Genomic DNA, 72089 nt, shown 5'->3' on the forward strand with positions numbered 1-72089 from the left:
TATGAGAGAGAGAAAACGGAAGTGAAAATCCTGTGTGATCAGCTGCCATTGGAGGAGGACTTAGAAAAAATATATGGAAGGACTCTGTAGCAGCACCAGACCAGCATAATTATTTAGAAAATAAGAAGTGGGAGCAGCTTGTAAATGGAATAACTGCAGGGGAAGAGTTGTTGACAAACTTGAGTAATGTGAGAACTTAGATCGAGTATAGAGGCAGCAACTGATAAACTGTTAGGCCAGATAAACAAGTTTTTTTTTTTTTTTTTTTTTAAAAAGGCCTGGAATTATCAGGGAGCATGAATGCAAACTGAAAATGAGAGAGAATATAATACTTTACAAACCTTTTTAATATTAGAGAGCAAGTAAAAGCAGAAATAAATAAGATGGGGTATTACTGAGAAGTCTCACGCAATCCCTTTACCAATCCTATTATTGCACTAATGAAAGTAGACACTGAGACTCAGTTCATGCTCGATGAGAGAATGCTAAACCAAGATACTGAAATAGAGAGAGAAATAATTAAGTACTGAGGAGTTTTAGCAACATTTTCTGGAGTGATGTACTTCAGTACTATGGGCTGAACTGAAAGTTACTGGAAAAGTTATCAATTTAGGGTCTTGCCATTTGTCTTGAACATGCCAGTCTTAGAGTCCATGCCAGCTCCGGACCAAGTACTTGGGGAGCAGATTCTAGATAGAATAATTTGGTATGTGGATGACTCATTAATAGCAATTAAGACATGGGAAGAACACATCAGTATTTTGGAGTTAGTTCTTAAGTTAATAGTGGAGAAGAACTTAACTGATAAGTATGGAAACGCAAATTTGCCTGTGGAAGATTAAATTTCTTAAGACATGTGATAAGAAGTAATGGGACATTAACCAAACATGCAAAAGATCGAGGCAATTAAGTAATGCATGCTGTGGTGGTCCCTCTGTAAAGTACTAACAGCCAACTGTCCGTAGCTGCAGCTTTTAAACTTCTGTGACTCTGCACTACCAGCAGCCGACATTCAGACTGTAACAAGAAGGCAGCCAGCAGGCCATCAGAGGGTCATACTAAAGGTCACACCAAGCTAGCGATCGACACGCACACTAGCCACCAGCAGGCACCAATTGGATATGTTAAGCATCCGCCACAAGGTAGCCAGCCAATAAGAAATTAGCAGTTGTTCGAGCAGCCAGAATTCAAGACAGCACTCTGACCTTCAAGAAGAAGGTAAACTTTTGTTGAACATTAAGAAGAATTTTGTTTCCTTTTTCAATTCAAGCATCAGATCAATTTTGCTCAAAGTCCTTTCAAACTGTGTGTAAATAAACATGTTGGGTGACAGTGCTTCCTGTTCTCAGTTCTGGGGAGACTTTTCAGTGTCTATCCCCCCAAAATGGAAACACAAATGAAACTGCACATGAAGAAACTTTTAAAGAAAGGAGTACTTTGGATATGGGGACAAGTATGTAACAGAGAGTTTGAAAAATTAAAACAAGCTTTGCAGAACTCAGAAATGTTTAGTTATCTATATTTGTCAAAAGACTTTCATGTAAATTCTCATGCTTCAGGTAATTGGATATCAGAAAAGAGCTATGGCATTGATGACAGGGAAAATGAAATAATATGAATAACAATAGCTTGCACTAGTAGACTTCTCACTCCTTGTGGGCTGGCATTGCATTCATGTCCCCATGTCAAACCAGATTCTGTTAGATTTCATTGTATGAAATAGATTGGTTTGTGCTGCTGTAAGCCCACAAGCAGTTAAGAGTGGTAGCACATTCCATTCCCCTAAGCAACAGATGGTCATGAGGCATGAGACTGGAGGTTTGAGTAGCAGACATGTTGTACTGAAGTGTACAGAGAATGCGGTGATCCACACTGCCAGGCTAGGTGGCAAGTACATAACTTTGTTTCTTAACATTAACTGTTTAAATGTCTAGATACATCAGCAACTAGGCTCTTGGCATTATCCACACTGATAGCTACTTAACCACGATTTCAGAAACTCCAAAATCAAGACTGCATTGTAATTAGAATTTTCTGTAATGTCAATCATTGGCCAACTAAACCAACCAATGAGATATGCGCCCAGGCAAGCCAGCAAAAAATCACTGAAACTAGGTAGACAGTCAGTTGTTAACTAGTATTCAGGACACCGTGTACTTACTACTTCAGCTTAAGTGAAAGCATAATTTGGTCTCAGAAAACGTTTATGTGGGAACTTTCATGAGTGTGATCGTTTAAGTCATATGGAGATTTCTGAGAGTTTGCAATGGTGCTTGATAAGTAAAGATTAGACTATGCAAACTTTAATTCAAGTTATGCCATTAAACAGTGGAGAAAATATTTTAAATGTTGAATTACAGGAATCACTCCATTTGGCATATGATTCAAGTATTGACATTTAAATGGCTCTAAAGACTGTTTTTCCCTCATTATTAATAAAAAATATAAGATGGAATTCTTTCCTTTTGAAACTTTCATTTAAGTATTGTAGCCATTCCATTACTCATGGTTGATTGTATGCATGGCAGAGACGGCAGAGAAGAAAACCAATTGGTACATAGAGACACGAGGTAAGCAACCCTCCTCCTGGATCAGCAATTGGTAGGTGAGGGGTGTAAGTGTCAAAGGTTAGCACCATCACTGAATGGTATTGCTGAAGCAAAGATGTGGACTGGGTTATGTGATTGGGGTGAACTTGTGTGTGGCACAAACCAAAAGGCATTTACTTCCGGGAAGTCGGATGGCACAGTCAACACGTTTGACTGTGAATGATGACAAGGCACATCAGACCGTGCAGCTACCGCCTGCGGCTCCAAGTGAGGAGAAGGTAGCATAAGTGTGATCACCATTATTGTTAACAAAAATTAAAATGCAGACCAATGTATTACAAATGCACAATAAATGAAGAAGGAGATGTAGCATGTTTCGAAGGAGGACATCACATAAAAACTGTGACAAAACTGGAAAACCAACAAGTTTTTCATTTGTACGAAAGGCCTTTTTTAGTCACAGAGTTGAAGCTTGAAAGTGCATTTGTGCTAAAAATACTCTATCTGGGAAAATTATAGATGTGGGCAACATACAAGGTTTGCAAAAAATTAATTTTTAACATGAAAATAAGTCTATTAATGAATGAAGAGAGATTTTGGTAACATAGAGTGTTCTTGAGAGAGGAAGAGTTAAACTGTAAGGGAAAATTATGGGCAAATGGGAGAAATTATTGGGATGAAAGAAGTCTTAATCTTGATTCAGGAAGTACTGTTAGTCATATGAGAACGAACTGAGGAGTCATTATTCCCAGTAGCTGGAGTCCATATTAAGGGTATTACTGGAAGGAACAAAGTTAAGATCAAGCAGAAAGCACTAGTGGCATTTTCTATTAAAATATTTTGTTTGTGCTGTCATTGTTAAATTTTTTCACTAACATGAATGTGGAAATTATGTTGGGAAAGGATTGGCTGGAAAAAACTGGAGTAAATTTATGCACTGCTAAAGACAAGTTGAAAAATGAATACCAGGCACAGATGACAGAGATGTCTTTCCAGAAAATAGGAAGAGAGGTGAACAAAGATGTTAAGTGTAAAATATGCATAACAGGCAGTCAAATGAAAGTGAGAAAGATATAAAAAAGTAAGTAAACTGTTTATTATTTCAAAATAGTTGCCATAACAGTTAATGTATTTATCCCAACTGTAAGGCAAGATAGCTATTCCCTTATGGAAAAACATTTGTGACTGCCTACAGAACCATGATTGTACCCAATCATCCAATGCAAATCAACAGCTACAAACGTCTCTCACCATGGGATTTCCATATTTTGGGGGCCCTGAAGGAAGATTTTTGTGGCCATCAATATGCCTCAGATGAAGAGCAGCACACCTGGGCATAATCATGGTTCTGTAGGCAAGCGCAAACATTTTTCCATCTTATCTCACAGTGGGATAAATGTATTAACAGTAATGGCAATAACTTTTGGAATAATAAACAGTTTGCTTACTTTTTTCCCATCAGTCTTGTTTTCATTTGACTGCCCCTTATGTACAGCATGTGTGAAAACATTATCATCCTACAATAAGTTGTTTAGTTTTAGTATTGGATTGATTATTATTTTTTATCTAGTGTACAGTGATGAAGAGATATATTTTGAACATTTGCATAGATTGAACTCTACACATCATGCACACCGCAAATAAAGTCATGTGATTAAGTGGGTAGATAAATTTTGAAGGGTTTTCCTTAAATGAATAAACAAGAAAACATGAAAGAGAAGGATTTTAAGTGAAGTTTAGATTACTGAAACCTATGAAATGACATGCAAGGAAAAGCATAGGAACAAGATTTTTATTGGCAGGTGACTACATTAGAGAGTTTATTTTGTTTGAAGGTAAAATGTCAATATTGTGTGTCCTATAGTGCATGTTTGATAGTAAGAAGTGAGTACTGCTTGTAAGTGTTGTTAAAAGAGGAACAGGTAACTCTCATTTATGGAAAGAACAGCATATTTATTTGTTGTGTAAGTGATGTATAATGAACTGTTTGCTATGGAAAAAAGAATAAAGAAATGATTTGTTACTGACAATTTTCTTGTGGCTGCTATTTTTAATAATTATTTGAGGTGTCCTAAGGAGGTAAATTGAGGGGCAATACCGAACAATGTGCTATTAGGAAAAAGGAGGTGTAGAGGCTGTAGCAAATATGAAAGGAGTATATGAATGTGATGCCTCTCAGCTCTCCACTAATGTGACTTTTACATACCAATTGTTGTCTGTGACAGCAACTGCATTGACTGGAGAAGTGTTGTGTGACAATTCACACTTTTTCTTGAACATGTAGACTGACATGAATGCAGTGACATAATGGAATATGCACAAACATAGGGATAAAACGCTACTGTAAGACTGCATACACTGTCTGAAAAAAAAGAAAAGAAAAAAGAAAGCATCTGAAAGGGGAGGAGGGGAAACAAAATGAAACTTCAAATTTTGAGCAGGTATATGATATTGTTTCACCGATTACAAAATCAAGTCAATTATGAAAGAACTTGGAAGCACAGGCTCACTTATCAGTTTGATGTTGCACCCACCTCCCCCCTTCCAGCTGGGATGCATGCACTGATTTGGTTTGGAAGGGTGCCATACGGCCATTGTATCCTCTCCTGAGGCAAGATGGCCCACAACTGTTGTAACTGATGCTTGATAGCCTGTAAACTGGCACCAGGGTGGAATTGACATTTGAGATGGTTCCACCCATGTGCTGTCAGGGGACAGATTGGGGGAGGGTGCTAGTTGCAAAAGTATCTCAACATTAAAAAGACAGTGCAATGACACACACATGCATTGTCTTGTTGACAAACAGCACCACAATATTGCTGCATGAGATGTAACACATGAGGATGCAGTATGTCTGTGAAACACCATTGTGACATTGTGGTGTCGCAACTAGTGCGCGATCACCCATTTGTCTATTAAAAGCTTTACTTCAGAATGTATGTGGGCTGCAATGTAAGCTGGTAGAGTATTATATGGCCAGTAACAGACGAGTTGTGTCCTGCACACTGGCGTCACGCCCATCTGTTGCAGCTGCGTGTGTGAAAGCAGTGGAGTAGTGCTGACAGGCCACTTACCTTATACAAAACTAAAAATATTAATAACTAATAAAGGAATAACCTGAGGAACGTCATATTTGATGTACAACTTTCTGTTGGGAAAACAAACAATAAGTCAAAGTCCGAGATTAAAAATAGTTGTATTTTGGAAGTCAGTAAAATTAAAAAAACGTAATTTTCCGACAGTCAAGAATTTAAATAAAGACAGTGATGTAATAGTTCACCTTCAGTGACTATGTACGATGATCTGATAACACTTTCAGTGTTCATATATAAATTTGGAATGTTTTTAGTTTAAGAAAACCTCTGTGACTTTTCTATAATAATAATTTCAAGAATTCTAAGTAAATATGTGTATTGTGTGTTATGGTGCGTGTGAATGAGAATGTGTGCATGAGAGTATGTGGAACATTCGGCATTCCCTACAGGAACTGGCAAGTGTTCCAACTCTGTAACGTGGGAACGAATCCACTAGTGGTTCCCCTATTAGTGAATGTCGGATGTCCAAGTATGTATGGTTATGTATAAGACAGCCAGAACATTTCCAACTACATAATAAATTTTCAGATGTAGAGTAAGGCTTATAGTTCATAGTTACTTAATTTGATGACGTCAATGAGCCTAGAGAAGTGGTTGGTGGTTGCTAGATTTTGGCGCGAGCCGCACCCTAGAAGCGAGTTCTCATTGGTCGTAAGTGGTGACAGCCAATGAGAAGCAAGACAGTTGGCCGCCTAGCGAGGAGATATAGTTTTGAGTAGTGGGAGAGTGAGAGGGGAGTCGTGAACTAGCTTTGATTGGAGGCGGATATGCTGGATGTGACTTTTCGCATTATGTGTAAGATGAAGTCTTGGGATGACTTCCGCGTTATGGTCCAGTGTTAATGGTACCTGGTAGTGACCAAAAACTGTTTATGAAAACTTTAGAGTGTTGTTATAATTTGTTCCGACAAAAATTGCAAGTGAACTTTGAATTATATAGCGTGGCGGTACTGAGTATATTCTTACTGAGTATTTTATGGCGAGCATAAACTTTAACTAAAGACAACCACTGAATATTGTGTGCAGAAGTAATTGGCCGATCATTGACTGTGTAACAAGTAATTGGTTTCGGAATTTGGGAAGGTAAAAGTTCTGGCTGCTTTCGGTATGGTGATAACTGTGAGCAGAAACTTTAGTGATTTTCGTAAATGTGGGCTGATGATCTATTGAAGGTTTAAATTTGAGTTTCATGTTTAACGTATGAGTGACATCCCCTTTCCGAATCATTTCTTTAAAGTACATAGACAATTTTCAGCAAATTTTACTTATAGCGGCCTCCGGCATGTAGCTATGAGCTTACAGTTTCCTCAACACTGCTTTTCTGTGATCTCGTAAGTAGCTGCAGTCAGGAGTTTACGTGCGAAGATCTACCACTGTAAAGAGGTAGGTGAACAAAAATTATAAAAGAAATTGCATTGCAGCAGCAACGTATAATCCGTCGCAAATTGGTGCGTGGCACACACCCATGTAAAAATCTGTCGCAACGTCACCACCAGCCGCTATCTGAAGGCATACCCATTGACTCCCTACAGAATGACACCAGGTGTAACACTTTTCTGCCTCTCCAAAACAATGGAAGAATGTGATCTCTTACCTGGCTGCTGCTATACTCAATGACAATGGTAGAGCAGAAGAATGGAACATTCCTGCAGTGTGACATCACTCACCAGCAGTCCCTGCTTCCAGCCACGCCCCCACTCCAAACACAGTAGTTTGTGTTGTGGTCCTAAATGGCAAATTACCCATGGGGCAGCAATTCCCTAGTCCATCTGTTGCTCATCTTGCACCAACAGTGCAGTATGACACAGGATGTTGCAGGGAGGCCATTATTTGTTCTCAAATGACAGATGTGGATGTGAAGAAATTACGATGTGTTTTGTGCACAATAAGGTGGCCAGACGCAGTCAAAAATGTTCAAATGTGTTTGAAATCTTATGGGACTTAATTGCTAAGGTCATCAGTCCCTAAGCTCACACACTACTTAACCTAAATTATCCTAAGGACAAACACACACACCCGTGCCTCAGGGAGGACTCTAACCCCTGCCGGGATCAGCCGCACAGTCCATGACTGCAGTGTCTTAGACTGCTCGGCTAATCCCGCGCAGCAGACGCAGTCAACACAACCTTAACATGGGTCCTACCATCACAATCTCATGCCCTCCAACATCACATTCGAATGCACTAAAAATATGCATAATGCATGATTTGGTCAGCAATTAGAGATCCGCATTGAGGTCCCTTTCAAACTGTCATATGCTAACAGCACTGACACACGCAAGTATGCAGCATCCACATCCTCAACATTGATCACTCAACACCTGTCGCTGTTCGTGCCCTTACCAGGGTTGTTAACACTAAACACAAGCAACACTAATGCTACCTTGTGGCCGTTCTACCTCTCACAGGGAATTGCAACTCTAATAATATACTTAACTGCCAGTGGAGTGTATGTGTATAAAGTTATATTGACATTCGACAGGATGCTTCACTTTCTTCTGTATGTATTTTCTAGCTTACTGAGAGGAATAATACATTTTATGCAAAGATGGTACTTATATCTAGCAAATAGATTAACGCAGATAGTAGATATTCAACAATGATGTTAAATATAATAAATGACCCATCTACTGAATAACTAATATTTAACTTTGAAAGGCAGAAAAAAGGTACTTAACATGGAAGAAAGAGGAATTCTGTTTTTCCGGAATGGATTTACTGTCTCAAAAAATAATATACTGTAACTGATAATATGAATTATTTTAACTCCACATATGCCGAAGAAAATTCTTCACTAGGGAGGCAAGTGCAAGGTAACACTTTATGTGTAGTTCTTCCCTGGGAAGTATTAGTGAGTTTCATGCACAGTCTTTGTGTAGTTTCATCAGTAAGAAATGCAAATATTTCTTAGCACCTAAAAAAAAATCATAAATTTAAGTTAATTTTTTTATAAGTTGTGTTGAAATAAAGGGAATGAAAATTCATGGTTTCCCCCCTCAGGTTGCTATAAAGTCTATTACCTGCTCTTGGCAAAGAGATGCTACTGCAATCTTCCTGTGAAAGATAAGAAACTGAAAGGGAACCCATGAAAGAAGAGACAATAATTGGATATTTTTGGTTAGACATTTGCATGCTTTTCTGTATAAATGTGGTCAATATTGCCAGACCTGTGACTTGGGAGCTGCTATAAAATCTTTATAAATTTGGATACAAGAGTGGTCTCTGCTAAGTGTTGTCAGGCACACTTTCTATGGTATTTCAACAGATATTTCCAATTTTGTTTATGCAATGTGTAGCTGGAATTACCCTAAAAAATACCACTCACCATAAGTCTCATGCAAAGCCCAGTGTCAAAGGAAAGCATCAGTTTATTTCCACCTGAAAAACACCAGCGTTTTTCAGGCAGAATATCATGTGCCCACCAGACAATGTGGTCCCATATTGGTCTACTGCATTATTCATTTTACTGATACGTGTTGATAAGGATAGGGTGAATAAGCGGAACTCCAGCAGTGACTCGTGTACTGGCCATAAATGTCTGCTACTGTCATGCAGCATCATAACTACTTAGTCGTTGCATTAAGTATTCTTCCTTGACAATAAATACAGATAAAACAGGGCAGACTCCAGCTACACATTGCAAAAATGACATTGCAAATATCTGCCTAAACACTAGAGAGACAAGCTGTGGAAATATATATACATATTATATATTTTCTCATGAAACATAGATTGTAAAATACTTCACTGATGATTAACTTTCCAACAGCAAACTCTTCTTTTATTTTTGGATACAGGTCTGCGGACCATTAGTAAACTGGTAACCAAATTTTTCACAGTTTCCTTAAAACTGTGCTACATTTGTTTCACTATTTAAACAGATACCATTGTACTGTTATTGCTGCTGATGTAGTATTAGCCCTTTACATTTTCATATTACATTTGTTGTGGTCTTTAACCTTGTCAAATGTTTTATATCTGTATTATGGCTGCTGCACCAGAAACAAATTAATAGGTGCAACGAGAAAGTAATTCCAATAACTGATAAAGAATAAAACCACCACTAAGTAAGAAATATTTAATGGAATATTTATATCCATTCACTGACTACTTCCCAGCAGAGTCACCTCATTGTTGAGGCATTTATCATAACGGTGCACCTTCAGTTGTATGCCCACGTCACTGGAGTGTTTGTTGCCAACGTCCAGAGCCACAAAGTCACTTCAATCTGCATCTCAGTGTTGCTGTGGAAATGTTTTCCTGCCATAAAACACGTCACAAGTTGTAAGAAATGAAAGTCACTTTGGGTGAGGTTGAGACTGGGCTGTAGGATGAATGATCGATGATCCCACACGTGGGACAACTGGTGATGGATCTCTGCTGGTGATTGTGTCTGAGCATGCAAAAACCTTGCAATTGGTGAGAAACAATATCAGAGCAGGCATTTTATCCTAGCACTGTGCAGTAACCACTGCCAAGACAGGACTAAAACTGCACTGAATTATTCCCATACACCTCCCCTCTACTCCTGTGCGTGCACATCCCTATCTGACTACACATGCTGTCTCTGCACATGACCGGAGCTTACTTTCTGGATGTACATTGTAATTTAACATCATTCTAAATGAGTGTATTTACACACATCTGTAATTATTTCTGTCACTCTGGGTCCAACATTAGCTACCTGTAATGCACCTTATAAAGGCAGGTGCATAATAAATTTGAGTCTATAAATTGCGAGTAATGTATTTTAATAATACGATATTCTAAATGTTGCTGAATTATATACTGTTGGTAAATTAATCATGAAACATGTTACACTCACTAAAATCTCATAACAAAGCAGCATTTGTAAAACACATGGTTTGCAATCATACATATAAAATAAAGAAGTATTTAGTGACCAAAGCTTTACCTATAGTACACTGCAAGAGGATCAGGTAACTCAGCAACAGTCCTTAGTTTTGTTCCTTTTTCAAAAAATATATGAGAATACATTATCAAATAAAATTTCCTATTTTTTCCTCTTTTACTTTAATATACAATTGCAAAACCTTTCATCAGCATTCTGCTAGTATACCCCACATCATAGAAATTCAGTAGCTTAATAAGCTGTCTAAAACTAATGAATATCTTTTATTTCTGCTATTTACAGAAAATTATCACAGATATATAAATAGATATTCATCAAGAGACATTCAGCATACACACACTGAGTTCCAAATCATAAATAGATAAAATATACACATGAGCAGGTCAGTCTTTGAAACAGCAGCACACAATGTGGTCATCACTTCTTTCTCGCTTCTCGTAATGAATAGCCCTCTCCAGTAAATGGTTTAAATTCTTCATTAAGTTCCTTGCTCTGAAAAGAAAGGAGAAGAAAGTAAAATGTATTTTTATTTCTAATAATCATACTACAGATGAACTTCAATATTATTACTGAGTGCTCATGCAAAAAGTCTCCTAAAAATAATTTCCGGGCCCATCAAGGAAAAACAGTGTCAGAAATTCTGAAACTTGAAAATCACTACCTCCTTAGTTAGCAAAACATCTGCAACTCCTCCACACTTTTAGCAGTGTTTCTTTACTGTACTACTGTTTTGTGACGCAAGAGTAATAATTATTTATGGACAAAAATGATTAATATATCAAAGTGCTCTAAGTCTACAGAAAACAAAACAAAGTAATAAGGAAAAAGTGTGCAATTTAAATAACATTACATCTTTCAATGTGAAAGAATCCATGCCCTTGAAGGGTCTCCTTGATAAGATCCACAGATCATGATGAATGAATGGCTGAATCAATGATTGATAGGAATTGTTACATGAAGAAGATCTGATAAAAGTGGGAGGAAGGATGAAGCAATTTTAATACATTAATTAGCCATTTAGTTAACACTGTATGTTCTGCACACTTTTACTTTTAGTTTCAAGTCTCTTGCGCATTAGACCAACCAACTTTTTTTTTTTTTTTTTTTTTTTTAAAAAAAATAGTGCCTCTGGGCACACAAACAACACACACAAAAACTGGGTTTACTGGTACACCATTATACATAGTAGAATGGGATGAGGTTTGCAGAGTACGGATTCATCGATGTCACAGTTGTTTCGCTTTCTTATATGGGCTTCCCAAAATGTCTAGTGCCTGTTGCCAAGAATAACATTTTAACATCAGTTTACAAAGATGGAAAATACTTTCAATATACACACTATTTAATCTGAGATGAACATATCACATTCTATTTCTTTTAGTGATTTTAAAAGAGATGAATGAAGAGGAATTTTTATTTTATTGACATCATTTATATGGAATCAATACAGTTCATAACTAAATAACAGAATACAATTCTTTGTAACATAAGAATTCCCATATTCTGTATCCTCCAACTTGTGCATGTGAGTGTGAACGCACCGAGTGTAGTGCCACCACACATGTGTACTTAAATCAACTGACTCGCTCACATTATGTTCTTTTAGTTTGTACCACTCACATCAAATGCTCAATGTGTCGCTTATGTTGCACCTTCTGTATGTCTTGTTACGTGTGGAGTCACCAGACGCTAATCTTTGTAACTGTTCAGTGGTTTATGATATATTACTAGGTAAATACAAGATTGGTGAAGAGTTTGGAACAGTTTCTGCGTGTACAATCTTTAAGTGTGGTTTCATCAGGTTTTGCCATTATGGCGCCATGCTGCTGGCCCTTACTGAATTGCTTACTTCGGCAGTAACCACTTTGTCGGCTTCCATTAATGGACATGGTACTGTTCAAATGGTCTATCCACCCACTTTTCCTCCATATGATGATTCAGATGACGACTAGGAACCTTACAAAAAAACACACAGACAGTATTTCATGTGTTTCAGTGGGACAGACTCGAATTTGTGCAAAGCCTTTTGTAGATTTCACCTAAGGTGTATCCGTCACGCTTTCCAGTTTGGACCTTCTCCTGAACCACCAGAAGATACCTGCAAATCTGTGGCTTTTCTGCCTTTTGCTGGGAGCATTTCCTCGAAGATAAGAAGAATTCTAAAAAGATATCATATCAAAAGTATTTTTCATCTGCCAGCCAAAATTAGAGTGCTACTTGGCTCTGTTAAGGATGACTTGAGTTTGAGGAAGCCTGGTGCGTACAAGATCCCTTGCCACTGTATGAAGGCTTATATTGGGCAGACAATCCGGACCACTCAGGACCGATGTATTGAGCACCGGCAGCACACACAGTTACTTCAACCCAAGAAACCTGCAGTGGCGGAGCACTGTCTCACCGAGGGACATAGAATTCTGTATGACGAGACACAAATGATTGTCCTTGCATCTCACTATTGGGACTGTGTTTTAAAAGAATCCATAGATATTTGTTTAAATAGAGAGAGGACTTGGAACCCAGTGTTATCAGACATTAAGAAACAACGATCTGAGTTTCGATCGCCAGAATAAATTTTTAATTTTTGATAGCAATATCTCGATTTTGCCTGTTTCCACCGTTTGTGGCACAGTATGTTAACTTGTGCTAGAGGGTAGTTAAGACACCTGCTGCGGCCTATATAGGCACCACCGCTTGTGCTGAGAAGTCAGTTCTGGTGAGATCGTGTACCAGCACTCTAATCTGAAGATGGCCACCAGTTGGACCACGGAAATATTGTGTCAAGATGAGTTATGATCTGGATGCACACCCGAGAAGAATATTACCAAGAAAAATTTTGTATGTCAGCTTGTGGTTGCCTGGAAGAAGGCGAAGGACTTTACCAAATCTGAAGAGAAACCAACAGAATGGCCATAGAGAAGATTCTATAAATCAGAATTTTTACCAGAAAAGAATTGTGATATCAATATAAAATGATTAATGTGAATATATTTATTGTGTAATAAAATGGTTTTCAAAGTCAGTTGGCAGCAAGAAGTAGATTATAAATACACCGTACACCAGAATTTCTTTCGTGAGAACTTTAATTTTGTGTTAACAGATGTTATTCTATAATAGTAACAAAACTAAATGATTAGTTATGTATTCACTACATTAATCACTTTCTATTTTACAAACTATTGGATAAAAGCATATTATATTAAGTCCTGCACATTTTTCCTAAATTTGAAGCACACAGGTGCAAATGTTTCTAGAAGTATGTCTCAAATGCAACTACTTCAGATTTTAAAATTTGTGAAAAGTTACCTGGGTTAGAAATAATCAGTTTTTTGCTTCTCCCATAGAATCTGTTTTTTTCAGACATAGTATGATTTGAAATATCACTACTCAAATGTGCTACCTACAAGGAAGTTTGAATATAGCCACAACTCTGGTACAATATTCTGTAAGCCTATCTTTCATTCACTAAATGACAGTGCAGAACTGTAGTGAATACCTTCTGTGGATCCTGGATCAACATGGATCCTGGATCCATGGCCCTCATGGACAAATAAAGTAAACTGAAGTTCACACGATTGCCATTTGCAGAATCAAAGTTGATTCTTACTTAGGAGAGACCACTCCCCAAAAAAGGTAATAATAGGTCAGCATAAAATGTGTTTCATAATTCTACTGCTTGATAACCTACTTTCTTCTAGCAACTTATAAAGGATAGCTGCTACAAGAGGAGTAAGTTCATTTGCACGATCTGTATAGAATCATAAAAATATCTCATATGCTTCAGAACACACTTTTCCGTTGAGCGATTTTAATTGTCTGAGTTTCATCACTAGAAGACTTTGCATTTTTAACTACAGACATGTTTCTTTAGATGTCAGTACACTATGTAACTAAGTGATGCACAATGCTCATTGTGCTTTATTTGCAACATTTAAGAGCTATTTAAATAAAAATATTACAAAATTTCCCCCATGAACCATGGACCTTGCCATAGGTGAGGAGGCTTGCGTGCCTCAGTGATACAGATGGCCATACCGTAGGTACAACCACAACGGAGGGATATCTTTTGTGAGGCCAGACAAACGTGTGGTTCCTGAGGAGGGGCAGCAGCCTTTTCAGTAGTTGCAGGGGCAACAGTCTGGATGACTGACTGATCTGGCCCTGTAACACTAATCAAAACGGCCTTGCTGTGTCGGTACTGCTAACGGCTGAAACCAAGGGGAAACTACAGCTGTCATTTTTCCCCGAGGGCATGCAGCTTTACTGTATGGTTAAATGATGATGGCGTCCTCTTGGGTAAAATATTCCGGAGGTAAAATAGTTCGCTATTGGGATCTCTGGTCGGGGACTACTCAAGAGGACGTCGTTATCAGGAGAAAGAAAACTGGCATTCTACAGATTGGAACGTGGAATGTCAGATCCCTAAATTGGGTAGGTAGGTTAGAAAATTTAAAAGGGGAAATGGATATGTTAAAGTTAGATACAGTGGGAATTAGTGAAGTTAAGTGGCAGGAGGAACAAGACTTTTGGTAAGGTGAATACAGGGCTATAAATACAAAATCAAATAAAGGTAATGCAGGAGTAGGTTTAATAATGAATAAAAAAATAGGAATGCGGGTGAGCTACTACAAACAGCATAGTGAACGCATTATTGTGGCCAAGATAGACACGAAGCCCACGTCTACTACAGTAGTACAAGTTTATATGCCAACTAGCTCTGCAGATGATGAGGAAATTGATGCAATGCATGATGAAATAAAAAAAATTATTCAGGTAGTGACGGGAGATGAAAATTTAATAGTCATGGGTGACTGGAATTCGAGAGTAGGAAAAGGGAGAGAAGGAAACATAGTAGGTGAATATCGATTGGGCGTAAAAAATGAAAGCGGAAGCTGTCTGGTACAATTTTGCACAGAGCATAACATAATGATAGCTAACGCATGGTTCAAGAATCATAAAAAAAGGTTGTATACATGGAAGAATCCTGGGGATACTAGAAGGTATCAGATAGATTATATAATGGTAAGGAACCAGGTTTTAAATTGTAAGGCATTTCCAGGGGCAGATATGGACTCTGTCCACAATATATTGGTTATGAACTGTAGATTAAAACTGAAGAAACTGCAAAAAGGTGGGAATTTAAGGAGATAGGACCTGGATAAACTGACTAAACCAGAGGTTGTACAGACTTTCAGGGAGAGCATAAGGGAACAACTGACATGAACGGGGAAAAGAAATACAGTAGAAGAAGAATGGGTAGCTCTGAGGGATGAAGTAGTGAAGGCAGCAGAGGATCAAGTAGGGCTAGTAACAGAAGAAATATTGAATTTAATTGATGAAAGATGAAAATATAAAAATACAGTAAATGAAGCAGCCAGGAAGGAATACAAACGTCTCAAAAATGAGATCAACAGTAAGTGCAAAATGACTAAGCAGGGATGGCTAGAGGACAAATGTAAGGATGTAGAGGTTTATCTCACTAGGAGTAAGATAGATACTGCCTACAGGAAAATTAAAGAGACCTTTGGAGAAAAGAGAACCACTTGTATGATTATCAAGAGCTCAGATGGAAACTCAGTCCTCAGCAAAGAAGGGAAAGCAGAAAGGTGGAAGAAGTATATAGAGGTCCATACAAGGGCGATGTACTTGAGGACAATGTTATGGAAACGGAACAGGATGTAGATGAAATGGGAAGTAGGATACTGCATGAAGAGTTTGACAGAGCACTGAAAGACTTGAGTCGAAACAAGGCCCTTGGAGTAGAAAACATTCCACTAGAACTACTGATGGCATTGGGAAAGCCATTCCTGACAAAACTCTACCATCTGGTGAGCAAGATGCATGGGACAGGCAAAATACCCTCAGACTTCAAGAGGAATATAATAATTCCAATCCCAAAGAAAGGAAGGTGTTGACAGATGTGAAAATTACTGAACTATCAGTTTAATAAGTCACAGCTGCAAAATACTAACGCGAATTCTTTACAGACGAATGGAAAAACTGGTAGAAGCCGACCTCGGAGAAGATCAGTTTGGATTCCGTACAAATATTGGAATGCGTGAGGCAATACTGACCTTACGACTTATCTTAGAAGAAAGATAAAGGAAAGGGAAACCTAAGTTTTCAGCATTTGTAGGCTTAGAGAAAGCTTTTGACAATGTTGACAGGAACACTCTCTTTCAAATTCTAAATGTGGCAAGGGTAAAATACAGGGAATGAAAGGCTATTTACAATTTGTATAGAAACCAGATGGCAGTTATAAGAGTTGAGGGGCATGAAAGGGAAGCAGTGGTTGGGAAGGGAGCGAGACAGGGTTGTAGCCTCTCCCCGATGTGATTCAATCTGTATATTGAGCAAGCAGTAAAGGAAACAAAAGAAAAATTCGGTGTAGATATTAAATTACATGGAGAAGAAATAAAAACTTTTAGGTTCGCCGATGACATTGTAATTCTGTCAGAGACAGCAAAGGACTTGGAAGAGCAGTTGAACAGAATGGACAGTGTCTTGAAAGGAGGATATAAGATGAACATCAACAAAAGCAAAGCGAGGATAATGGAATCTAGTCGAATTAAGTCTGGTGATGCTTAGGAAATGTATGGAAGTGAAACATGGACGAAAAATAGTTTGGACAAGAAGAGAATAGAAGCTTTCAAAATGTGGTGCTACAGAAGAATGCTAAAGATTAGATGAGTAGATCACATAACTAATGAGGAGGTATTGAATAGAGTTAGGGAGAAGAGTAGTTTGTGGCGCAGCTTGACAAGAAGAAGGGTCCGGTTGGTAGGACATGCTCTGAGGTATCAAGGGACCACCAATTTAGTATTGGAGGGCAGCGTGGAGCATAAAAATCGTAAAGGGAGATGAATACACCAAACAGATTCAAAAGGCTGTAAGAATTAGTAAGTACTGGGAAATGAAGAAGCTTGCACAGGATAGAATAGCATGGAGAGCTGCATCAAACCAGTCTTAGGACTGAAGACCACAACAACATTACAAAATTATCTCCAACTTCCATGAAATATTGGCAACTTCACAACTTTATTTGTGGATTTGAAAATGGTCTTTTATTGGGGGGGGGGGGGGGGGGGAGAAACAACAACAACAAAACAACAATCACCTTTATTCCATGAGTGGTTCACTCTATTAGACTACAGATACATCAAAGAGCGACAACTACAATTTAAAAAAATGTACCAACTTATCAGTATGAGGATTATGATAATATACGTGTGTACTGGTAGTAACATTCACGTATATGGCCTGAGAAGCTTTTACATGGTAAGATGTCTGTTTTTCTAAAGTATAAATAAAACATAAAAGTGGCCAAAACTAACATAATCACAAGATCCATCTGCTGGGGGTCACTTCCTGCACATACAGTTTACAATTGTGTGTTGGAGGGGGGTGGGGGGGGGGGGGGGGTGGGGGGGGGGGGAATAATGCACAAATAAATTGAACTTAAGTTACTAATATTTTAAAGTATAAATGGAGCTTGAACACTAAAGTGAGGTCCATGGCAAACTATTGGTTATAATTTTAAAACACTGGTTCCGGTAAGGGTATTTATGAATTCATATTATATTACAGAGCAGTTTTGTTCTGGGATTGCGCGTGTTCCCTGAAGCAGCATTCTGAGTACACCTTATAGAACACAAACATACTGTAATGAACATAGATGACAGACAAATTTATAGACTGTGACAAAAAGGCAATCACTGAACCTCTCAGAAGAAATTAAGATCTATGGCACAAGAAAAACTGCACCAATTAAATTATGAATGAAAAAAATGAATTCAAAAGTAGTGCCTATTTTTCAATGCATAACAATCTGCTGCAGTCTTCATTTTTCTTACGTGCGTTCTTTTATTTCCTGTCCCTGCTCCATACTATCAGTGTCTTTACTGTTCGTTTACACATTCGACATTGGGTGATATCAACAATGCCACATTTTTCACATTCTTGGCTTTGCCTTTTGATTTGTTCATTGGTTAGTATGTTGTTTCCAACATGTATGTTGTAAATACCCTTATGAGAACTGGTGTTTTCAAATTATAACTAATATTGTGCCATGGATCTCACTTTAATGTTTCCACTCCATTTATATTTTATCATATTAGTAACTTGAGCTACAAATGCTTAGGCAGAATGTTAATATACTATTATTGTTTTTGTAACATAAAATTGTAAACTAGGTGTACAGGGAGCGATGCCTAGTTGCCGTCCCTCTCCCAATGCTTGCACCGAAAGATGCTCAGAGTGCCCCTACACTATGGACCAATTATATTTTATCGCACTTTTATTATGTTTTTACATATTTTGACACTGGCTATCTTAAGTAAAATTTTTTAATGTTTTGATTACTAGTTTGAGAAGACAGATATGCTCCCTTTTAGTTGCTTCTCAAGTCATGTAAATGTTATTAACAACACTGTTGTGTGCTATCCTATTGTTCTTATTCACAAGTTTTTTTTCTCGCCCTTTTAAAAAGATACGCCTGATGATGATCTCTCAGACTGCAACCAGTCATCAAATAAAGGGAAACACATTTTGCGATCCAAGACTGTTTTCAACTTTACAAATTTTGAACAATGGGTCACTGAACACTTCAATGTGATTATGTCACATATTACCCACAATCCACAGTTCAAATTACAATTGCTGAGTTCGAGTGGTACATTGGTTGCAATCAACCTTATTTATCACCAAAATTTATCAAGTCCATGACAGCCAATCAATAAGCTCATAGAGCACAATTCAATACAGCCAACTGCCTAACTCTAAATGAAGAAAACTAATTTTGCATCATGTTACTTGGAGATGCAATAACATATAAACAAAATTACTTGTTCCATGTCATTACGAGTTATAGTGCAAATGATCCATGGAACATGAAGCTAACGAACTAGACAGTTGCATAAATAAGCCAATCAGAATATCATCTCTTTGCAACAAAATGGAGCACAAAGGGAAGAAATTAACCACGGCCTTCTCAAAGTCACTGTCCTATATGCCAGTTCCTCACTAAATTTTTGGCTATTGTATACACCCGAATATAAGCCAAACTTTTTTTCTGGTTTTCAGGATCCAGAAAACTGCATGCAGCTCAGAATCAAGTGCAAAGCAAACAGAAGTTCTGAAAAATGGCACTAGGAGCCGCCACAACTAACTTTTTCCATCAAATATAAGTAGCATTACATAGGTATGCTATACAGGCGCAAAGATGAATACTGGTGCTAGTAAAAATACAAAAACCAAACAATGGAAAATCCAGGATGGAATGTAACAGTATTATGAAAAGGATAGTTGCTACTCACCATATAGCAGAGATGTTAAGTCACAGAAAGACACAACAAGTAAGGCATTCATCAAAAATACACACACACACACACACACACACACACACACACACACACACACACGAGAACAATGACTAATGAAGGTTGAGGACAGGAGAGTTATGGGAACGTAAGATATGCTGCAGGGACTGTTCCCACCTCCGCAATCCAGAACAGCTGGTGTAGGTGGGAAGGATCCATATGGCACAGGCTGTGAAGCAGTCACTGAAGTGAAGGATGTCACATTTGGCAGCATACTTATCAACCGTGTGGTCCACTTATTGCTCGGCCACAGTTTGTCGGTGGTTATTCATGGCGTCAGACAACTTGTTGGTTGTCATGCCCACATAAAATGCAGCACCTTAGCTTGTAGACCACATTATTGGTTTCACAGGTAGCCCTGCCTTTGATGGGATAGGTGATGTTTGTGACCAGACTGGAGTAGGTGGTGGTGGGAGGATGTATGTGACAGGTCTGGCATCTAGGTCTATTACAGGGTTATGAGCCATGAGGTAAAGGGCTGGGAGCAGAGGTTGTGCAGGGATGGACAAGTATATTGTGCAGGTTCGGTGAACAGCGGAAACCACTGTGGGAGGCGTGGGAAGGATAGTGAGCAGGACATTTCTCATTTCGGGGCACAACAAGAGGTAGTCGAAACCTTGGCGGAGAATGAAATTCAGCTGCTGGATGGTACTGAGTTACGAGGGGAATGCTACTCTGTGGTCGGATGGTGGGACTTTGGGAGGTGGTGGGAGACTGGAAAATATGGCACAAGGGATTTGTATTTGTACAAGCTGTCTGCCTGCATAAATGGCCACAGGTAATGTGTGGCCTGGAAACAAGTGGACCGCTGAGTTGCTGAGCATGCTGCCAAACATGACATACTTCACTTCAACTACTGCTTCACAGCCTGTGCCATGTGCAACCTTCCCACCAACACCAGCTTTCCTGAATGGCGCAGGTGGGAACTTTCCCTTCAGTACATCCTATGTTCCCGTAGCCCTCCTGGCCTCGCCCTTAGTCACTGTCCCCACCCATCCAGCCTCCCTGTTCCCATTCCATCACTACACAGTTCTCATTCCACCATCGCACCAGTCTTTTTACTTCTCTTCTTTCCCACTCCCCCTCCCCTCCCCACCCCTCCCCTGCCTGCCATCTAACCTCCCAACTAGACATAGCTGCCCAATCCTCTCCTACCTTATCCCTGCATGCTCCTCAGCAGCACAGTACTGTCTGCCACCCCTACTCTACTATCCCCCCCTCCCCTCTCTGCCCCAGCCTTCTCCTTGCTCCCACCCAGCCGCCACCCCATCATGCACTGGTGTTGCTGCTCACAATCTGGCTACGGCTGCCTGAGACCGCAGTCTCTTGTGTGTGTGTGTGTGTGTGTGTGTGTGTGTGTGTGTGTGTGTGTGTGTGTGTGTGTGTGTGTGTGTGTGTGCGTGTGTGTTTATTTTTGATGAAGGCCTTACTGGCCAAAAGCTTTATTTGTGACAGTCTTTTTGTTGTGCCTATCTGTGACTTAGCATCTCCGCTATATGGTGAGTAGCAACTTTCCTTTTCATAATACTGTAAAAATAGAAAAAGGCAGAAGACAAGTCTGAATTTTGATCACTAAATTTTAATACATCACCCAACAAAAGAAACAGAATTCAGTACTGCTCATCTTTGAATGTAGCAGCTTTTCAAATATTCATTACAACAAAAATAAATCTCTTTGCATTAATGCCAGCAATGCATATGGCTTTAGGATTATTGCCTGAGTTGGCAAGCTGTGAAACTTTCTGTTTTCATGTATTATTTCGCCAAATTTTGTGAAGTGCTGCTGTTAATGAACCGCAATGAAGTACTAATTCAACAAGGAAGTTATTTCCTTTGTGGGAAAAAGTTGTAATTGCACAGCAGGTTTGCGATACAGAACTGATGACAGCAATGTTAGACAATGGCGATTTCAAAGAGAGAAATTATTTGAATGTTCCAACAGCATGAAAGTCTTTAGCGGGCCAAAATGTGGCCGATATCATGCTCTCGAACTAATTTTAAATGAGTTTGTTATGGAACAGTGTCATAAATGGCTGCTTGTGAATACTGAATGCTGAAATTTAAAAAAAATAAGGTACATGAAATATCTTGAATGGAAAAAATCAAAAATTTTAATGCTACTCGCATTTGGATGGGTCTTATTATGAAGCACTTCACACACAATTTCTCTACGTCCATTCCTATGTACATCTTACTGTAACTAAGTGATGTCCTTTTATTCTTTAAATGAGATGCTAACAACCACTTATCTGCTATATCTAGCAGAAACACTTCCCTAGCCTTTTTCATCGGTTTATTAACTTTCATAACACGGACTGCCTTTCGAAACATGACTGATAACAGGACATGAAAAACATGCAAATTTGTCACAAATGTGCCAATGGATTGATGATGCATGGAAGTGTGTTCCAAACCAGACTTGTATGAAACATTTAAAAAATGTTTGATATCGAATGCACTAGCTCATATAGAGGATGATGCTCCGTATGAAGAAATGAGCAACAAGGAATTGAGTGATAATGATTCAGAATTATCTAATCAATATTTTAAACATTTCATAAAATTTTCACAATAAATCTAATAAAGTTTAGTTTTTTATTTCCACTTTTAACGTCTAAATTATTTTCATTCTTATTTTGTAAGTGTTGTTAGTCATACATTTGAAGACTTTACTAAAAGTCTACCAGTGTCAAGAGATGGTTCCCATGAATCATGAATCACATACTCTTTTTGCCGTAAGAATTGAACGAAAATGTTACACCACATATTCTTCCTTGATATTTGTTGCCTCATTTAAATCCTGTCCACCTGACAAACTGAAATGAGACAATGGCAAATGCAGGAAAATATAAATATCAGTAATGAGAATACAAATATCATGTAATGTTTACATTTGTATTATTCTCATGCTGAATAGTGATCCAGTACAAAATGAAGCATGGCAACTGACTTCTAGTACTGATTTTTCAATCTTCTACGACTGTAAATTCTGTGCAGACAAGTTATGTAGTTTTAGTGCATTTGAAAGAGTAAATTAATCTACAAAGTAACCTTGTTTAAGCTTGATTGCTAAGCTTATGAATTGAATCCATTCTAACTAATTTGTATCTCAAGTTAGAATGAACCCATTTTGTTTTGATTTTGAAGTGTGGCCTACAACTTTTTCCCACTCTGAATTTCAAGTCTCATTACCTTATATATATTAAAAACAAAGATTTCAAGACTTACCAAGCGGGAAAGCGCCGGTAGATAGGCACAATGAATAAAACACACACACAGAATTTCGAGCTTTCGCAACCGGCAGCTGCTTCGTCAGGAAAGAGGGAAGGAAAAGGAAAGATGAAAGGATGTGGGTTTTAAGAGAGAGGGTAAGGAGTCATTCCAATCCCGGGAGCGGAAAGACTTACCTTAGGGGGAAAAAAGGATAGGTATATACGCGCGCGCGCGCGCACACACACACACACACACACACACACATCCATACACAGTGTGTGTGTGTGTGTGTGTGTGTGTGTGTGTGTGTGTGTGTGTGTGTGTGCGCGCGCGCGCGCGCGCACGAGTATATACCATACATACACAGTATGGATGGATGTGTGTGTGTGTGTGCGCTCCCGGGATTGGAATGACTCCTTACCTTCTCCCTTAAAACCCACATCCTTTCATCTTTCCTTTTCCTTCCCTCTTTCCTGACGAAGCAGCCACCGGTTGCGAAAGCTCGAAATTCTGTGTGTGTGTTTGTGTGTTTTATTCATTGTGCCTATCTACCCGCGCTTTCCCGCTTGGTAAGTCTTGGAATCTTTGTTTTTATGGGGCTCAGATTTGGGTACTTTTTCTCCTCAAATTTCGAGTCTCATTTTCCAGGTGCAACTTAGAGTTGAGTAAATACGTTAGTTATTACTGAACCAGCTTCCCCCCCCCCCCCTCCCCCCAATGAACATTTTTCAAAGAGCATGAAAACATCAAGTATTCCAGTTCCTAAAAAAATAGAAAAATAGTACATGATCGCATTGGCTAAGCTCTGAAAGTAAACAGTGTACCCTCCACCGGATGGTGCTTGAAATCTGAACTATGTGTATTCCACGACTGCTTTGTACACTACCACTCTGTGATGAGCTCCATATTTGCTCTGTCTGCTATCTGTATCTTCCCTGGCCCACTGCTCATGCTCTAAATAGTTTCGATGTGGAGAATTTTAATGATTGTGACATTTTCACTAGAAGAAAATGTTGACAATTCCAGTTCAGAAAGGGAAATCGATCAGTTTGTTGTGGGCTTCATGAATGCCCATCTGTGCTGTATGAGACACGAAATATGGAGGAAGACAGAAATACACCATCTTCCAGTTTCTTGTTCCATTATAGAATTCTTTTCCAGCATGAGGTACATCAAGAGATTAATTCTTCTCCAGTTCTTGAGCCAAGCACATTTAGTGAGTAACATTTTGCTGAGAAGAACTATCCACTGACAAAAAAAAATCATGCCCAACATCTGTCTACAAAGTGTGCTTCGATGTCAGTAAGAGCCAGGAGGGGAAAAACGTGTCAAAAAGAAACATCTTGGTGATGTCCAAATAGTAATGTAGCCCTTTGTACGTGTGTTTCAAAACACACCACACTCAGGCAAATCATGTGTAAAAACAGATTGTACACGATTCTTTTTAGGAATAAAGACATGGCTCAATAAACGTTTTCTCTGATCTTAATATTTCATGATTTCAATTCAGTTATGGTGCTATGATGTTCCAAAAGTGCATTAAAAACAACAGGCCAGCTGAGACATCCAAGGTGGCTTAGGCCCATTTCAAAAACTCCACATCACCTGAACTTCAGACCGCAAAATATTATGGCAGTGAATGGAACACAATTATTTATGAGTTAACACTAAAGAAACTACCAGATTTATCTGTCACACTAAAGAAATTTAATTTTTGCTTAGGGTCATTCCACGTCATAGGGACCAACATTAAAACCTAATGAAATTTGGTGTGATGGTTCTATATGGTCTTTGATAGTTATATACCATATTTCTGTCCAGTATCTTCAGTGGTTGAATTTTTAGGGGCTTTTAAAGAGTGGCTACTCATCTTTGCATCACATAGGAAGATGCAAATGTCCCAAGTTTGCTAGGCTTTTTTAAAAGTTCTAGCAGAGATTTTATCATCTGCTTTAATATACATAGACAACTTTTTATGCTGAATCACACCATAGCAAAAATTAGGGATTTAACCACTCCTAAATATAGATAAAAGCCTCTATAGCAGCTAAAAAATTTGTTGTGCTATCCTGAGAGCCAAGGTTCAAACAACCACAGCTAATTTCCATTTGAAGCAATCATACCAAAATTTCAGAGGGCTATTCCTACCTATGAGTCTATATGCGGATCAAATGTAATTAATATTGGATGCCTATATGAAAAGGTATGCATCTGCAAAGTGGACCAAAATTTTCTACATGCAAATTTTAGAGTTTTTTTTTTTTTTGGGGGGGGGGGGGCATATCTCAACTGTGTCTTGTTCAATTCTCTCTCTCTCTCTCTCTCTCTCTCTCTCTCTCTCTCTCTCTCTCTCTCTCTCTCTTTTTTTCCCCCCCACAGCTGGAAAGCGTATCTTTTAAGCTTTCAAAGATGCACTGTTTATTTCTGGATCTTGCATATTGATAAGTAAGAATAGATATAAAAAGCAGGGAAAATGGATTACTGATAAAAACAAAAAATCAATACAATTTGAAGTTGCAAATCGAAAATGTGTAACTGTAGTGTCCTTTAATAGTATAAGTTTTGCCTGTGGTTAAGGGAATGTAACTATACAAATAAGAAGTGTTTTTACATTATTTTACAGTATAGAATATAAATATAAAATGCTCTTAAGATTATAAAACCTAGAAGAGCATGTAGCTTTGGAAAATTTTAACCCTATAATGCATTGTCACTCAGTTTCCATCGCCATTATAAAGCAGTAGTAGTTTTTTAAGGCTGTGTCCTCATCACTTTCAACTGTTGCTTTCAATATTGGCAGGTTTCACAGTATCAGTCTTCTGTGTGGTGAAATCTTTAGTGTTGACATTGTACAATCTTAGTGTTGAGTACTGAGTGTTTGAATAATCAATAAGCATTGTTCCGGCTGAAGGTAAGCACCAAACAATATATTTTGATACAATGATTTGTACATTTTATACACAAACGAGTCTGAATCTGCTATGCTTCAAACCCAGGATATTCATAAGCTTTCAAAATTGCTTGTTATAGGTAATAAACTGTTGTAGAAAATGAACCAAGAGTCCTTTGCAGCCTGCTACTCTGGTGTATCAGATGGAGCTGATTGTCATAAGTCAACACCATTCTATTACGGTAAAAGTCAACTACAATCAGTTAAGGAAATGTCACCAGTGGACAAGGAGCTTCTACGACGTAGGTCTGGGTTTGATTTTACTGAAGATGCCCAAATTTTTCCATACCATAGAGCCTTGTTGATGACAAAATTTCAATTCCTGCAGAAGACTTCCTACAACCCTTTTGGTAAAGAAAAACATGTAACCAAGAAGGCTTTAATATCAGTAAGCATTGCAATGTCTGATACACTGAAGTTACTGACTAACGAAGTTTTTAAACCTGGTGGGAAAATTTGTATAAAATGTAGACATGAAGTCGCCCAAAAAGAATCATCCCACCAGGACAAGCAATCACCATCCACTGAAGACATGGATGTTGTTGATGCTTGCTTTACTGCAAATACGTCACTATTGTCACTTGGAGAGTCACCATTAAAGCTTCAGCAAAATGGATTCAATGGGATACATAAAGCACAAAGTTCTGAAAGCACAAGGCAGCATTACTAAGGTAACTGCCACAGCTGCTGGTGTGAGCCAAGTAGATATTGCTCAAATACATACGGAAGAGTGTCAAAACTGTAAAGATATGGAATCTTCATTGAAGAGCTTAAAGATTAAACTTAGGACGATAGTTGAGCCACTAAAAAAAAAAAAAAAAAGCAGCCAAAGAATTTGCTCTTCCAACTAAATGGAGATGAAGAATAGGAAACTAAAGATGGAAGACTGGATTTTGGCAACATGTGCAAATCGGAAAGGGAAAAAGCTCAATGTTGAAGCAAAACAAAACATCCTCACGTCACTTTTTTGGAAGATGATGAGTTTTCTCGCATATGCTCTGGCAAAGAGGATTGCGTTGCAGTAATAATAAATGAGAAAAAGATTCACAAGCAGAAACACCTGCTACTTGTTCTGTGAGCTCAGGCCAAAATGGTGTACTACAGTTGGTACCTCTGGATAACATTTAGTATGTGTATATGTAATTCATCAAAGTGTCAAATTAATGTGGCTTCAGCAACATCCATCCAAAATGACTACAAGATTTTGATGAAAAAAAAAAAGTATGCAGTTTGGAACCAAAAGATTGTATGCTGCAACATTGTGAAGAATGTCCATGAAAAATACAACTAAAGGATTTTCTTGAAGATGCTTTTAAAGACTATGACTCTGAAGAAACAATGGAATAGAAGCAATACTGACAGACATACATTAGAGACATATCAGAGAACTCTTGAAGATTTCATGGAGGCACTGATTTTGAAAATTACGATTTAATCAGCCTTCATTTTGTGTCAAAACACCGAAGTTTATACCTTAGCAGCTAAAAAGAAATCTTGCAGGAAATGAATTAATTATATTCATGGATTTTTCTAAGAATTATTCATTTGTTGTTCAAGATGTGGTACAAGGATTTCATTAGCAGAATAGTTAGGTCACATTAGATCCATTTATTATCTATTTTTGAGGCAAAGAATGTTCAAGTATTAGGATTTGTATGAACAGTAACTGTCTCCATAATGATACCACTGCTGTTCATGTTTTCTAAATAATGTTGATAGCATATTTAAAGACAAAGATTGAAAACATTAAGGACATTTATTACTTTACCGATGGTTCAGCTGTTCAGTATAAAAATTTCATCAACTTATGTCTGCACGAAAAGGATACTGACATTACTGGCGATGGAATTTTTGTTGGAACAAGCCGTGGTAAATTGTCTTGTGATGGCACTGGAGAAACAGCAAAAAGATTAGCAGCCCATGCTAGTCTGCAGAGGCCTTTAGATAGCCATATACTGACTCAATATGATTTGTTCAAATTCTTTGATGATAATATTCCAGGCATTAAGCTTTTTTATGTACCAAAACAAGAGACAGATAAAATTCAGCCTGGTCAACAAAAAAGGTTTGCCATGGGACATAAATATCTGGAACACAAGAAAAATCATCAGTTTCAGCCAATAAATTGTAATCAGCTCAGAGCAAGCACAGTTTCCAATGATGCTGCAGAAATCACAGTTCATGCCTATGAAGCAGATGAAGAAATTCCAGCAATGTCAATTGCGAGTTTACAACCAGGACAACATGAAGCATATGACAATTTTTGCTGGGTCGGAAACGTGTGAGGTTTCACATGAACAACAAGATGTAGTCATCAGCTTTATGCACCCACATGGTTCTGCTAGTTCATCCCACTAGCCAACTGCTAAAGATGACTGCTGGATTCCTGAGCAACATATTTTTAAGACTTTAGAAGCACCATCAAAATCATCATAAGGAAGACAATACAGTTATCCACAATCTGCCCTTAACAAAATTGTAGAACTGTTTAACCAAAAGTGGAACTGACTCTTTAGTATTTTTGTTTTGTAAATTTGCTGTGTTGCATGTTATACTTGTTTTTATGGCATGTTTGAAAGCTTAAAGCATTATCTATCCAGCTACGGAAAGAAAAAAAAAAGTACTGTACAAGACACAGTTGAGATATTGTCCTCCAAAAATACTCTAAAATTTGCAGGTAGAAAATTCTGGCCAACTTTGCAGATGCATATCTTCTCATCTAGGCATCCAATGTTAAATACATTTGATCCAGATATAGATATCATACTTAGGAATAACCCTCTGAAGTTTTGGTGTGACTGGTTCATATGAAAAGTAGCAGTGGTCAGTCAAACCTTGGCTCTCAGCATAGTGCAAAAAAATGCTTTTTAGATTCTTTTATCTATATTTACGTGTGGCTACATCCCTAATTTTTGCCAGGGTGTAATTCAGTGTAAAAAATTAAAGCAAATGACCAAATGTTTTCTAGAACTTCTAAAAAAAGCTTAGTAAACATGGTGCATTTGTACCCTCGTATGTATTGCGAACATGGGTAGCGTCTCTTTAAAAGCTCCTAAGAATTCAACCACAGAAGATACTGGACTGAAATTTGGTACATAACCATCCAAGACCCTATATAACCTGTGCACAAAATTTCATTACATTTGGAGATGCTTACCTCTTTGGAAGCGGGTCGTGATGTCCGTATGAATCTGATGGTTCCGATTTGATAGTCATAATCAGGTATGCCTCGCTGATACTGCACCCTCGCAACAACAGGTTCAGATATAGATGAATCTTTCTTCTTCTTTCCATCTAACCTGATGGTAAATTTATGTGAAGTATTACTTTTATATATGTGCTAACAATAATCTCTGCATTACACGGAAGCGAATCCATAAAATATACAGGTTCTATTATAAGCAGGCCCCATACCTGTTCCCTTCACCACTGAAGGCAACAAATCCTCTGGGTTCAGGCATCAGCTCTGCTGGATCGACAGCCATCTTTTCGTCAGTTTTATTGTTTGTTTCCGGCTCCTTATACCCAACAGGAGGGGCAAATTCAACCTGAAAAACATTAGTTTTCAACTGTAGTGTCACTCAAAACACAGTTTAAAACTAAGTCATTGAGAAACAGCACTTATGACAAAATTAAAGCTGAAGGGCCATACTAACATTCATGTCACACTCTATTATGCTGACAGCTGAACCTGGTTTTGTCTCCAGAACACACAGTTCATAAATTCTTTGATTGTACTTTATCGCTATGACATCACCCGTCGTAAGACAAGCAAAACTTCGGAGTCCATTTTCGAGCACAGCTTTAGGGTTTGTAATGTCGAGAAAGTCCTCTGACAGTGGCTGGAACCTGGAAAATGTCGCAACAGGCAGAGAAACACTCTCAACCTGTAAGAAGTCTCCCTCTTCCAGTAACAGATTATGCATCATCTGAAAGGGAAAGTACAATAATCAGATTTTTAAATTCTGTATCTCGGTGCACTGAATCAGGATTAAAAATGTTAAATGAGCATGTGAGAGGATAGTAAGTACCTACTGTCAACATAAGTGATAGTACTTAATGGAAGAGGTGCAAACTCTTTTATCTTCCCATCACTGTTTAATAATAACAGAGTTCATACCAGAAAATGAAACAAGTAATTGTTCACGTTCACTAAGTCAAGTTGTGTGTGTGTGTGTGTGTGTGTGTGTGTGTGTGTGTGTGTGTGTGTAGATCTTAAAAATGTCTTCGTTCAAATGCCTATAGAAGTACTAATACAATTTTTGTGCCACTGGAGTTTTGCTTATATAAATGCCACATCATTTAATGCTATGTTAAGCTGAATTCTGTCTACACTCTTCAGACAAACAATATACCACTGGCAAACTATTTCCATAATTGCTTTGCCTAATAAACCAATCATTGTCTAAGACTTGAGTATATTATTACTTTTTTACCTACATCATGCTTTACTTCACGGACAGTCCCTATGTTGTAAAATTCTGAATCTTTGTCATAAATTATGAAAGTATTACAATGTAACATAATCCTGGTATTGTAATACTAGGTAAGGTGAGAAGCATAAAGTGCTTTATGTAAGCAAATTCAGTCTGTTTTGCAGCATTCTGGGAATTGTATCTGTTGATAATATTGAGGAGGACCTAATTATACGCTGTTGGTTTCCAGAACACCTTCATCCCCACACGTAGTTCAGAATACTTTAATCTTAAAAGGATAGACAGCTACCAACTGTATAGTGGAGTTGTTGAGTCACAGGCAGGCACAATCAAAAAACTGCCAAAGTAAGTTTTTGGCCAAAAGACCATCTTCCAAAGTAGACAAAACACACACATACACACACACACACACACACACACACACACACACACACACAAACATTCATGCAAACACAACTCACACACCATTGCCTCTGGCTGCCAAGGCCAGATCGCGAGCAACCATACATGATGGAAGAGAAGTAAAAGGACTGTGGGTGCATGGTGCATTGGTGGAATAGAGAGGGCTGTGTAGTGCTGGAATGGAAACAGTGTATAGGATAGGTTGGATAGGACTGTGACTAACAAAGGTTGAGACATGGTGGCTTACGGGAACATAAGATATATTGCAGAAAAGCTGGTGTAGGGAGGGAGGATTCAGATGGCACAGACTGTCAAGCAGTCACTGAAGCTCAGAACACTGTGTTGGACAACATGCCCAACAACTGGTAGTCCAGCCCCAATTCGTCAGTGGCTATTCATGTGAGCAGACAGCTTGTTGGTTGTCATGCCCTCATAGAATCCAATATAGTTGTTGAAGCTTAGCTTACAGATCATGGTATTCCACTGCCCACTACATCTACACAATATCCTCGCCCAAACCCTTGTTTCATGGCTCATATCCCTGTAACAGACCTAGACGCAAAAGCTATCCCCGTCACAACCTACTCCAGTGTACTCACAAGCATCACCTACCCAATCAAAGGCAGGGCTACATGTGAAAGCAGTCATGTGATCTACAAGCTAAGCTTGCAACCACTGTGCTGCATTCTACAGGGACATGAGAACCAACAAGCTATCTGTCCTCCTGTGCTGCATTCTACGAGGACATGAGAACCAACAAGCTGTCTGTCCTCATGAATGGCCAGCATCAAACTGTGACCAAGAAACAGCTGAACCATCCAGTTGCTGAGCAAGTTGCTCAACACAAAATTCTGAACTTCAATGACTGCTTCACAGCCTGTGCCATCTGGACCCTTCCTACCAACACCAGCTCTTCTGGACTGTGCACATGCAATATGTCCTATGTTCCCACAACCCTTTTGGCATCAAACTTCATTGGTCACTCTCCTTCACCCACCTACCTTCTTCTCTGCCCCCACTCAGACACTTCGTAGCCCTCTATTCCGTAAATGCACAGATAGTCTTTTTACTTGCCTCCTTTTCTGCTCCACTCCCACCCCACCAAATCTGCCCCCCCCTCTCCCCCCCAACAGCCCTCCATCTGACCTACTCGCTGCATCTAGCTGCCCTACCCTCTACCCACCACATTCCTGTATGCTCCCACAACCAGCATTTCACTGTCTCCGCCCCCAACCTGCTATCCTCCGCCCACTCCCCTTCACCCTCTTCCTTACCTCCACCACCCAGATTGCTTCTTCCGTCTTGCGCCATTGCTCACCGTCTTGCCCCAGTGACCAAAGACAGTGGTCATGTGTGTACGAGTTTTGTGTGTGTGTGTGTGTGTGTGTGTGTGTGTGTGTGTGTGTGTGTGTGTGTTTGGTCTACTTTGAATAAGACCTTCTGGCTGAAAGCTTACTTCTTATTTATTTAGCAGTCATACTGTTGTGCCTGCCTGCGACTCAATATCTCCATTATATGGTGAGTAGTAATCTATCCTTTTCATTATATTGTTATTACTCTGCCCTGGAGTTTTCCACTGTTTGGTTCAGAATACTTTAAGGAATGTTGCAGCTAAACTCCAATGTATGGCTGTGAAATTATGTGTAACTGCAGTCTGTTAGGAACATCTACTAATGACACTCCTTACAATTTCACCAGATGAAGGTTAGTTGTATCACATTTTCTTTTTAATAGACATTTTCCAACTGTTAAGTGGGATTGCTCTACTTTTCTTGTACATAACATTCGAAAACAGTATTATTACTATACAGACAAGTCATTAACTCAATGTGAATGTCTCCTTACCATTTCTGCCTAAATTACTCCTCCATCCTTCAGTTTCTATTAAAATTTTCTATATTTTATCTCTACAATATGCACAAATGAAACATTTCTTCAAAATTTGTCACCCTGTAACAGAACTAATAAGGTAAAAGATACTAACATTTTGAGGAGTATTATTCAGGAATCCCTTCCTCTAAGAGCAAATGCAATTTTGTGTTGTGTAGCGTCAAGGGACCTCCACAAACACACTATAGTAGTTGTGAGATGCAGAACAACACAATATAACTAGCGATCATTTCGTTGCTCGATGATATGGAACTAGCATGTGTTGCGATTGTAGTCGCTATGCACTGCAAAATGAAAACAAGAGGAAGCATCACAGAGAGAAACAGTGACTTGGAACACATTCTATACACGACTGTGCCAACATCAGAACAGAACATGCTGCAGAGCCAAATGACTATGGGAGCATTTCAAGGATGAACCAGGAATCTTTCAACAACGTGGTAAATCTTGTTACACCTTATATGCATAGAAAAGGTACTGTTCATATGGTTATCAGATTTCACTAGCTACACTGCTGGAAACAATCTATCAACTTGGAAGGATTAAGACACATTATTGTACAAGATTGGTAGGTAGTACTGTTACGCATTTCTGCAATAAATAATTCAAGTTCCCAAATGAATAAATAAGCACTTGCACTGCACTTTCGTCAAATGTTTCTACATCTGGTTACTGAATAAGTATTAAATATGTAGTCAAACTACTCCACTGGAAGCACTTTAACATAATGATTCCTTTCATCTGTCTTTCCTGGCACACTCATAGTCATATTTCATAATATCCTACTCACCATGGGTTGTTTTGGGGGAAGAGACCAAACAGTGAGGTCATCAGTCTCATCAGGTTCGGGAAGGACAGGAAAGGAAGTCGGCCATGCCCTTACAATGGAACCATCCTGGCATTTGCCTGGAGTGATTTAGGGAAATCATGGAAAACCTAAATTAGGATGGCCGGATGCAGGATTGAACCATCATCCTCCCAAATGCAAGTCCAATGTGCTAATCACTGCGCCGCCTCACTAGGTACTCATCATGGATGGAGGGCAACAGACAGAGTGCATACACCTACATTTCCAGAAAGAATTTTGACACACTGTCCTACTGCAGGCTGTTTATGGAGGTCCAGGCATATGGTTTAGATTCCTGGATGTGTTGTTGTTGTGGTCTTCAGTCCTGAGACTGGTTTGATGCAGCTCTCCATGCTACTCTATCCTGTGCAAGCCCCTTCATCTCCCAGTACACACTGCAACCTACATCCTTCTGAATCTGCGTAGTGTAGTCATCTCTTGGTCTCCCTCTACGATTTTTACCCTCCACGCTGCCCTCCAATACTAAATTGGTGATCCCTTGATGCCTCAGAACATGTCCTACCAACCGATCCCTTCTTCTGGTCAAGTTGTGCCACAAACTTCTCTTCTCCCCAATCCTATTCAATACTTCCTCATTAGTTATGTGATCTAGCCATCTAATCTTCAGCATTCTTCTGTAGCACCACATTTTGAAAGCTTCTATTCTCTTCTTGTCCAAACTATTTTTCGTCCATGTTTCACTTCCACACATGGCTACACTCCATACAAATACTTTCAGAAATGTCTTCCTGACACTTAAATCTATACTCGATGTTAACAAATTTCTATTTTTCAGAAACGCTTTCCTCGCCATTGCCAGTCTACATTTTATATCCTCTCTACTTCAACCATCATCAGTTATTTTGCTCTCCAAATAGCAAAACTCATTTACTGCTTTAAGTGTCTCATTTCCTAATCTAATACCCTCAACATCACCCGACTTAATTCGACTACATTCCATTATCTTCGTTTTGCTTTTGTTGATGTTCATCTTATATCCTCCTTTAAAGACACTATCCATTCCGTTCAACTGCTCTTCCAAGTCCTTTGCTGTCTCTGACAGAATTACAATGTCATCGGTGAACCTAAAAGTTTTTATTTCTTCTCCATGTATTTTAATACCTACTCCGAACTTTTCTTTTGTTTCCTTCACTGCTTGCTCAATATACAGATTGAATAACATTGGGGAGAGACTACAACCCTGTCTCACTCCCTTCCCAACCACTGCTTCCCTTTCATGTCCCTCGACTCTTATAATTGCCATCTGGTTTCTGTACAAATTGTAAATAGCCTTTCGATCCCTGTATTTTACCCCTGCCACCTTCAGAATTTGAAAGAGAGTATTCCAGTCAACATTGTCAAAAGCTTTCTCTAAGTCTGCAAATGCTAGTAACGTAGGTTTGCCCTTCCTTAATCTAGCTTCTAAGATAAGTCATAGGGTCAGTATTGCCTCATGTGTTCCAACATTTCTACGGAATCCAAACTGATCTTCCCCGAGGTCGGATTCTACTAGTTTTTCCATTCGTCTGTAAAGAATTCACGTTAATATTTTGCAGCTGTGACTTATTAAACTGATAGTTCGGTAATTTTCACATCTGTCAACATCTGATTTCTTTGGGATTGGAATTATTATATTCTTCTTGAAGTCTGAGGGTATTTCACCTGCCTCATACATCTTGCTCAGCAGATGGCAGAGTTTTGTCAGGACTGGCTCTCCCAAGGCCGTCAGTAGTTCTAATGGAATGTTGTCTACTCCCGGGGCCTTGTTTCGACTCAGGTCTTTCAGTGCACTGTCAAACTCTTCATGCAGCATTGTATCTCCCATTTCATCTTCATCTACATCCTCTTCCATTTCCATAATATTGTCCTCAAGTACATCGCGCTTGTATAGACCCTCTATATATTCCTTCCACCTTTCTGCTTTCCCTTCTTTGCTTAGAACTGGGTTTCCATCTGAGCTCTTGATGTTCATACAAGTGGTTCACTTCTTTTCAAAGGTCTCTTTAATTTTCCTGTAGGCAATATCTATCTTACCCCTAGTGAGATAAGCCTCTACAGCCTTACATTTGTCCTCTAACCATCCCTGCTTAGCCATTTTGCACTTCCTGTTGATCTCATTTTTGAGACGTCTGTATTCCTTTTTGCCTGCTTCATTTACTGCATTTTTATATTTTCTCCTTTCATCAATTAAATTCAATATTTCTTCTGCTACCCCAGGATTTCTACTAGCCCTCGTCTTTTTACCTACTTGATCCTCTGCTGCCTTCACTACTTCATCCCTCAAAGCTACCCATTCTTCTTCTACTTTGTTTCTCTCCCCCATTCCTGTCAATTTCTCTCTTATGCTCTCCCTGAAACACTGTACAACCTCTGGTTCTTTCAGTTTATCCAGGTCCCATCTCCTTAAATTTCCACCTTTTTGCAGTTTCTTCAGTTTTAATCTACAGGTCATAACCAATAGATTGTGGTCAGAATCCACATCTGCCCCTGAAAATGTCTTACAATTTAAAACCTGGTTCCTAAATCTCTGTCTTACCATTATATAATCTATCTGAAACCTGCTTCTTCCATGTATACAGCCTTCTTTTATGATTCTCGAACCAAGTGTTACCTATGATTAAGTTGTGCTCTGTGCAAAATTCTACCAGGCGGCTTCCTCTTTCATTTCTTTGCCCCTGTCCATATTCACCTACTATGTTTCCTTCTCTCCCTTTTCCTACTACCGAATTCCAGTCACCCAAGACTATTAAATTTTCGTCTCCCCTCAGTATCTGAAAAATTTCTTTGATTTGATCATACATTTCATCAATTTCTTCGTCATCTGCAGAGCTAGTTGGCATATAAACTTGTACTACTGTAGTAGGTGTGGGCTTCGTATCTATCTTGGCCACAATAATGCATTCACTATGCTGTTTGTAGTAGCTTAGCCGCATTCCTACTTTCGTATTCATTATTAAACCTACTCCCGCATTACCCCTATTTGATTCTGTGTTTATAACCCTGTAGTCACCTGACCAGAAGTCTTGTTCCTCCTGCCACCGAACTTCACTAATTCCCACTATATCTAACTTTAACCTATCCATTTCCCTTTTTAAATTTTCTAACCTACCTGCCCGATTAAGGGATCTGACATTCCACTCTCCAATCCGTAGAATGTCAGTTTTCTTTCTCCTGATAACGACATACTCTTGAGTAGTCCCCGCCCGGAGATCCGAATGGGGGGACTATTTTACCTCCGGAATATTTTACCCAAGAGGACGCCATCATCATTTAATCATACAGTAAAGCTGCATGCCCTCGGGAAAAATTACGGCCGTAGTTTCCCCTTGCTTTCAGCCGTTCACAGTACCAGCACAGCAGGGGCGGTTTGGTTATTGTTACAAGGCCAGATCAGTCAATCATCCAGACTGTTGCCCCTGCAACTACTGAAAAGGCTCCTGCCCCTCTTCAGGAACCACAAGTTTGTCTGGCCTCTCAACAGATACCCCTCCGTTGTGGTTGAACCTATGGTACGGCTATCTGTATCACTGAGGCACGCAAGCCTCTCCACCAACGGTAAGGTCCATGGTTCATGGGGAGATTCCCAGATATGTGAGTGGATTGAATGGTGAGTATTCACCAGGAAACAGTCAGGAATGCCCCACAAACGTGTGACATGACCACTTTTATATTGTATATGTATACATAAATGGCTGTTGGACAGTGTGAGCAGCAATTTACAGCTGTTTGCTGATAATGCTGTGGAGTAAGGGAAAATGTCAAGGATGAGTGAGTGTGGGTGATACAATATTACTCAGACAAAATTTCTAGTTGGTGTGATGGATGACAGCTTGCTGTAAATGTACGAAAATTGAAGTTACTCTGGATGAGTAGATAAAATAATCCTGTAACATTCAAATACAGAATTAGTAGAGCTTGACAGTCACATCAATTAAATATCTAGGTAGAACATTGCAAATTGAAGGAATAAGCACGTCAGGGTGGCAATAGGGAAGGTGAACACTCAATTTCGTTTTACTGGAGAATTTTGGGAAATTGTATCTCATCCTTAAAGAAGACTGCCCATAGAACGGTAGTGTGACCCGATTCTTGAGCACTATTCAAGGGTTTGGGACCCCAACAGGTTGGATGCCTATACTGCATCACCATATCACTTGTTTATACATCCACAAACCACGAAGTCTCACAGGAACAGCAGTGTAATGCGCAATACCACTCTTATATGGTATAGCACACTGAGTGAGCATCAATATTTTTATAGCTCTGCAGCCTTGTTTTTTTCCCTCATATCTTTTCATAGCTGTTCAATATGCACCTCTTGAGATACTCAGCATATGTCAATGTGGAATTCAGATTATTCTCACACTGCAGCGAGCATGTCTTGAGTTACAGTTTGTTAATGGAGCCACATAAACAGAGTCTTTTATAAACCCCCACAAGAAATAATCACATACAGTCAGGTGCGGCGACCTTGGAGGCCAGTAATGTACGACTGAATCATTTGGTCCAGTGCAACCAATCCATCATTCACATGCCAGTGCGTCGGTGCTCCATCCTGTTGGCACATGAAGTCGTTCCAATCAGTGTCCAACTGTGGGAAAAGAAAGTTCTCAAGTATAGCTGGATATGTGCTTCCTATCACGGTGTTCTTGGCAAAGAAAAATGGACTGTACACTTTTTCCCGTGAAAGTGTACAAAACACATTAAATGTTGGACAGTCCCTCTCATGTTGTACAACTTCATGGGGTTGTTCTGTACCCCATATTCTCACATTATCATGTTTCACTTTTCCATTTAAATGCAATGTTGCCTTGTCACCCAACACTAAGCACGGAAGAAAACTGTCATCCTCCACCTTGCCAAGAACGAAATTAACAAACTCGACACATCGTTGTTTGTCCCCTTCACAAAGAGCTTGCAGCAGCTGTATTTTGTATGGGTTCATGTGTAAACATCGATGCAACACATGCCAGATGAACACGGGGAGCTGTCGAACTGTCGAGCTGCAAGACAAATAGATTTCTGTGGACTCCTTGTGAAACTATGGGGGATTCATCGACATCTGTGGCAGACACTCAGGGATGGCCTGGTGATTTGCCTTCACGCAATCAACCTGTTTCACGGAATTGTTCATGCCATAGTCTAATGCTCCATGCTGTAGGAGGATCCACATCATAATTAGTATGAAAGTCACAGCGAACAATTATTACCGACACTCACTGCACAAAACATAGAACACAAAACACTTTCTGTTGTCCCAACACAACTTTTACTAGCACTGAAGTGGCCGCACGCTGCTGCTACCTAGCGAAAACGATGCAAAATTCAAGAGTTAGGTCTTTCGAACTGCACATTGTTCACGCACATATCTCAAATAACATAATAGTTCTGTTTTTTTAAAATCAGATGATATTTTTGATACACTTTGTATAATAGCTGAGAAATAGTTTGAACATCCTAATAGCAGTGTCATCAAAGTATTCTTGCTTCTTACTGTGATGAGACAGAAAGAAAAGTGGTTTCAATATGTGGTCTACCGAGGTGGTACAATTAAAATATTTGGATCCGTAAATTTTTTAATAAAATAATAATACAATGAAAAGGATAGTTACTAGTAACCATATAGCAGAGATGCTGAGTCACACACAGGCACAACAAAAAGACTGTTACACAGTAAGCTTTCAGCAACAAGACCTTTGTCAGTAACAGTCAACAAACACACACACACACACACACACACACACACACACACACACACACACACACACACACACAATGCAACTCTCACATGACAGTTGAAGCCAGACTGAGTGGCCAAAAGCCTATTGTGCAACAGTCTTTTTGTTGTGCCTATCTGCGACTCAGCATATCCGCTATAGGGTGAGAAGTAACTATCCTTTTCGTAATATTGTTACATTCAATCCTAGATTTCCTATTACTTCAAAAAATAAAACATTTTGTTATTCCACAACACTTTCAGACTGTAATACCCATTACTGGTAACTTACACGGCCAACATCTGTGATGGACAATGCTAACCTCCTCATCCTAAGTTATCATCATCATCATCATCATTTAGGGATGCTGACTCAGTTTTTCAGAAAGACGTAAGGGGAAACATGAAGAACATAATGGAGGGTCAGATATATCATCACATAGGAAATAGGTACGTGCTGGTGGTGGTGGTAGACACATTCTGTAGTTTTACCTGGCTGTTACCTACTTGAGGGGTGATAGCCAAATTTATGGTTCAGCAGTTATCCAGAGTTCTTTCCTGGTTTGGGCCACCCAAGTCCCTTGTGAGTGATCACACACTCAACATATTGCTACTAGACCATACTATCCCAAGGCCTCATTCGCTGTACGGGTGAACAGAAACCTAAAGTTGGCTCTTAGCATTTACCATGCTGAGAGTCCGACTTGGTGGGATGCCTCTTTATCTTGGCTTAATCAGGCATTTAATTTCATTTGTCATGAAGTTACAGGTGTCACTTCCGCCTCCTTCATGTTCGCATATACCTTGAATTATATGTTGTCAAACCTGGGGAGTATTAATGACCTCATATCTGTCACAGTAGCCCCAGCAAGCTTCTGGGAGAATTTCGAGCAGGCAAAGCGAAATCTCTGTGATCGACTCTGCATTGCAAGGTCGCGGTTTTCCTCTTTGGTTGCATTTCAGCTAATTATGCGCACATCGTTGTGTGGAGATGGCTGATTTTGGTCGGGTGGTTGGCACTCTGGTTAGCAGTCTGGTTGTCAGTGGTCGTTCTTTGCACATGCTTTGCCTCTTTCCATCACATGGGCTGTGGACGGAGATGTGTTTGCGGTCGGGAGTGTGTACTGCGTGTAGTGAGAGGGGAATGGTCTCATCTGTGCTGCTAAAAGATATGAACCTGTGACAGTGCCTTTGGAGTGTATCAACCTGCAACCAGATATGCTACAGAATCAAACTGAGGGAATTATTCAGGTTCTTAAAGTCCTGCAGTATATGTATATTTAATTTCATGCTGTTTGCAGTTAATGGCTCTTCCAGTGTTTGGACACCCATGTTATCTGTTTCGTGTTGACCACTGGTGCACAACTTGTTTAACAGTAATTTGTCTGTTTTGGACACATTTGAGATACTTGCAGGGAGTGTATATATAAGTGGGGTCTTGTGCACTACGAAAGAACAACAGGTTTTGTTTTCTGGCAGTTCTTTCTGCCTTTTGCTATTAAGTGTAATCCACCTGTAGTGGCATTCTTAGTGAAATTAAGAGATTTATGACATGGTTTTTCTCGTATGTAATTATTATTTAGGTCTATAAGACAGAGTATGTGTTCTGGTTCCTACACATTCTGCAGTGTTCTCATGTGAATGTTTACGTATCATGGTTCCAGTGCAAAGGCAGTGTGAACTGCTGTTGTAGACAGTGATTGCAAGAGATTTAATTTGGCTGCCAAGAGTAACTGTATTGCCGTTTGAAATTTTTTTAATGTTTTAAGGATTGTGTTGCTCTGGATACTGCCCAGTTGCTTTGTGTTTCACTGGTACACTATGTGATCAAAAGTATCGGAAAATGACTTACAAGTATGTGGTGCCCTCCATTGGTAGTGCTGGAATTCAAGATGGTGTTGGCCCACTCTTAGCTTTGATGACAGCTTCCACTCTCGAAGGCATACATTCAATCAGGTGTTGTAAGGTTTCTTGGGGAATGGCTGCACATTTTTCATGGAGTGCTTCACTGAAGAAAAGGCATCAACGTTGGTCAATAAGGCCTGGCACGAAGTCAACGTTCCAAAACATCCCAAAGGTGATCTATAGGATTCACGTCAGGGCTTTGTGCAGGCCAGCCCATTACAGGGATGTTATTGTTGTGTAGCCACTCCACCACAGGCCATACATTATGAACAGGTGCTTGATCGTGATGAAAGATGCAATCGCCATCCCCGAACTGCTCTTCAACAGTGGGAAGCAAGAAGGTGCTTAAAACATCAACATAGGCCTGTGCTGTAATAGTGCCACAAAAAACAACAAGGGGTGCAAGCCCCCTCCATGAGAAACATGACCACACCATAACACCACCGCATCTGAATTTTACTGTTGGCACTACACATGCTGGCAGATGACGTTCACCAGGCATTTGCCATACTCAAAACCTGCCACTGGATTGCCAAATTGTGTACCGTGATTTGCCACTCCACACAATGTTTTTCCACTGTTCAATTTTCCAATGTTTACACTCCTTACACACAGAGAGGCATCATTTAGCATGAGCAGCCGCCCGACCATGAAATCCAGTTTTTTCACCTTCAGCCTGTCATAGTACTTGCAGTGGATCCTGATGCAGCTTGGAATTCATGTGCAATGGGCTGGATAGATGTCTACCTATTACAAATTATGACACCTCTTCAACTGTCGGCAGTCTTTGTCAGTCAACAGACCATGGCGGCCTGTATGCTTTTGTGTTCTATGTGTCCCTTCATGTTTCCACTTCACTATCACATTGGAAACAGTGGAGTTAGGGATGTTTAGCAGTGTGGAAATCTCATGTACAGATGTATGACACAAGTGACACCCAATCACCTGACCACGTTCAAAGTCCGTGAGTCCCACAGATCACCCCATTCTGCTCTCTCACGATGTCTAATGACTACTGAGGTCGCTGATATGGAGTACCTGGCAGCATGTGGCAGCAAAATGCAGCTAATATGAAAAACGTATTTTTTTCGAGGTGTCCGGATACTTTTGATCACGAAGTGTATAATTAGCGGTGCGTGTCGTTAGCGTGGTCGCTGTGTTTATCAGTAGACTTCAGTACTTCGGAAAATTTAAGTTGAGTATTTTATTATTTGTTCTTGGTGATGCCGATGCATCAGTCTTTCCTTCTTCACCGTTCCTTTCACCTTTCACTCAGGCTCGATCTGAGTTGTAGTTTCCGAGCACCTTTGATGTGCCATTACTTGTCACTGAAATTTGGTAATACCTGAAAGATGCCTTTTATTGTATTGGGTTTTTAACATCTTATTCAAATGAGAAGTTGCGAGTTGTTTCTGCTGTTTTGTCTTGTGAGGTGTCCTTGCTTCTGTGGGAGTTTTTCTCAGTTAACCATTTATTGTTGTTTGAGTCTTAAGGTTTATGTAAAGAGGGTTTTAAAATTATTTATTTTTTGGGGTGGGCTTTGACACCCATAGACATTTTGTCTATTTAGTAATGTTTCAAATTCTAGGGCAATTATGTATTTTATTCTGGGATAACAGCAGTTTGCTACTGTCATGCAATTGTTAAATTAAATCTGTAGGAAATTACAAGACAGAGGTTGTGTTTGATTGGTAATTATTGCCTTGTCTTTATTGAGCTGAAGTATTCTTGAGCATGTGTCCCACGTCCCACTTGATTCCTGAACATCAGCAAGTGATTTTGGATGCTTGTTTCAGGTTGTATGGTTTTCTCCACTCTGGGCCTCTTCCAGGCCTACAACCAGATGCCAGTAGCCCCAGATGATACACACAAAATGGGTATCGCAAAACAGTATGGATGTTTGAACATCTCTACATGTTTTATGAACTGAAAGGTTTATTAATGAGGTGCTAATGGGGCCGACTTCTGTTTCATGTATACTGGTGGCATCATCTTCACAACAGTAACTTCATTGGTGGCATCATTTTCATCAGAACAACATGAACATAACCTCTAAGAATTTTTCCCACAACTTCATTGACTATTCAGTTCTACAGAATTTTAACACACACATTATCAGCAGAACTGAAACACAAAATAAATGTAAGTGACTGGTAGCACTGAACTAAAAAAGAAGAAGGTTGGAACTGAAGTGACATTTGGCAGATTCAAGATACAGGCTGCCGGGACGTGCCCACCTCTGGAACTGATAGAATACTCAGCTATGATACACTTTTATCACAACATTACACCTCACGTCGCTGAAGTCCGTGCACTCCTAGCTGTCCCCCACAGTGCGTGTTTCCACACCTCTTATGTGGAATAATGACAAAAAGAAGGTGTTTCGAAGCGTGGCTCTTATGACTAGTAGGTACTGCACTGCTCACATATCCTGTTACTGCAGACCCCTTGACACTCTTTTCAGATACTTTAGCCCATTCTGTAGATGTAGGGGGACTGATGACCTCAGCAGTTAAGTCCCATAGTGCTCAGAGACATTTTGTAGATGTAGTTCTGAAAGAGCATGTCTTCAAAGCTTGTGAACCCATAGGTTTTTCCTCCAAAAAGCTGAAAGAAAAAACAGTGGTCTTGGTCACCACTCCATACAGATATTCTGGCTGCTTATGAAGTCATGAAGTTTATCTGATTCCTAGTCAGAGTCCACATATTCCCCCTGTATGCTGACCATCAACTGTTCATGTTCATATTTCTGCAGCCTAGTATTAGCTATCCACAAGTCCAAATGAACTACGTGACTTTATTGCCCAGTTCAGAACTAACAATCAATGCATCCCTGGAGTCAAAAATGTTCTAAGAACTGGGATACAAAATTAACATGTCAAATACTCAACTAGCATTCATCGTGATTCCTTAAAATCAACTGCTATGCCCCCTACTCAAAATGTCTCAATGTAAAAAAAGGAACAGTTATACATCCACCATATGCAAGCAAGACATTTTTGAATGAATATCTCTGTATAAAATAATGCAAACAAAACTGCGTGCTATTACATATTGTTTAAGGGTATTACTATTGTATAACACAAAATACTTCACTAGAAGCAATCAGGTAGGGAAGCAGAATTCCAAAAATGTAGCCAAGTGAATATATGTAAACTGAGTAAGAATTCAAAGTCATAAATTGAACTACTACATTCAAGAGTAACATCAACTCAAGTGAGTAGATGACACTCTGTTTGCCCTTCTACTTAAATAAAATTTATGAAGTATGAGAGTAATATAATGATAAGTCATAGTTACAAAAACAATCCCACAATGTCACAAAATTGTTAGTGTAATAAATATAATGATGCATATTTAAAATTATGCAGACAGTCTTTTGAATAGAAGTAAGCAGATTACAAATAAAAAGATGCATGAATATCATATTTCTTATACCCATTAAAGTTGCAAAATTCAAAATAATCACTGTAAGTATTTGTACAGCAAACAAAATGTTGTAAAACAAAGTGACTAACAATAGCTACCATTTACTAGGGGACTGATTCACAGGCCACTACGATCAATTAGACCTCTCAAGGCATTCAGAGCTTGCAGCAAAGTGGAATATACTGTCAATGAATTCTCCAGAGCCAAAATGTATGTATTAGATCTGGAAATGTGCTCAACACTTCATGATCATCATGTAAGCCATAACTCAACAAAGCAGTGTTTAACATGCAACACTCTTCTGGTAGGATGGATGGACTTGGATGAACCACCAGTGCTGTGGTTTACTGCCACTTGGTGCAGCACCATTAACCAGTGATAGTTTCTCAAACAAGAAACAAGAATTGCTATACAATTTTGCCATCAGGTGTGCTGCACCACACTGCCAACCCAGTAAGACAAACTCGATATAAACAACTGAAAACATTAGAATGGTGCCCCCCCTTCCTCCACACACATCGAGGGAAAAAAAAGCAGCAATATCATTATGTTGGATACTGTACAGTTAATAGCTGCATTTTTTTGTTAAAAAATACATAAGACACAAACTTACCCAGTATGGAAGATATACTTTCCCTTCATCAGCCACAAATTCTAGCACTCCAGAATGAGTTATTCTGTTTGTCTTCTTATTAGTAAGTTTAAACAACATTGGATACACTATGTTGAGGCGAGTGAGCGTATCCAGAGCAGATGGCGGCATAATAACTAAAAAAGAAACAATGAAAATTATATTACAAATATAATATTCTGTCTATGAAGCCATAAAATATCTCAGCTTCATTGTCACAAGCCATTTCTTCCCCATACACCCTGAAAATCATCTGTTAGCACTTGTATTTCTGCAACCAGGTTAACTATCCACCATGCCAACTGAACTATCAAACTATGGGAGTCAATACAAAGATTTCCAATACAGATACAAGGACCTATGAATACTTAAACTGATATTAACAATGTAAGTAAAACATAGATTTCTACTTACCGAAAAGATGAAACATTAAGTTGCAGCCACGCACAACTAAAAGACACTTACACATTAAGCTTTCGCCCACAGCCTTCATAGTTGCAGCCATGCACAACTAAAAGACACTTACACATTAGCTTTCGCCCACAGCCTTCATCAGACAAAGAAACACACATACATTCAAATCACATCAGCAAGTTCACCTCATACACATGACTGCCATCTTCAGCAGCTATTATATTAATTACAGAGATACACATATATAACCAACCATAACTGAATGGGAAAAGCTATATGGTAAAAAAGTGTAACAATGAAACCAAAAGATACTAATCAAGAATCAAAACTATAAAAATAATAAAAGAAAAATAGCTCCCTCCTTTACAATAAACAAAATTCGACTTGGAACAGTCCTTGCAGTAATAGCTGCTTTCAAAACCAGAACAAAATTCATTGAGAACCTTAGAGAAAAAGGAATTTTAATTATACAGTAAATGTCAGAGTTAGTAACTGAATTCAAAAATTACCGATTTACTCGAATCTAAGCTGCACCTGAAAAATGAAACTCGAAATCAAGGAAAAAAAATTTTCCCGAATCTAAGCCGCACCTGAAATTTGAGACTTGAAATTCAAGGGGAGAGAGAAGTTTTAAACTGCACCTCCAAATCGAAACAAAGTTCATCCATTGTAACATGAGACACAATTTAGGTCAAATGGATAAAGATACAGCTACAGTAGTTGGGTTCGAGTCTTAAGCTTAACATGTAAGCTTTACCAACTAGCCATTGCTATGTGTCAGGTGATCCGTCCATATTTGTATGGGTACCCTTTCTTTTTCACGTGCTTCAACTGGTTTGAATCAATTGCTTATTTTGCTTTGATTTGATAAGTGCCGTTCTCTTTGTTATAGGTGTTTACGTCTCTCTAAGCTGAAACTGCATTATTTTAACGTGTCATGAATTGTTTGTCGCATTCTGATACTGATTGTTTACGACCTGTTGCCTTCGCGGCATTGGTTGCTTTTGTGCACGCTACTACGGCTTGCAATTTTAATAATTAAAAAAAAGAAAAGAGAGAGAGAGAGAGAGAGAGAGAGAGAGAGAGAGAGAGAGAGAGAGAGAGAGAGAGAGAGAGAGAGGAATTGTTTCATAAGTGAAACAACGGCAAGAGACTGCTATTTTTTGTTACTTCCACTGCTGCTTTCTTTGATAATGATCAACAAGAACCAAATAATAGACTGCATATGAAAGAAGATGTTCTGAACGAGAGTTTAGCGAAAATTTTTCTGTGTTTGAAAATCTTTGCTGGCGCCTCTTTAGTACATTACATTCTACACAGAAATTAGAGTCATCTTACATTTAAAAATCTAGTCAGTTGTCGTGCTTCATTTCTGACTGTACCACTATTCAGCATATAAGAATAATATGAATATAAACATGGCATGATATGTCTATTCTTCTGCGTTTGCTGTTGTCTCACTCTAGTTTTGTAGTTTATTAGGCAGACAGGATTTAAATGAGATAGCAGCAAACATGAAAGAATACATGGCATAATGTTTATATTCTTCTACCTTTTCTTTTAATTTATATACTGGCGCAGAGGTTTTGGAGCCAGTATTTATCTTTGTGCCTGCAAAGCATGCCTGTGTAGCGTTATATATATATTCGATGGCAGAAGCTAGTTGTGGCGGCACCTACCAACATTTTTCAGAACTTCCGCTTACTTTGCACCTGATTCTAAGCCGCAAGCTGTTTCTTGGATTACAAAAACCGGGAAAAAAGGGCAGCTTAGATTCGAGTAAATATGGTAAGTATCAAATGTTAACTGTGCCTGTCTACTGCTCGGTGCTGCCTCTATGTGATGAGCAGCAAAGCATACTAATACATAATGGTGTTGATGTAATAGCAGCATGGAGAGGAATTTTTTATCGGTTGGACTACTATACCTCAGTGACAAAACAACAATCAAAGTAGTAGTCGATTCTCCATCACCAAAGAAAGCAAAGACAATTCCTTCAGTGGGTAAGGTCATGGCGTCAGTGTTCTGGGATATGAAGGGGATTCTGTTTGTAGATTATCTCCCCACTGGGCAAACAATTACTGGAGAACAATTTATTAACCTCCTGGACAAATTGCAACAAAAGATACACGAAAAAAGACCAGGTTCAGCAAAGAAGAAAGTCATATTCCATCAAGACAATGGGCTCCTTGCCATGGCAAAATTACATGAAGTAAGGTATGAATTGTTGCCACACCCACCTTATTCACCTGATACGGCTCCATCAGACTTCCATCTCTTCCCACAGCTGAAAATTTTTTCTGGTGGATGAAGTTTCACTTCAAACACAGAATTGATAGCTGGAATTGACAACTATTTTGCAGGCCTGGAGGAAACCCATTTTCGAGATGGGATCAAGGCATTGAAACATCGTTGGACCAAGTGCACTAGTCTACAAGAAGACTACATTGAAAAATAAAAAGAGTTTCAGTGATGTAAGTACTTTTTTTCTATTCCGTTCTGAGCACTTTTCAAACCACTCGTATGGGATGTTTATGTTTCTAAATTGTTTGCAAGTGCTGTAGTAAACCATTAGAAGCCTTGAGTGTTGTTTGTGAGAGTAATATCGGGAGAGTTCGTGGCAGTTTGTGAGTGGGTTATTTTGATGTAGGCAATTATCAACAATAGGATGTAGGCAATTACTGACAATAAATTCATTTTTGCATTTGGTGTTGGTGTGGTGTGTAATTTACTGCTAGATATTTAAATTTATGTTCTGTTTTGTGTTACTTATGGATATGACAACAAAGTTCTTCAGCAGGTGCTTGCATCCTACACTGGGATATGATTCGCTGAGAAATTTCTACAGTTATTGGTTTAATTACAGAGTAGGTGAAGCATTACATTTGTGGACAAGGTATGACACTGACGAATGTTTCAGCATCTTGGACCAAGAACCACTGTATGTGGCACTGTTGGCGAGACAACACTTATTGTTTTATCTGGATGGAATCCTAGTTTAAGAGGTCTAAAGTGGCCATTCAAGAGGTTGTATTGATAACATAGTATTATTGCTATTCCTAGATTGGGTAGAGTTGTTATGGTTTTATTCTCTTATTTTAGTACTGTACTGAATGTGACTTATGTGCTTAGCTGTTTTCTTGTACATCAAAATTATGGTTAACACAACTGTTTATGAATTTTTGGGTTGTGTTGTTAGTTATTGTTTATTATTTTGGATTGTGGTGGGTAGGTGATGTGGCTTCTGTTTTATGTACATTGGTAAGGTAAGCTTTCTGATATTGGTTATACAAGCAAATTTTTGTTTTGTGGTTCTGTACACTTGGTTTCAGCCCTACATGTCAAATGAAATTTCCAGTATGGGAAACATTCCACGTGGGAAAAATAAATCTAGAAACAAAGTGTTGGTATGTTGATAGAGTCACTAACAAACACAAACACAAAATTCAAGCTTTTGCAACCAATGGTTGCTTCATCAGGAAAGAGGAAAGGAGAGGGAACAGAGATGTCAGTCGAGGCAGAAGTACAGAGGCATTCCAATGCCGGGAGCGGAAAGACTTACCTTAAGGGAAAAAAGGGACAGGTATACACTTGGAATGACTCCTTAACATCTCCCTTAAAACCCACATCCTTTCGTCTTTCCCTCTCCTTCCCTCTTTCCTGATGAAGCAACCGTGGGTTGCGAAAGCTTGAAATTTGTGTGTGTGTTTTTTATTGTCTCTATCTACCAGCACTTTCTCGTTTGGTAAGGCACAGCATTTTTAATGGCTTTGTGGACTTCTTTGGTGCTTTATAGGTCAAGGGAAATTGGTGATACATATTTTCATATTTTCTAATTGTGGTTTTGTTGATTGCTGACAATTCTGTTTGCTCGATTTCTGCATTTTGCATTATTAGGATGAGTGTATATTTAGTTTGTCCTTACTCAAGATCTCGTGTACCTTTAGTTTCAAGTTATTTCTGCTATTTTATATTATTCATATTATCTGTGCCCATTTGTGTGTGTAATGAGTGATGTCATGTTCAGCCTATCTTACACTGTTAAAATAGGGGTGTCCACCATCTCGAACACATCACAGTTCAAAGCTAATAGGTAGAACAACAATCTTTGGTTGTGCTAGGAATTGTACCCCTGGGTCAGCAGAGAGCGAAGCTATGCTCTAGAACACAGAGGTAATACTTAGGTTCAATGAAATATTAAAGAAAAATAATTTTTGAACACAGACAACACAATATATTTAGGTCTTAGCTGTAGCCAAGCCCAAAACATTACTCTGTCCCTGTGATGACCTCATAACATAAAGGAAAAACAATTACTAGGAATAATTTGCTTTTCTCTTCACTGTTTTGGGATTAAAGGTATTTTCACACAGTTATATACAATTGAAATATAAAATATATCATACAATCAGCACTATATACTGTAACAACACCTGAGGATGAACACATTTCAAAATAGCTAATATAAATCATTGCACTGAGAAAATCATGACTTGTCACAGAAGGATCCCCATCCCATGCACTATTTCATCATCAATTTCAGGCAATTACTCTGACATTTTATCTGTACATATTATAAAAAAACCCACATCCTTTCGTCTTTCCCTCTCCTTACTGAAGAAGCAACCATCGGTTGCGAAAGCTAGTAATTCTGTGTGTGTGTTTGTGTGTTTTGTTCATTGTGCCTGTCTGCCAGCGCTTTCCCGCTTGGTAAGTCTTGGAATCTTTGTTTTTAATATATTTTTCCCATGTGGAAGTTTCTTTCTATTTGATGTACGTATATATGTATGGATGTTACAACTCTCCTAAACCACTGGATCAATTTCAACCAAACTTGGTACACATACCACCTATGGTCTGGAGAGAATCACAGGGTGGCAGAAAGGATCAAAGGGCTGAAAAAGAAGTGTATTACTTCTTTACTGCTAACTGGATTCATGACATTCTTTGCTGGCAGTATGTGCATATACCACTGAATGTGCCTGCAAAATTATCTCACTGTACAACACATAGTTCATAAGACATCATAAACATTAAGCAGCGTAAAAAGAAAACTAGAGAACAAAAACTGATACAGATACAGGTGAAACATGTACAAACCTGTGTCTTGTATATGTACCCAATCGAGCTTGGTATATATATTACCCCCTATGTGGAAAGAAATACTGCGGATCTAAGAATTAGCAACCTCTTATTGGGATGGGGGTGATAACATGGTGGACATACAGAGAGGGGGAAGGAGTTGGACGCAGATATGGGTGAGGTGGAAGAGGAGGAAATTGACATAGAAAGGGAAGAGGTGAAGATGGGCAGAGGGGGATGGGTGGGTGGGAGGAGCAGAAGGACGGAAAGAGGTACAGGAGGAGATGGACAGTGAGGGGGGGGGGGGGGGGGGGGGGAAGAGGAGATGAGCTGATAGAATTGGAATAAAAACATACCCAGGCAATGCCGGGTACTCATCTAGTTGTTATACATTTAATGATTGTACCAAATTGTGATCTCTAGGGAAAAAATGTTACAACATGTGAATCTACGTAACTAGTTAAAATTTCAAGTCCAATAAGCATTTATTTGGGAGTTCATTTTCCAAATATTTAATCTAAGGTGAACCCATACTATGGCATTTTTATGAAGCATACTTACTTTTACCACCTCTTTCAACATCATGCCTCTCATTTCCAGGCAACATGGACACAGAGAAACATCTGAACTGTGTGTTGAAGGGACGAGGAATGTCCGGGAACATATTAAATCCAAACTGAAACATACAATAATAGACTTTAGCTTTTACGGGGAAGAAAGTAGACATAGTTCAGATAAGCCACAAAGGTTATTTTCTGCAAAAGGCTGTAGTCCACAACAATCAATAGTATAGATGCCAACTTAAACCAGAATATATTCTTCACTTTGGAAATAAAAGTTACACTTCAAGCTTCATGCAGAAGACCAACATTTTTATGGGCAACATTTAATGTCCCATGAACAGGCAGAGCATAATACAGGAATATTTGCACAGGTTGCAGAAGGTGAAGAACACTCATCCTTAAGAAGATATAAATATAGACCGCTTCATTTAGTTCAGTATATTCTATCACCTTCTGACACCCCTCTGTAACTGTTTTGTTACATTTATTGTTTTCTTTTCTTATAATTGCTTCACAACCACAACAACTTTTACTCTTTTTAGAAGTACCCATCTCCAATAACTGACGGTGTTGTCTATATTTGTATAATATACTAAAATGCTGAGCTTGTTGTTTAGTTTAATTTGGTACATTTCTCTATTCTTACATACTGACAAATTTTTATAAGGCGTATGTCTGGCTTCCTGCCTGTCTGTTTCTATCCAGCTTATCTACAACTTACAGTTATATTATGGCTTGCAAATTAAAAAAAAGAATTGCATTATTTAAAATGCATGTATTGTATGAATGTAGACTTTCCCACCAAATATGTAGATGGTAATGAAAAGCTCTTATGTTTCCAGCAGGGTTGTAGAGTTGGAAAACTGTAATGTTTCAAACAAGAGACATGACTAGACTATGAAGAGAATGACTCATTTAAGTGTTGCACTTATTCAACACTATGACCCTACTGGAAACCCAAGAGCTTTTCAACAATTTGTTTATGATTTGATGAAATGTCATAATTTTCTTTTCATCTGTTTTGGCACATTTATTTTCTTTTGGAAAAATATGTTGAATATTTACATATAGTCTTCTCTACAAGATCTACTATTACACAGGGGTATTAAATAGAAAATGTATGAAACAACGACGTGGGTATAACTGAAGTCTTTATTCAAAAGTAATCAGCAGTATACCACTGTTTCATGAGCTGACGGATTCCCAGTTCCCAGAATTCCTGCGGTTGTGACAGAAGCCAGTCCTCCACTGCATCCTTCAATTCACTGTCTGAGTTGAAGCACCTCCCTTTGAGATGATTTTTTAGTGGACCAATACATGGAAGTCATACAGTGAATCCCATGTAGGGCAGATGACCAAGCTGCTCCCACTTGAACTTCGCCATTACATGTTGTGTACTTGGAAAGGTTTGGGTGCTTGTCATCACGGTACTAAAGGAAATCAGCTAAATTTCGATTGGGCAATAAGTCACACAAATCTGAAGGCTGTAAATTCAACTAAAGACTTAGGGATTACAATTCCAAATAACCTAAACTGCAACGAACACATAGATAATATTGTGGGTAGAGCAAACCAAAGTCTGTGATTCAGTGGCAGAACACTTAGAAGGTGCAACAGGTCCACTAAAGAGACTGCTTACACCACACTTGTCCGCCCTATTCTGGAGTATTGCTGTGTGGTGTGGAATCCGCATCATGTGGGACTGACAGATGACATCGAAAAAGTACAAAGAAGCACAGCTCATTTTGTATTATTGTGAAATAGGGGAGATAGTGTCACAGACATGATATGTGAATTGGAGTGGCAATCATTAAAACAAAGGCATTTTTTGTTGCACAACAATCGTCTCATGAAATTTCAATCACCAGTTTTCTCCTCTGATTGCAAAAACATTCTGTTGGCACCCACCTACATAGGGATAAATGATCATCACGATAAAATAAATCATGGCTCGCACAGAAAAATTTAAGCGCTCGTTCTTCCCGCGTGCCATTGGAGAGTGGAATGGTAGAGAGACAACTTGGAGGTGGTTCTTTGAACCCTCTGCCAGGCACTTTATTGCGAATAGCAGAGTAATTACGTAGATGTAGAATCACTACCTTCACGAGCAGCTCAGGCCATTTGTTCTTGATGGACTCGTGTAGGGTATGGAGTGTCTCACAGCACACATCACTGTTAATGGTTTTCCCATGCTCGAGGAATACAGTGAGTATCACACACACACATTAAACCATGCCAGACACAACATTCATATCCCAAGATGTCTCACTATGTTATCCCAAAGAGGTAAATGCAAATTTCAACCAGTCTAGTTGTTGCGACATTTTGTATCTTTTCACTTCAAAACTCTTCATATCACCTCTGTCATTTCCGATATCAATCCCCCTGAAGAATTATTCTTAAGTCTTTGTAAAATTATGTTTTTAAATCACATGGTTATTTTGATACACCCTGTATAATAGCTTAGAAATTGTTTGCAATATCCTAACAGCAGTGTCATCAAAGTACTCTTGCTTCTTACTGTGGTGAGGCAGAAAGAAAAGTGGTTTCAATTGTGCTCCATTGAGTAGCACAACTAAAATATTTGGGTAAGTAAAAGTTTATTAAAAATAACAATATTCTGAAAAGGGTAGTTACTACTCATCAGTCAGCGGAGATGGTGAGTCGCAGAAGATAGGGACAGCAAAAAGACTCTCAGAAACCAAGCTTTTGGCCAACAAGGCCTTCATCGGAAATATACAACATGCACACACGCACATGCGCGCACACACACATACACACAACATTAGTTTCTGACTGGTCCTTTTCATAATATTGTCTCAAGTCTTTCTTTTGTGTTAATATCTGCTTCAATCATCTTGCAATGGGAATTAATGTAATTAATCAACTTGTGTAGCTCTGCATACTTAGCGCAAAACAACCGCAAGTCTTACATATGTGTATAATGCAACCACCATTTTCTTAATTACTCATTTATATATAACACTGTAAAGCCATAAATGTTGCATTTTTGGCACCATAGTCAGCATGTATTAAGTCTCTTGTTTGCAAATGTCATTTCCACGCCTAAACAATATTGAGTACATTTAGTACATTCTATTGCAGGCACATTATGGTAGTATGTAACTCTATCAGAAAACACCAACTAATCACATAAACAAGTTAACAGAACAACTGTGGTCAAACAGATGTTACAGTTTCACATCAAAAGAGTAGCTGACATGTAAGGACACCGCTTGTGTGCCAAAATGATACTTACAGACATGAGACTTTAAACATGCTAAGTATGATGCTAAAAAATGTTTCATTAGGCACTGTACATATTTAAATATAATTTTAAATTATTGCACCAGTGAGGATGGACACAAGCCCATTATCTGACCAGCAGCTGATATCAACATATTACTCATTATGAGTTTCCTGACATTAAAGTAAAAAGTCAGAGGTATAATGTTGTTGAAACTTGTCAGAACTGAAATGGAAACCGCACACGATCAAGACACAGAACAAATTGTTAATTGCACAAATTAACAGCTTCACAAAATGTCAGTGGGATATGACAACATTAAGTAGCTTAACCATGATAGAAAAGAATGGAAAATCATAAAAATTTTAGAGTTACATGACCCACATTCTCTTACTCCAAAAATTCAAAAGAAAGCATGACACCTACATATAAAGTGACCTCACTAACACTGTCAATAGTGAGCATAACATCTTGCAAGGTCTTGCTACATCTGGGTGAAAAAGAAGGAATGTTAGACGTCAATGCCCCATCTACTTTTCATTATAGATGTAGGTATAGCCTCCACAGTTGAGACACTGTTTCAACCGAAATGTCCTATCGCACCCGTGACGTAAGGCTGTTGTGGTGTGTGACGTCACGACGATGAGGAATTTAGTTTGTGAGAGTGGCATGTTTGTAAGTGTCGTTTTGATGTGATCAGTGGTGTTTTCTGGTGGTGTGTTTATGTGTTGCGTGTTAGGAGATGGTTTTGGTTTAGTTTGCATGTGTGGCATGTTTATAGGTGGCGTATTGTTGCAGTCATGGGTTCTCTGTGGTAGTGTGTTTATGGATAGCGTGTTATGTGGCGTATGGTGTTCATTTGCGTGGTAGAATTGCACGTGTATGATATCGGTAGTGACTGTGCTTTCAGCGGAATATTTTTCAGTGAGTTGACAATTTTGGTTTTATTATGTCGATGTTCTTGTAGTTTTTTTTCTGTTTGTCGTGTGTGAATTTTGGTAAATTGCTTTGTTTATGTCTTTGGTAAGTATGGATACAACTAGCAAGGTCAACAGTTTTCAGTTGTCGGTGATGGTGGTCTCTAATAAAATTTCTTCAAGCATTTAGATTTTTGGATGAAGTCATGAAGTTTTCAGTGTGTTGTGGAGAAATGAAGCTTACTAAAGTTCCAGCGTCTCAGACCAGGGATGGCTATATGTGGAGATGTCACAAGGATTACAGGTCAAGGGAAGTGTTTAATTCTACTTTTGTTGGTTTATTTTGTTTTTTGAGGAAGTGATGATTGTGTAAGTGGTTGTAGTTTTGGGTTTTATGATTTGGTATCGGTAGTTTATGTTGACCTATATCGGTCAAAGGAAGTGTTCGATTCCAATTTGTGGGATCAGGAGCTGATGTTGAGCTATTTAGGTCAAGGGAAGTGTTCGATTCCAAACTGTGGGTTCAGGAGCTGCTGTTGAACTATATAGGTCAAGGGAAGTGACCGATTACAGAGGATATTGCGTTTAGTGGAATTTGGGGAGTTTTATGTTGTCGATTTTTTTCATCGTTTTGTGTGGTTTAGTATGGTTGTGTGTGCCTAAATTTGTTTAAATTTACTTTGTCTCCACCCAAAAACCCCCATTTTCCCATGCTTGTCCCATTAGTTTCATTAGGTTTTTTGTGGAACGTATGTGGGTTTTTCAATGTATTTTCGTGTTGATCATGTTTACGTAATGACATCATAGGTGCCATACTGGAGTCGTAGTGTATAGTCATTTCCGCCATATTTGTGACATCATGGATCAAAGCAGATGGGTGGAATCGGTCACTTCTGTATGTCAGCGGAGGTGTCCGATCCCACTCGTTGGCTTTGCCCCGTGACAGAAGGGTGTTGTGTTGTGTGACATCATGACGACACGGAGTTTACTTTATGAGTGTGCTGTGTTTGTAGATGTCGTCTTGTTGCGGCTGGTGGTGTCCTCTGGTAGTGTGTGTATGGACCGCGTGTTACGTGGTGCATTGGATTCATTTGGGTGACGGTGCTTGAGGTGTGCATTTATTGGTCGTGACTGTTATAGATGAACAGAAATTAGTTTCAGTGAGTTAAGAATTACCTTTTTGTAGTGTTTATGTTACTGTGGTGTCGTTTCATGTTATCGGTTTGCTGTTTGTAGAGTGGTAAGTCATTTAATGCTATTTGTGGCGTCTTTTTTATACACGGATATGACTTCTAGGTTTTTAGTAGTGCAAGTCTGCTGGCTGAAATGGGGGACGACATGTCTGTCATTAAGTTTCTGTAACTTTTTGGACTTGTGACAGAGATAGTGAAATGCGGCGTAAGCAAGCAGAATACGTGAGTTGGGGGTTAGTGAGTAGCGCTGGAACTTTTTAATGGTAAGTAGTCCTTTTCTTGGGTCTATTGTTAACATGTTCTGATGAGGTTTTTATGTGTTGTTGGGTCGGTGTTATTTACTGCATGTGTTGGTGGTTGATGTTTTGGTATCGGCACTTGTGGTTGATTTATGTATCTTAGGGGAAGTAGGCCTACTCAATTTCAATGCTTTTGGTATAGCCAGCTGTATTTGAGCTGTATATATATATGGGGAAGTGACCAATTCCAATTTGTTGTCGTAGCTATGGGTATTTTGATATCGTGAGCTGCTGTTGACCTATGTCAAGGGAAGTGTCATATTCCATTTTTTGTTGTTGTTTTAGGTGTTGGTTTTGTGGTATTGATAGTTGCGGTGTGATTATAATTTTTGTAGTAGTTGGTTTTTATTTTATGTAATTGACAATTGCTGTTGAGCTATTTAGGTGAAGGGAAGAGACCTATTCCTGTCGATACTGTAAGTTTAATGGAATTTGGGAATTTTGTGGTGTTTTTATGTCGTCATTTTGTGAGATTTGGGATCATTGTGTGTGTGTGTGTGTGTGTGTGTGTGTGTGTGTGTGTGTATTTAGTTTGTCCCCACCCAAAAAACCCCAATTTTCAGCGCAGGGCCCGCTACTTTGATTATATTTTTGGAGAGAGATGTGTCTGTTGGTTTTATATGCATTTTCATGTTAGTTGTCGCGTTTATGTAATTACATCATACGCGTCATATTGGAGACGTTGAGAATGATCGTTTCCGCTGTATTGGTGACGTCATGGGTCAAAACAGACGGGTGGAATCAGATGCTTCTGTAATCCCTTCACCCCTGATATTTCCTTTCGAAGTGACTTCAATTATTATTTGCAGAAAACGTTTAGACATGGTTGGAGTATGATTATGCAGCACTCCTGTCCCTCCCATTCCATCACCACTGTCCCTAAGCCCTGACCTTTTACCAATATATTTAATGACAGTACTTATTTAATGATAATGATGAACGTACATCCGATGAAATTAACAAATGGTGAGATGTGTACGTAACACACTGGAGAAAGTGATATGTTAATCTCTATACCTTTCTAACCGACAAAGAATAGTCGTGACCTTAGGCAAGAATCTTGTTCTTTTAGTATGAAGTGTTAGGTTTTGGGATGCATACTGTGCCAGGAACTATTAGTGTTCTTTTGCAGATGTTGTGAGAGAAAGAGTGGACAAAGTGTATCAGCAACGTAGAGCATTGGCATCTGTATTGATGTGCTTGGACACATCTGTGGGTTGGGGCAGTTGTTCCATGATAAAGCTGCGGACCAAGGAACTTTGCCAGGTATGGCAATTGCCATGATATCACTTGTAAAAACAAATACGGTGTTGACAAGAAGAGCACAAATAACAAAGGCTAGCATGAAGTGTGAGCTGTAGTCAATTATAACATATCATGTATGGATGGTAACGGAGGCATAATATACAAATGATAAAAAAGAAGTATTGATATCATTCCCAAATGGTATGAACAATGTATCTTTGAAGCAATAGTCTCTTGCCTCAAGGTATAGCGATGCAGTTACTTCGTGAGATATTTTGAAGACAAGAAAGTAACATAAATCAGGAAGGTGACCACAAAAACTTCCTGCAGACCGTCTACTTACAATACCTGTACAAAAGTCAGTGTGTTACACTCCAAATGAGGCTATTTTCACTGTGACCGCGACTCTTAAAAACTGTTTCAGTCTGAGTTCGCACCTCTTGAAGAAATTACAAAATACATAATTGTCATAGTAGTTCTGAACTAAATAACACTCGTCATGTGTGAGAAACATATAACAAAATATGTTAATGGCTTAACAATCCATCATCTGAGAATGTTTCATACAACATACAATTAAGAAGAAGAATTGTACAACAAATGTTTGCTAGCGTAACAACAAAAAACTTTCCACAATAAAAAAACAATCCATTTAAAGATATGCAAGTGTGTACAATGTGCTGTTAAATGTAGTAATTAGCTTTACGTGAATAATCTGGATAATGGTACTATCATTCTATGAAAATCAGAAAGTATACAATATGGCGTGGAAAAGAAATTCGTTACAATCCAGAATGTACGTGTGAATAAAGTGTCACTGTCATATCACTTATAAATATACAGAACTTAGGTACTCAATACAACATACACACTGTCATCCAAATTTCCTAGCATACACAATAAATGAGTTATCAGACATGCAGGCATTAAACAGCTGCGCGAGCTAGACTGCAATTAGTTAACTACAAATTCTCATTGCAATACAGAAATTGATATCTACGAAAGGATATCATCATAATGATTCTTCTATCTCGTTAACTCAAAAAGGTTCAATACAGTACAAAATATCTCTGCCAATATGTTCCAACTCCAAGTGGAACTACAATGTACTAACCATTCTGGTGAGTTATTAATCCAGGAACTTCACAAAATTTTATTGTAGCCGCACTATCGCAACTGTAAACAAATCGTACGCACCACACTAATAACAAAGAGCTGTCTGCAACTCATGCATCACTCAAAGATGTTAAACGATACAGACACCAAATCATACACCAAAGACATTACAGTACCCGCGGAACTTCAAATCCATGCCAAAGCCGAATTTCAGCTCTGACAGTCCATTTTTCATCGGAAATAATCAATACGCACTAAGTCATTGACACGTTATTGAAGGTTTACAAAAACTGTTCACATTGCGAACAATCTCACTTAGCAGTAACATGCAACATGTCTTCCACTAAGCCGAGTGCACACACGCAAAAAAAGTGTCGCCAAAGCTAGTGTCATACTGAAGTTGCAAAGCAGTTGCTTGTGAAAACTCTTAGTTTCAAGTAGCACAGCCTCAGAGACGCAACTTTTGACATGCCACAAAAAGTTCAACTTGGTTGCACTTTGTTGCGCTACTTTTCTTTCACCACTGGTCCCTGGTGGCAGCATTCTGTCCCAGTTATCGCGGAGTAATTGCTGATGTACTACATTTGATTTCAGTGTGTTTTCATTTTATTACTGCAGAAAGTGAAAACAGTGGTCGGCAGGTACACTTTCAATGTGTGTGTGCGTAACCAGTGACGTGTCCCACAATCTTAAATTATTTTCGGGGGAATGAATAAATAAATAAACTTAATATATGTAACCAAAAAGGCGAATCGTATCAACTTCGTGATTTGTGGGATCAAGCGTTGTATAAATTGTAGGTTATATGCAAAAAATAGTTCCCAAGTTTGATGTAGCAGCTGCCTGAAATGCCTATATCAGTGGTATAAGATGACATTTTAAAATGTTGCAGATGGTTTGTGTATGCAGCTGTTGTTTAGTTTGCCACTGGAGAGAGAATTTTCGTCTCCGATTGTTATTTCTGCTGTGAAGGTGGGTTCACACTTGTCGAAACGTCACCATCACGTAACCGTCACGTTTTTTAGCGTTGCCGGTCAGAGGGATTCCCGAGCATTCACACTACACGGCATGTCAACGTCGAAAGAACGTCGTTACGTTACAGCTGGTTTATAAAATACTCACCCGAGTCGCTATTTTGTAGTTCATGGCAAATAGTCATAAAATGCCAAAAGTTAGTTTAAAGCAACTTGCAGTGAATGCTGTTGCACTTGATTGTGAGGAAGATGAACAGCGAGCAAAAAGAGTCTGTGTTAGAAAAGAAAATGGTAAAAAATCGAGACTGTGGAGAGCGCCACACTCATTACAAGAAGATGGAAGATGAGGAGTCACTGTTCTATAAATATTTCAGAATATCTAAACAGCAGTTTTTTTATCTGTTAAGGAAGGTACAAATAAAAATTAGGAAGAGAAATTCAAGATTTAGGTGTTCTATATCGCCACAGCAGACGCTCATGGCTTCACTCAGGTATGTCTACAAGGGTGGATTTGCTGAGCTGAACAAAACAAATATGGTGGTGATACTTGCCGGCAGCAACTGAGAAATATCACGTGACTCCGTCAATAACCCATCGAAACATTCTTCCCCGGAAACCTAGACATGACGCTAAGGTGACGTGACTTGTTGATGACGTTCTGTTGATGGCATGTGTGAATACCGCCATTTGAACCACAGAGGAGAATCTTTTGAAGTGACGGTGACGCTACATCAAGTGTGAATCCGTCTTAAATGTGTTTCTGGCCCTGTGGCAAATCTATTTTTGGGCCTAGCATTTGGGGTTTGTCTTCCTTGTATTTAAATCTTGTCACAGCTCTAACGCCATAATCTGCACTATAATATTCGGACCCGCCCATACAATATCAACTGACGTCAAACTGTAAATGTGTAATTACGTAGAATTTGTGGCGTTGTGTGTGAATGGTAGCTCATGATGCCACTACAGAAAGTCACATGCTCTGGCGCCGCATTAGTTGCGTTTGTGAACCCTACTTAAAGCTACAACAAATTGTAAACAAATACATGCTACATATTTATTACTGGTACAAGAAACGCTCCTGCAACTGATACACCACACACCAGACTAGCAAAGATTCACCATAGTTATAAACATCTAGGCACCAAATTTTTTTACCATCTGCTACAAAATGCCCATACAGTTGTCAGTCGTGATTAGAATTAGGTTTAGGCATGTAGACTTAATCTCCCAAAGTTTCGTAATTGTTGACCTCCCTTTCTTCATTAACAGCTGTCATAACAGCTTTTGTTAATAGCAACAGTAAACACCAGCATTGCTGGCCTAGCACATCTGAAGGAACAGATAAAACATAAAAAGAGAGTAATCACAGCTAAGGAATAAAGTCTGTGTTGCAGAATTTTCCATCTTATTTTCTAAGCAGATGTGTACTTTTGCTATAACGTTTGCAACTTCTCTAACAATATAGTGGGTAGATCTGAAGTAATTCTGTACAGAACTGATTAATGATTGTGTTGAAATGTTGCTAAGCTGTATTTGAATATAGTACTCGATTTTCTTAAAAATTATTGGGATGAACTGGGATCGTAATCATTTGGTGATGATGTATTGCACTTTTTGTTAACAGGTTACACAGATCTTTAAGCATTCTGGCTTGACATCATCTAATATGTTCATGGTATTTGCTATGGTATGAAGGAGACCTGGACGTCATCGTCTGTAGTTTTCACTACTATTTTGAAATGTAATAACTCGAAAAGTTTAATACATATTGGAATGAAACTTTAACCAAGTAATCAGTGTCTTGTAAACCTACGTGAAAAAAATAAAAACTGTTAAATACATATCGGAGTGAATATTTATTTTTATCTTACATATTGAATTATGAGTAATTTTTATTTTGTGAACACTGTATTTCCAAGCTATGCAAAATAAAAGATCAAAATAATTTTATTCTTTTATTTATTAGCTTGTTGAAATAGTAAACTGGTAATATTTTCCAGTCTGTCGTTTTGTGTAATTAAAAAACGTTTTTTTTATAAATCGACTTTTTCTCCAGCTTAAAATATTCAATACATTGTTGAATAATGTGATTCATTGTGTACAAAAGCATTACATTATTATCTGTGAGATAATTTGTTTTTATAGCTATAATACTGCCTGAGAAAATGACAACTAAATGGGTAAAAACGTTAGTTATGTGAAACTGAAACCAAAGATTTGCATGTCATTTTTTTCATTGATAACATGTCAAAATATTTGAGCTCCGCAATCTTGTTTATTCTCTGTGTCCTTTCCATCTTCTTTAGCTTTTTCTATTTCTTTGTTCCTCTGGCCTCCTTTGTCATACTTTCAGCAGCTTTCTCCGTTTCAGTGACACATTTCCTACCCCTCAGAGGCCCCATTTCTCATTTTGCCCCTGTTTTGATGTCCAGTTTGCTCATAGTAATTAATCTGCTTGTTATACCACCATCAAAATATCTCATAGCGTCCATCACATCAGTGTAAAAAACTGACATGCCAAACAGAAACAATTTTTGGCAGGTTTTGCGAAATGTGAATACTGAATCATTCATTTAGATTACATAATTTGGATTGTAAACATTTTTCCAAGAGTTTAAAATCTGAAAGAACTCTGCATATTTACTTTAGTTCTACCATAATAATTCCTGGTATAGGGAAAGCATGTGTATATTTTTGTCTATTTGCTTCACATCTATTAGACTTTTAGGTAGCGTTTTCGTATGTGTGGAGGTCATGTTGTTAATGTTTGTCAGTGGATATTCTGTGGAACAGAGTTGCCCAAATTGTTTTTCTCATCTCACTGGCATTATCACTGTTTCCCCTATCCATAGACCATAAGATCATGTGAGGTTTTCTATTCTGATCTGCCTTGTCACCAACTGCTTTGCTATCAGAGAGCTTTTTTTCCTGTCGTGTCGTTGCAGAGTCTCCTAAGTCTTGACCCATTGTCTTCACCACATGCCCTATAAATTCTACTTTTTAAATGTCAGGTTCATCATATGGTTTAGCAGCCACAAAGCTATTGAAACGCTTATAGTCACCATCAGCAAGAAGATGAATGTATTGCACACCACATCTAGCAGTTGTCCTACTGAAAACAGAGACTACTCCCTTTCTTTCCATACCACCACTGCAACACTTAGAGTTTTTGTCACATTTGTGTTCATTTACCTTATTGCCTCTTCTTTGGCAGTGTTTTGTTAGATATTCATAGCACCTTGCTTGTATCTACAGACGTAACTGTGACAATGTCATTGTGTGATGTACAGCCTCTCTTCTATCAGGAACCGTCCAATGCAGCAAAAATATCGGTAAATTGACAAATATCTATAGTTTATTTGACTGCCCTCTCTATAGAGGCTTCACTGGCTTCTGTTAAGGTACTACGCAAAAGTTTACAATATCTCTGAAATTTGAATGTTTGCTAAGGGAGATTCATCATAGCACAGAAAACCCGAACTACTTTTCTTCCCTTCACAGTATACCTCAGGTCACAAGCAAAGTGAATATTTACTTCACTATACTTTGTGCCTGTTACAGGAGATCTCATTGTACACTCCTGTCAATTGAAATAAGAACACCGTGAATTCATTATCCCAGGAAGGGGAAACTTTATTGACACATTCCTGGGGTCAGACACATCACATGATCACACTGACAGAACCACAGGCACATAGACACTGGCAACAGAGCATGCACAATGTCGGCACTAGTACAGTGTATATCCACCTTTCGCAGCAATGCAGGCTGCTATTCTCCCATGGAGACGATCGTAGAGATACTGGATGTAGTCCTGTGGAACGGCTTGCCATGCCATTTCCACCTGGCGCCTCAGTTGGAACAGCGTTCGTGCTGGACGTGCAGACCGCGTGAGACGACGCTTCATCCAGTCCCAAACATGCTCAATGGGGGACAGATCCGGAGATCTTGCTGGCCAGGGTAGTTGAGTTACACCTTCTAGAGCACGTTGGGTGGCACGGGATACATGCGGACGTGCATTGTCCTGTTGGAACAGCAAGTTCCCTTGCCGGTCTAGGAATGGTAGAACGATGGGTTCGATGACGGTTTGGATGTACCGTGCACTATTCAGTGTCCCCTCGACGATCACCAGAGGTGTATGGCCAGTGTAGGAGATCGCTCCCCACACCATGATGCCGGGTGTTGGCCCTGTGTGCCTCGGTCGTATGCAGTCCTGATTGTGGCGCTCACCTGCACGGCGCCAAACACGCATACGACCATCATTGGCACCAAGGCAGAAGCGACTCTCATCGCTGAAGACGACACGTCAACATTCGCCCCTACATTCACGCCTGTCACGACACCACTGGAGGCGGGCTGCACGATGTTGGGGCGTGAGCGGAAGACTGCCTAACGGTGTGCGGGACCGTAGCCCAGCTTCATGGAGACGGTTGCGAATGGTCCTCGCCGATACCCCAGGAGCAACAGTGTCCTTAATTCGCTGGGAAGTGGCGGTGCGGTCCCCTACGGCACTGCGTAGGATCCTACGGTTTGGCGTGCATCCGTGAGTCGCTGCGGTCCGGTCCCAGGTCGACGGGCACGTGCACCTTCCGTCGACCACTGGCGACAACATCGATGTACTGTGGAGACCTCACGCCCCACGTGTTGAGCAATTCGGCGGTACGTCCACCTGGCCTCCCGCATGCCCACTATACGCCCTCGCTCAAAGTCCATCAACTGCACATACGGTTCACGTCCACGCTGTCGCGGCATGCTACCAGTGTTAAAGACTGCGATGGAGCTCCGTATGCCACGGCAAAGTGGCTGACACTGACGGCGGCGGTGCACAAATGCTGCGCAGCTGGCGCCATTCGACAGCCAACACCGCGGTTCCTGGTGTGTCCGCTGTGCCGTGCGTGTGATCATTGCTTGTACAGCCCTCTCGCAGTGTCTGGAGCAAGTATGGTGGGTCTGACACACCGGTGTCAATGTGTTCTTTTTTCCATTTCCAGGAGTGTACATTTCGTAACTTTACACATTTGTGTTCCATTACAATTTTACTCGACAGGCCTCTTCTCTTACTTATGTTTTCTCTAAATATAAGGGATGTTTCACTATTATAGCATTTACGTTCAGCAACAGACAAAAGCAATTCTGAAAACTTGCAACTACTAATTAAAATGAAACTGTTATTTTCAGTATTTGCAACACCAACATTTAGTTCATTTTCGATAAGATATTTCAACTTGTGTTTTGAAGCACTGTGGAATGAAGGCTTTCATGACCGGGTGACATGGCTGTTGATATATTTTCCGGGATGTGAGGTGGTGGTCCAAGAACTTTTCTGCTCCTTACGTTTCGTCCAGGACTGCGCTGGACGAAACGTAAGGAGCAGAAAAGTTTTTGGACCACCAACTCAAATCCCTGAAAATATATCAACGGTCATTTTGAAGCACTGCCTGGCGAAATTTTATGCCTAACTTCATTTTGTAGTTATAACAATTTCTTCATTTTTACGATTTTCAATAACGCACTAGCTTTGATTACGGTAAAGTTTATGACTGAAATTAAAGTTCCTCGTTTTCGGCATTTTATGATGCAAAATGGTTGAAATACGCACTCACAGTGGGAAGTTTAGAACAAAAATGCAAGCAGAAAACATAAGTAAACTCAAGTAATCTGCCCGTATCGACAGAAAGGTCGATTTCAATAAATCTCTGCTCACTGTGTGCTTAGACCAATAAATTCGTAATGTATGTATATTTTGAGGCAAAAAAAGAAAGAAGAAAATTATCTTTTGGTCTCTAAAGGGTTGTAGTGAATTATCTACCATGATCATTGGAGATTACGAATAGGGTGAACAACGCGATTTGTCTGAAAATCTTAACATTCTGGCGACTGTCGCCAATGTTGTACAAGTCATAATTTTAGACGTTTACGAAGACATTTGTGACAATAAATGACCGAAGAAAAAAAGAAATATTCGTCACGAACGTCTTGTAGTTGCAAGAGCCACAACTCAGGCTACTTCGGCAACACGCAAAACTTTGGATGCTGTCTCCTTTTTCCCCCACAAAGTCATGATTCCCGGAGACACTCATTGTTTCGTTTTTGTTTGTTAATGTTATAATTTGGAATGCATTAAATCTGTGGATATGAAGTAATTACATGGTGAAAACTGACGTCTGTAGCAGCGTAAACATTCTGCATCAATGAAAAACGAAATGAGTATTCATGCTCCTACAAAAACAAGATTCGCCATTAAAAAAGATATTTTATGCCTGTAGCTTAATTAAATTTTGTACTGAGGAAATCAGGGATATAGAGAGGTTACAGTGTAGCGTTTTTTGCTTTATTTTTTGTTTTTTTGTTTTTTACATATCTTGTTCTGGAATTTTTTAATTATGCCCTCTGTGTGGCCTTGATATGGTAATGCTCGTTTCGCATTGCTTCCCACAAAGTGACTTCATTTTGACGTCATGTGCAATATCGATGACAGCAAGATCGGCTATCGCCTTGGTGATAAGAGAGAATATGAATTTTATTACTCCTCAATTCACTCGCTGCTCTTAGTCGCAGTATTTGAAGCTGTACTCGAAAATTGCCACATATTTGATAATAAAGAGTGAAATTTGAATTTTATTGCTGCTCGTTTTAGTCGCAGCAATTAAAACTGTTCTCTTAGGGTGGTGCCTAGCCACACCCTCAGAAAACATGTGTGAATAAAGAGCTAAACATTTGTGACAAGGGAGAATATGAATTTTAATACTCCTCACTTCACACACAACAATTTAAACTGTCCTGTTAGGTTGCTGCCTAGCCACACATTATAAAGGTGCCACATATTTGGAAATAGAGTGTCAAATATTTGTAAGAAGAAATAATATGAATTTTCTTGATGCTCGTTTCAGTCACAGCAATTTAAGCTGTCCTCTTAGGTTCCTGGCTAACCACATATTTAGGAAATTGCTAAATAATTATTTCATCCTCCGTTCTCAGATCAGACTGATTGTAAATAACACCCCAGTATTGCAGAACATACTTGTATTACATAAATAAGAAAATAACCGAATGTGTTAATAACGCTAACATGAAAAAAATGCATGTAATGGAATGTGAACCAACAACTTTCCACTCCAGAAACGAGGACATTATTCCTTACTTGGTGTTTAACTCCAGTCTTCGTTATCATATTCTGTGTTGATGGCATGTATCGTTGATGTGTTACTGATATTTAATGATAATAGTAGTGTATTTATGATAAATTTTCAATGCAATGAAACGGCATACTGAAAAATCATAAAATACACTCCTGGAAATGGAAAAAAGAACACATTGACACCGGTGTGTCAGACCCACCATACTTGCTCCAGACATTGCGAGAGGGCTGTACAAGCAATGATCACACGCACGGCACAGCGGACACACCAGGAACCGCGGTGTTGGCCGTCGAATGGCGCTAGCTGCGCAGCATTTGTGCACCGCCGCCGTCAGTGTCAGCCACTTTGCCGTGGCATACGGAGCTCCATCGCAGTCTTTAACACTGGTAGCATGCCGCGACAGCGTGGACGTGAACCGTATGTGCAGTTGACGGACTTTGAGCGAGGGCGTCTAGTGGGCATGCGGGAGGCCGGGTGGACGTACCGCCGAATTGCTCAACACGTGGGGCGCGAGGTCTCCACAGTACATCGATGTTGTCGCCAGTGGTCGGCGGAAGGTGCACGTGCCCGTCGACCTGGGACCGGACCGCAGCGACTCACGGATGCACGCCAAACCGTAGGATCCTACGCCGTGCCGTAGGGGACCGCACCGCCACTTCCCAGCAAATTAGGGACACTGTTGCTCCTGGGGTATCGGCGAGGACCATTCGCAACCGTCTCCATGAAGCTGGGCTACGGTCCCGCACACCGTTAGGCCGTCTTCAGCTCACGCCCCAACATCGTGCAGTCCGCCTCCAGTGGTGTTGCGACAGGCGTGAATGTAGGGACGAATGGAGACGTGTCGTCTTCAGCGATGAGAGTCGCTTCTGCCTTAGTGCCAATGATGGTCGTATGCGTGTTTGGCGCCGTGCAGGTGAGCGCCACAATCAGGACTGCATACGACCGAGGCACACAGGGCCAACACCCGGCATCATGGTGTGGGGAGCGATCTCCTACACTGGCTGTACACCTCTGTTGATCGTCGCATTCCTAGACCGGCAAGGGAACTTGCTGTTCCAACAGGACAATGCACGTCCGCATGTATCCTGTGCCACCCAACGTGCTCTAGAAGGTGTAAGTCTACTACCCTGGCCAGCAAGATCTCCGGATCTGTCCCCCATTGAGCATGTTTGGGACTGGATGAAGCGTCGTCTCACGCGGTCTGCACGTCCAGCACGAACGCTGGTTCAACTGAGGCGCCAGGTGGAAATGGCATGGCAAGCCATTCCACAGGACTACATCCAGCATCTCTACGATCGTCTCCATGGGAGAACAGCAGCCTGCATTGCTGCGAAAGGTGGATATACACTGTACTAGTGCCGACATTGTGCATGCTCTGTTGCCTGTGTCTATGTGCCTGTGGTTCTGTCAGTGTGATCATGTGACGTATCTGACCCCAGGAATGTGTCAATAAAGTTTCCCCTTCCTGGGACAAGGAATTCACGGTGTTCTTATTTCAATTTCCAGGAATGTAAGTGTGTTTCATGTGGCTCTGTGAACTTTTCCGGCGTAATAATTGGGGGCATTCATGTCATGTTTCCAGCCAAAACATATCGTCATCTGGACTCAACATTTTGACTGTCCGCCTCACCAGTGTGACGTCCTGCTCACCTGAAGATGGCAGCCAGGTGGACAGCCGAAATATTGTGTCAAGGATACGATATCTTCTGGCTGGAGACCTGACATAAATACAAGTAAGTATGTTTCGTTCTTAATTAGTAAACTATAGAGAAAACAACTCTCTCCTATCAATGCACTCTTCTATAAGGCATTAACCGTCGATAAATCATTATGTGACGTTTTGTTATAGCAATAATTATGATAATTCATTCCAAGAATATCGCGTAATTTCCAAAAATGGTTGCCTATCGAAGTCGCAAGGTCCAAACGACACATATCGAACAAGCTATTGTAAATCGATCATGCGAGTCTCGTGGCGGGCGTTATGATCAATTATTTGTGATCGTCGTGTTTATCTGTTCCCCTTCTTTCGTTTAGATGCTTTAAATTACATTCCTACGAGAATTATTTGTGAGTTGTTTGGGAAACACAGACGATAGTGAGTCTGCTGTCTGGCGTTTCTGGCGTTTCTTTGGGTGATTTCTCACATAGAAAGATCTAATTCATGCTTACCCAGAGTAGAAAAACAAGAAGACATTTCTTGAATGGACTGGTCTGCCCATTTGCTTGTCTCAGTTCCCAAATACACTGAAGAGACAAAGATACTGGTATAGGTATGCATGTTCAAATACAGATATATGTAAACAAGCAGAATACAGCACCGCGGTCAGCAACATCTTTGTAAGACAACAAGTGTCTGCCACAGTTGTTAGATTGGTTACTGCTGCTACAATAGCATGTTATCAAGATGTAAGGGAGTCTGAATGTGGTGTAGTAGTCGGCGCATTAGCGATGAGACACCGCATCTCCAAGATAGTGATGAAGTGCGGTCTTTCTCATACGACCATTTCAAGAGAGTACCATGAAGATCAGAAAACCGGTAAAATATCAAATCTCTCACTTCATCCAGAAAAAGATCCTGCGAGAATGGGAACAATGATGACTGAAGAGAATCATTCCACGTGCAACCCTTCCACAAATTGCCGCAGATTTCAATGCTGGGCCATCAATAAGTGTCAGCATCCAAATCATTCAGTGAAACATAATCAATATGAGCTTTTAGAGCCGAAGGCGCATTCGTGTACCCTTGGTGACTGCACGACACATAACTTTACACCTTGCCTGGGCTTGTCAGCACCGATGTTGGACTGTTGATGTCCGGAAACATGTTGCCTGCTCAGAGGAGACTTGTTTCAAATTGCTTTGAGTTGACAGGCATGTACAGATATGCAAACAACCTTATGAATCCATAGACCCTGCATGTCACCAGGAGACTGCTCATGCTGACAGAGGGTCTGTGATGGTGTGGGGCATGTGTAGTTGGAGTGATATGGGACACCTGACACATCTATATATGACTCTGACGTGTGACATGTACGTAATCATCGTGTATGATGACCTGCAGCCATTCGTGTCCATTGTGCATTATGACGGACTTGGGAAATTCCAGCAGCACAATGTGACACCCCACATATGCAAAATTGCTACAGAGTGACTCCAGGAACACTCTTCTGAGTTTATAAACAATTTCGCTGGTTATGAGTCTGTGAATGTGATATCAGTAAGAGATTGATCTAGTCTATTATTGAAGTTTCCTATCACAATAGTGAAAACCAATTCCAACACAACAAAATGTGCTTTAAATTTGTTACCCTACCTGCAACTAACACATTATTGCTACACTCCTGGAAATTGAAATAAGAACACCGTGAATTCATTATCCCAGGAAAGGGAAACTTTATTGACACATTCCTGGGGTCAGACACATCACATGATCACACTGACAGAACCACAGGCAACAGAGCATGCACAATGTCGGCACTAGTACAGTGTATATCCACCTTTCGCAGCAATGCAGACTGCTATTCTCCCATGGAGACGATCGTAGAGATGCTGGATGTAGTCCTGTGGAACGGCTTGCCATGCCATTTCCACCTGGCGCCTCAGTTGGACCAGCATTCGTGCTGGACGTGCAGACCGCGTGAGACGACGCTTCATCCAGTCCCAAAGATGCTTAATGGGGGACAAATCCGGAGATCTTGCTGGCCAGGGTAGTTGACTTACACCTTCTAGAGCACGTTGGGTGGCACAGGATACATGCGGACGTGCATTGTCCTGTTGGAGCAACAAGTTCCCTTTCCGGTCTAGGAATGGTAGAACGATGGGTTCGATGACGGTTTGGATGTACCGTGCACTATTCAGTGTCCCCTCGACGATCACCAGAGGTGTACGGCCAGTGTAGGAGATCGCTCCCCACCCCATGATGTCGGGTGTTGGCCCTGTGTGCCTCGGTCGTATGCAGTCCTGATTGTGGCGCTCACCTGCACGGCGCCAAACACGCATACGACCATCATTGGCGCCAAGGCAGAAGCGACTCTCATCGCTGAAGACGACACGTCTTAATTCGTCCCTACAATCACGCCTGTCGCGACACCACTGGAGGCGGACTGCACGATGTTGGGGCGTGAGCGGAAGACGGCCTAACGGTGTGTGGGACCGTAGCCCAGCTTCATGGAGACGGTTGCGAATGGTCCTCGCCGATACCCCAGGAGCAACAGTGTCCCTAATTTGCTGGGAAGTGGCGGTGCGGTCCCCTACGGCACGGCGTAGGATCCTACGGTTTGGCGTGCATCCGTGAGTCGCTGCGGTCCGGTCCAGGTCGACGGGCACGTGCACCTTCCGCCGACCACTGGCGACAACATCGATGTACTGTGGAGACCTCACGCCCCACGTGTTGAGCAATTCGGCGGTACGTCCACCCGGCCTCCCGCATGCCCACTATACGCCCTCGCTCAAAGTCCGTCAACTGCACATACGGTTCACGTCCACGCTGTCGCGGCATGCTACCAGTGTTAAAGACTGCGATGGAGCTCCGTATGCCACGGCAAAGTGGCTGACACTGACGGCGGCGGTGCACAAATGCTGCGCAGCTA

The 72089-nt window shown here is 39.7% G+C and overlaps 1 protein-coding gene across 2 annotated transcripts; it reads right to left on the reverse strand.

The window, feature by feature from the left end:
- Positions 1-10759: 10759 nt before the first annotated feature.
- On the reverse strand, positions 10760-59540 carry LOC126284750 (ubiquitin fusion degradation protein 1 homolog). Of its 2 annotated transcripts, XM_049983894.1 has the most exons (7): positions 59383-59540; positions 51366-51480; positions 45291-45445; positions 29709-29981; positions 29467-29600; positions 29210-29351; positions 10760-11007 (listed from the first exon to the last, which is right to left on the reverse strand). In XM_049983894.1, the coding sequence occupies exons 1-7, from the start codon at positions 59383-59385 to the stop codon at positions 10933-10935; spliced, it is 897 nt and encodes a 298-aa protein (XP_049839851.1). In that variant the 5' UTR covers positions 59386-59540; the 3' UTR covers positions 10760-10932. The 2 variants fall into 2 exon arrangements, with proteins under 2 accessions (XP_049839851.1, XP_049839850.1); XM_049983893.1 differs by lacking the exon at positions 59383-59540 and having other exon boundaries at positions 51366-51489.
- Positions 59541-72089: the final 12549 nt, after the last annotated feature.

Source organism: Schistocerca gregaria, chromosome 8 (assembly GCF_023897955.1).
Source record: "Schistocerca gregaria isolate iqSchGreg1 chromosome 8, iqSchGreg1.2, whole genome shotgun sequence".
Classification (NCBI taxonomy): domain Eukaryota; kingdom Metazoa; phylum Arthropoda; class Insecta; order Orthoptera; family Acrididae; genus Schistocerca; species Schistocerca gregaria.

Excerpts from the sequence above, each read along its gene's own strand:
- LOC126284750 (XM_049983893.1), bottom strand. The coding sequence starts at position 51,489 with ATGTTTCAGTTTGGATTTAATATGTTCCCGGACATTCCTCGTCCCTTC. Across the intron at positions 45,446-51,365 it reads TGTTGAAAGAGGTGGTAAAA|TTATTATGCCGCCATCTGCT; the intron begins GTAAGTATGCTT and ends TTTCTTTTTTAG. Across the intron at positions 11,008-29,209 it reads CACGACCCGCTTCCAAAGAG|AGCAAGGAACTTAATGAAGA; the intron begins GTAAGCATCTCC and ends CTTTCTTTTCAG.